General features: G+C 36.3%; 1 protein-coding gene across 2 annotated transcripts; it reads left to right on the top strand.

Moving 5' to 3' along the window:
* Positions 1–41,402: 41,402 nt before the first annotated feature.
* On the top strand, positions 41,403–46,825 carry LOC127079756 (uncharacterized). Of its 2 annotated transcripts, XM_051020129.1 has the most exons (8): positions 41,403–41,527; positions 43,170–44,717; positions 44,806–44,896; positions 45,018–45,175; positions 45,284–45,335; positions 45,437–45,519; positions 45,604–45,697; positions 45,799–46,825. In XM_051020129.1, the coding sequence occupies exons 2-8, from the start codon at positions 43,815–43,817 to the stop codon at positions 46,329–46,331; spliced, it is 1,914 nt and encodes a 637-aa protein (XP_050876086.1). In that variant the 5' UTR covers positions 41,403–41,527; positions 43,170–43,814; the 3' UTR covers positions 46,332–46,825. The 2 variants fall into 2 exon arrangements, with proteins under 2 accessions (XP_050876086.1, XP_050876085.1); XM_051020128.1 differs by lacking the exon at positions 41,403–41,527 and having other exon boundaries at positions 42,630–44,717.
* Positions 46,826–72,089: the final 25,264 nt, after the last annotated feature.

The raw sequence follows: 72,089 nt of genomic DNA, 5'->3' as shown, positions 1-72,089 counted from the left end.
TCCCTATCTAATGAAGAAAGACAACAAACACAGTCCATTCTAAACCAATTATCTTGAAATGATACCTTTGAGTGTATCTGATGAACCAAGTACACTTCTTATTCCAATCATACCTACATCAAATTCTAGGTCATCTGAGTTTATAAATAAATTAACTTCCAAGGCACCATAATACACAGATTCACTTCTTTATACCCTAACAAACATGACTAACTCCACCGAGTCACTTTCACCATCATTTCATACCCAATCTACATAAGGCCAGCCGTTGGTTAATAACCTTCATATGTCCACTAGGGCCAAGACAAGGAAGTCTAAACCAAAAGCCTTTTTAGTTCACTATGAGCATACCACTGCAAAACAAGATCTTGATCATTTTGAATGGTTCAAAGCCATGAAATATGAATACGATTCACTTATCAAGAATGATACTTGGGTCCTTACATCATTACCACCAAATAGAAAGACCATAGGATGGAAGTGGGTTTTTAAAGGTATTTCATCAACAACATGGTTTTAACATTCATGAGACCTTTTCACCTATGGTTAAGTCAACGACAATTCGAATCATCCTAACTATAGCAATGACCTACAAATGGGAAGGACAACAAATTGATATTGATAATACATTTCTAATTGGCGACCTTCAGAAATAAGTGTATATGCAACAACCATATGGCTTCTTTAACCCAGATTCCACCCTGGTATGAAAATTGAAGAAAGTCATTTATGGCTTAAAATAGACTCCAATATCTTGGTATGAAAAGCTTCACCGGGATTTGATCTAATTATGTTTCACTTCAACTAAATGTAACCATTCAATTTTCATTTACATTCATCAAATTTTACCTTGTATGCTCTAGTATATGTTGATGACATAATACTCATAGGGTCATCTACCATAGTTCCTAATGTCATATCCCAAAACTTACCCTCCCCTTTTCTATCTTTTGCTCAAGTTTTATTTGCATATATGGAATCATATCATGCATCATCATAACATTAGCATGACCATTGCATTTGGTCATTGGCTCACAAGCATGGCGACATTCTGTGGTTTGATCTTAAATTAAAGTTTTCAATTTGTTTTGCTTATCAACTAACCAAAACATCAATAAGAGATGGTATTTCTTTTTTCCCTTGTTCATGTAGGTGATCATGCCTCAATTAAAGACAAACAAAAGGTCATTTTTGTCAAGAAAGATGCAAGTGTGATTCATTGCTTCAAGGGTGGTTCATGTGTTCATTTCCATACCATTTCATCCAATCTTCAAGCCACCCTCAAGATCATTCAAGCCTTAATCAAGTTTTATTCAAGGTATGCTCATTCCATCATCATTTTTGCTTGGGATGCAAGAGAATTTCAAGTTTGCACAAGTTGGCACACATTTGGTTGACCTAATTTGCAAGTGTGGCTTACTTTTGGTCCAAACCCCATAACTTCTTCAATTTTCAACCAATTGATAAGATTCTTTGAGCCAAATATTCCTAATAAATTACTCTACAACTTTTATTCAAGGCTCAAGCATCAATTAAACCCTTAAGGACCTCAATTTTGGAAAGGTCTAAGTTGCCAAATTGGGCAAAAACCTTGTCATGACCCCCACTTGGCAGTCATTCCATTTTCAGCTCAAGTATCATTTTGATCTCATTCCTTTTTACTTTTGTTAATCTTATGTAAAAGTTAATTTGGCCTAAGTTTGGCTCAAAAATGCACGAGGGAATCAAAAGTTATGGTGTCATGAACTTGTAGTCTCATGAACTTGGAATCTCGAAATGCCTAAAACATGCCAAGACTGTTTGACCAAATGCCTAACCTATAAGGCATGTCATAATCTCAACTTTCAACACTTGCCATTTTCACCTCATTCCTCCTTTTGAGTTGTATATTTTTACATTGGATTCATGGTATTGAAGTGAACAAAAGGCACAAAGAAAATCATAAAATGGACGAGTGAATTCCATTTGGCCTAGCTTCAAACATGGGGCCATGGACTCTGTTTTGCATGAAGCTCAGATTTTGCAATTATAGGTAATTTTGCATTTTGGGACCACTTGCACATGTGAAACTTATTTCTGATGTTAAAGCGCATGCAAACTAACACAAAACAAGCAGTTTTCATCATTAATTCATGCTTTGCTCACCTATTTTCACACGAGCACCATTTGACAAAGTTTTAACCCTACCTCACACGATTTGAGACTTGTTTGGCATGTGTGAGCTTCCCATTTAATTTCCTATAAATAGGGGAGTGGTTTTCTTTCATTTACAAGCTTGAACAGCCAGAAAAACTCTGCCTCACTTGAACCCGATGTCACTCCAAAACCAGTTTGTGGTTTCTTCATTTCAAGCTTTTTTAACCTCAAATATTTGCACAGAAAGCTTCATCGGCATCATCTGAAGCTAATTGCATCATCATTTTTCCTTGAAACCTCTTGCATCGTGCTTCCCATTTTTGCCATAGTTAACCTTCGAAGCTTCAACTGGAAAGGTAGCTACGAGTTAAATCCTTGAGCAAACAAGTTGCCACTCTCTTCGCATTGTTTCACTAATCAAAAGCCCTAAATTACCATTCATTTATCATTTGTATTAGTAATTTAATTTTACTTTGAACACTTAAGATTATTTGTGTTCTTGAGCAAAATTCTCCCTGCTCAGAGCCAGTCAATGACTCTGATGCAGGGACGATGATGTGTTGCGAAGCTAACTCCATGCTTGGGTGCTGCTTAAAACATGAGTTCATGATTTGCTGAAATCGAGCTCAAGGTTGAAGACGAAGTTGAACTGCACGTCTTTTGGTGCCAAAATTCAAACTCAACCAATCACATTGTGCCAACGCATTTTTTATTTAATTTCTTGACTATTGGCGCCTTAATTAATTTTTTTGGTTTCATTTCTATTACAATTAATTCCTCACTCAATTTTAATTCAATTTGATCCAAAAAATTTACATAAGGTCTCTAAACATATTTTGCATCACATGCATTTTCTCAGATTTTTTTAAATCACTTTTGCAATTTTTGTTATTTTTATTCCATTTTTCTTTTTAATTTCCTTTTGCAATTTATTTTTTGATCGTTTTCAAACCTTTTTGCATCCAACTTTTGAAATCCATTCATGAGTAATATTTGAGACTTTGTGTATTTTTCTTGGACATTTATTCATTGTTTTTTTATGGTTTAGAATTTTCTCTTTAATTTCCCAATTTTAATCCTTTTTATTTCATTTTTTATTCAAAAATTTTCATCCTTTTTAATTAGCTTGATTGATTTCTTGGTTGATGATATCTTCAACATTTCAAATCATTGATAGATGTTCTCTTGGTTGATTCAATCTTCTCTAATTCAATATGTTGATAGATGATCATTTGATCATATTTTTGGCATTTTGATTTAGTGATAGTTTATCCCTTGGTGTAGCATATGTTTGAGTCCTTTGAATTGTTGATAGAGGATCCCAGTGTAATAACTTGAATTTTCCTTCTAACATATAACACATAACATCTAACTTCTAAATCTCTAACACTTTACATTCTTACAACTTCTATTCTTGCAGTTTACTTTTATGTCTCACTCATCATCTCACTTCATACACTATTCATCTTGTCTTGTTCACCTTATGCTTCTTATTTGGTGCTTGGTTTGCTTGATAATCTCAATGAATTAAAACATGATAAAATGGATATTCTTGATCCTCAAGACCCATGCTTAACTTGGAGTGATACTTTGGACTTTGGACTTAGACCAATGCTTGATCTGGAGTGGTCTTGGACTCATTGATCCCTTGATAGCTAACACCTTGTTCACCTATTGAACTTTTGAACTTGTGATCTTATCATCTTGTTTGTTGTTCATTGCCTTATACCTCTATTTATCACATTCATTTGTTTAGGTTAGCACACATTAACACACACATGGCTTACTCTTGGGCTACCTAACAATGAGACCCAAGCTTAGTAAACTTATGCACCCACATGGATTACTCTTGGGCTACCTAATAATGAGACCCTATGCTAGTATTTGTATGATCATGTGTTATGTTTTATCCATCTCATTCCCTTTGATTTAGCTTGATCAAGTTCCATTTGATCAACTAGATCTTTTGAATTTTCACACATTCCCTTTGTCTTTGTCAAGTGACCATAAGTCTCTTAGTCAATTGATGGGACTTGTCTCTGCTAATTTAGAGCTCAAGCTTCCAAATAAGTACAAGGCCTCAATCTCAAGTTAAAACATCAACCATCTGCCTTATCCCCACAGAGAATCTTTGAGAACCTGTTTCAACAACTTGTCGGACATTGACAAGGATTGCATGTCATGAGCCTTAAGTAATAAAGAAGGGGTGAGAGGGAGCATTCCTATCCTCATTCTGAATATTTTTGGTACGAAACGAATGACCCAGTTGCTCAGAGTATTCACCTCTATTCATAGGCTTTAGTTGAATTCAAGTTAATTTACTGTCAAGTCTGCATCTAGCCTCGTGGCTCACCATCTCAAGTTCCTCTTGGTTTAAACACCATCATTTGCGTTCCTTTTCTTTCTTTTTTAGGTTAATCACCTTTCATGGTTAACACCCCTTTCTTGTTTTGACAACCACTTTTTCCTCTCTTTACTTGGTTGTGACACACTTTTATCTTTCTGTTCTTGGTTTTGACACCACAATTTTGGATTAATCACCTTCATGGTTCACACCCCTTTTCTTGATTTTGACACCACTTCTATCTTTCTGTTCTTCGTTATGACACCACAAATTGTTATGACACCACTTCTATCTTTCTGTTCTTCGTTATGACACCTTCATGGTTATACACCATTTTCTTGGTTTTGACACCACTTTTATCTTTTTGTTCTTGGTTATGACACCATAATTTGGGTTGACACCTTCATGGTTATACACCATTTTCTTAGTTTTTATACCGCTTTTATATTTTTGTTCTTGGTTATGACACCATAGTTTGGGTTGACACCTTCATGGTTATACACCTTTTTCTTGGTTTTGACACCAATTTTATCTTTATGTTCTTGGTTATGACACCACAATTTGGGGTTGACACCTTCATGGTTATACACCATTTTCTTGGTTTTGACACTATTTTTATCTTTCTGTTCTTGGTTATGACACTACAATTTGGGTTGACACCTTCATGGTTAACACCCATTTCTTGGTTTTGACAACACTTTTATCTTTCTGTTCTTAGTTATGACACCATGATTTGGGTTAATCACATTCATGGTTAACACCCATTTCTTGGTTTTAACACCACTTTTATCTTTTTATTCTTGATTATGACACCACAATTTGGGTTGACACCTTCATGGTTATACATATTTTTCTTGGTTTTGACACCACTTTTATCTTTCTATTATTGGTTATGACACCACAATTTGGACCGACACCTTCATGGTTCACACCCATTTTCTTAGTTTTGACACCACTTTTATCTTTCTTTTCTTGGTTTTGACACCACTTTTATCCTTCTTTTCTTGGTTTTGACACCACTTTTATCTTTCTGTTCTTGGTTATGACACCACAATTTGGGTTGACACCTTCATGGTTAACACCCTTTCTTGGTTTTGACATTATTTCTCTACTTCTTTTTCCTTTGGTTTAAACACCGCTTCAGTCAGTTTCTAGCCTTTTCCGGTTTAAACACCACCCCCCAATCATATCTTTATTTCAGTCTTCGTTCTCTGAACTACGAAGCTCTGACTTCATTATTGCACTATGAGGATACGTAGGCAAGATGATGCGAATCTTTGGCGAACATTTTTCTTTCTTTTCCCCCCTTTCTTTATTTGGTTCCACGAACTACGAGGCTCTAACTTTCTCATTGCACTATGAGAATATGTAGGCATGATGGCTCCAATCCTCCTTGAGCGCTCTTTTTCTAACCCATTTTCTATTTTGCATGTACATGAAGATAGAAACATACATCCAAGCAAGAGCAATCAAAGTGGTTCACATGAAGTATCATGGATGTGAGGGGTGCTAATACCTTCCTCTTGTATATTTGACTTCCTTACCCATTTCTATTATTTTTCTTGGGTTTTATCGATATTTTCCCTTCCCTCTTTTGGGATAAATAAAGTTCGATGGGGACTCTGCTGTATGTTCGATCGTGCAATGCGTTCAGGTATATTTCGGCTAGCTTCACCTATCAAATTGACTCTTTGGATTGGATGCATTAGCAAAACAACAACATGGATAAGTGACAAAGTATTCAAGATTGGTCTAGCTTTCTTAAGCTGTATAAGGTACTCATGTTGGGCGCGATGCTCCAGCATGTTGGTATATCATCTAGGCCTTGGTTAACAGGTGCCATATTGCTGCATTTTGATTGAATATTTTGAGAAGATTATGCTCTATTTTATTGCTTATTAACTTAGCAATATGATTATGTGATTCATTTGATAGCTGGACGAAGATTGATTCAGATTTAAATTAAGATTTAAATTGAAAAATATCATATCTTGTTAGAGATATTCAAGAAATAAATCAAATATCCAATCAATTCTACATTAATTCTGGGAGAAATTAAAGATATTATCCAAGGAGAAAAGTCTATAATCATTACGATATATAAGGAGATTAAAACCTACATCGGACTCCAAGCAATATATTGAAGAGTTATAGTGCTAGGGTTTATTTTTGAGTCCTTGTCATTATTGTATGTACACCTCTATATTTTAGTAACTTGGCATAAAAGTTTTGTCTAGAGTTAAGTGGTAGTATTTAACATTGATTATTGAGTTGTAATCTCCAATCATGGTTTGTATGATTGAGAAGAAAGTGAGTAGGTTCTCATGTTTATGGGGATGCTCTAAATAGAAAGTCATTGGGTAGTGTTAGGAAGAGGCATTGAACAACATATGGTTTGTTGTTGCTTATAAGACTAATTGTACTAAGCTACTAATAGTGAATTTCCTTTCTTGGGTTGTGATGCAGCCCCCCAGATGTATGTGTGTTTTCACCAAACTGGGTAAGCAACTATCTTATTTACTACTTTTTTGCTTAATCATCTAGTATTTTCTATTGTGTTATTTCTGGTTTAACTTGTCAAACCTGTTAGTGAAGCATCATGTTCGACATCTGTCCCTTAAGGAATATAACTTAAATTGGCTTCAGAGTAGACACCCTAGCCTGTTGGTGAGCTCCATGGAAGATAAATTATGCTTAAATGGACACAATGAAATATGGAGGATCAGTCAACAAACCACACATCTCATATGGCATCGATTATGATTATTGGAAGGAAATCATATTGGTCTTTCTCAAATCCATGGGCAATAAAGCATGGAAAGTTGTGATAAAAGGATGGAAACATCCAATGATCACTTCTGAAGATGGATCTACGAGCTTAAAACCAGAAGCTGAATGGGCTGATGTTGAAGGTAAATAAGCTCTTGGAAACTCCAAGGCTTTGAATGCTATCTTCAATGGTGTGTACAAGAACATGTTCAAATTTATCAATACATGTTCAGAAGCTAAGGAAGCTTAGGAGATTCTAAAAAATGCACATGAAGGGCCATCCAAAGTTCGTATGTCAAGGTTGCAGCTTCTTACCACTAAGTTTGAGAATTTAAGGATGAATGAAGAAGAATCAATCTGTGAATTCCACTCCATATTGCATGGTATTTCCAACACCTCTTTTGACTTAGGAGAAAAGATGTCTGAAGAAAAGCTTGCCAAAAAAATACTCAGATTATTACCTAAGAGGTTTGACATGAAAGTGATTTCTAATGAAGAAGTTTGAGACTTGAGTATTATAAAGTTTGATGAAATCATTGGTTCCCTACAAACCCTTGAGATGTCCATTTATGAAAGGTCTGAAAAGAAGAACAAAGGGATAAAGTTTGTTTGTAATACTGAAGAAAGTCAATGGGACATAAAAGAGAACTTAGCAGATGATATAACTTTCTTGAGTAAAAGGTTCAATAACTCCTTAAAGTATCTTAGTATAAAATGGAGGGCATATGTCTAAGACAAGAGGTTTGACATCAGTCCCCAAAGAAAAGGAAGGATTAAAGACAAACCTAATGATGAAAAGGGTACTCGATGATTTAGTGTGAAGGATTTTGACACATTAAAGGAGGATGTCCCACTTTTCTAAAGAAATAGAAAAAGGGACTTTCTGCCACGTGGTCTGATTCTGAATATGAGGAAAAAACTGTCAACATTGGGATGACTTATTTTGGTCGATGTGAATCTGACGGTGAATCCAGAACTGAATAAAAATATGACAATGACAGATTATCTGGAAGTGACGATACAAAGCCCTCGGGCAGTTTAGAAGAGGAAGGAAACTATGAAGAATAACTCTCTGGAAGAAAAGATATCTGACAAGGTGTGTCAGACATCTGATTGGGCTGGACTGCAAAAACTAACTTTTATCTTTATTTTTATCTTTTATTTTAACTATGTTTCTTTGGTTGGTATTTTAACATTTATGTTATCAATACTCTTGTCACTAAATACTACATCTTTATGATTCTAATGCAAGATGGTTTATATTGATAAGGTTGTGTATGTGCTAGCATTTGCATGACTGAAATCTAGGTGCTATTTAAAGTACTAACCCTTTGCCAAATTATGGAAAAAAAGAGGAGTAGTGCGTTGATGAGTACTGAGATAACACGTGTTTTTGTTTAGTACTAACCATCTTTGGTAAGTGCGAATGTTTTGCTCCATGTTGGAGCATCGAGCTAGTCATCTGGTCCTTGTATCTTTGAAAACAGATCTATTACTGTAGCGGTGTATTCGTCACTTTATGATTTATTGACTAAATCAAAAGCAAAACATACAAAGAATCGAGTCGCCACCGCACTTTTATTTATCCAAAGGAATGGCTAAAAAGCGAACAAAAGCCTAAGAAGTTTTACACATAGAAAACTAATGAAAAGATCAGAGAATCTGGGTAAGGGGGTTAATTACGCAATGGGAAGGTGTTAGGCACCCAAAACGTCCTAGGTACTCCTAGGGAGCCCTTTTCACACTTGTTGTACGAAATGTTTATTTGTTTATGACATATTGTGCAAACAATGATGGAAGGGATGAGAAAAGAATATACAAGTTATTATTTTTGTGTTTGAACGGATGAACCCGTTGCCTACGTACCTTTCCATGGAAGGTAAGGATCAAAACGCCGTAGTTCGGCTAAAAGATTTCCAAAAATATGAGTGGGTTCATTTTAAAACAAAAGCCCTAAGGTCTTTCGTTATCCACGGGAGAAAACTCAACCTTATACAAACAACGAGTCCACCACGTGAGAAAAGCTTCAACTTGCTAGTGAGGGATTAACCCTATAATAATCAAGGAAGTCTTACAACTCAATCACTAAGGACAATAGGTGAGATTAACATCAACCAACTAGGATAAATCAAACATATGGCTAATGTATGAAAACTTATCAAGAATGGACAAAGCCACAAAACAATTGAATGAGTTGGATTAACCAATTAGGATTTATTCACAAAAGAGTGGTCAAAGTATGATTAGAATTCAATTCAAAAGAAGTGTTATGAAATGGAGTTTGGAAAATCAAAGGCCTAAAGCCTAGGTTTCTAATTTGAAAAGAAATGAAAATGTTTGCACAATAGTTTCAGGTTTTGATTAACATGCAAATGGAGGTTTAAAGAAACAAAAGGTGGGAGGGTGAGGAAGTAAAACTTCTTAGATGTTCACCTCTTGAAATCATATGTAGATGATTCAAGTGATTCCTTTGGAATAGGGCAACAATGCAAATAATTAAATGAAAAATGGATACCGGATGCCAATCAATGGACTTATACCAATCTCACAAACAAACATGGATACCGGATACCAATCAATGGATTTACACCAAACTCCTAAAACAAAACAATGATACCAGATGCCAATCAATGGGCTTATACTAGTCTCACAAACAAAGGTGGATACCGGATACCAATCAATGGGTTTACACCAATCTCCTAAAACAAAACAAATGATACCAGATGCCAATCAATGGACTTACACTAGTCTCACACCATATCATAGGAACAACTGCCAAGTAATGGGCTTATGCTTGTCTCCTCCATGGACAAAGCAAAAATGCTATAAAGCAAAGTCTATGAAATGATATACAAATGATGATGATAAATGCACAAAGGCACACTCAAGCAGATATGCACAGATGAGTCAAGTAAGCAGACATACAAGTCAGTTAGCACACACTATATACAAGCAATTAGGCTCAAACAAGGTTAGACTTTAAAGTCAATTGGAATGGGGTATGTTGTGCTCTTAACCTTAACATTGAGAGTTAAGGTGAAGCAGATGAAATGGAGATGAGGGGTGTGCCTCATAGCTCTTATCCCTGGCCTGGGAGAGCTTTGAATAATAGAATGTGTGGGAGTTCAGAAAGTTGGAACTCTTCTCCACAAATAGACTCTATAAGATCTTGGGTTAATATCCACAATGCATCAACATGTTATGTGAGCAAAGGGATGACACACTGAATAGTAGGAGATGAACTACACATCTCTTCTATCTACCAATTTCCTCATAAGAGGACTTTTCCTGCTTGGCACAAAGAGTAAACAATCACAAGCATTGCCTCTTAAGGAGGACTTCAGACAGGTGCCTGACCACATAACAGGCCAGGTCTTCCAGACTACATGAAGAAGAGAGGTTATACCTAAGTGGTTAAGCAACCAAGCAAAAGCAAGTTCAAAATGAACTTAAGCAACTTATGTACCTGTGGAAACATCAAACAAATCAGTACACAGTACAGACAAACAACCAGCAGTTAATATCAACAGTCAAGCCCAATAAGCAAAGGCATAAGCCACAAATCAAGCTCAAATGAGTTAACAACCCTACAAAACACACAATGTTAGTATCAAAAAGGCAGACATCAAATGCTCAAATGATGGAGCATCATGAACCATATAACTTGGATGTTCAACCTGAAATCAAAGCTCAAACATGAGAGGCAAACCACTAGGTAAAAGCCTAGGGTCAAAGATGGAGAAAAAATTTAAAACAGAAGCTGAAAATTTACATGAATCAACTTCAAACACATCTTGAAACAATCCAAAAGGTCTCACATCAATATCATATACCAAATCCATTTCATGATCAATTGAAGTTCAAGACTATTTTAAAGCACAAATGTGACCAACCAGAATGAAAAATCTCAATTAAATCAGAAATGATCCACAAAAATCTGAAAAAAATCATGCATATTCAAGACATCTCATATGATCAGCATGCAAAAAATCAGAACAATTGAGCATCATTTGATAGGGTAAGCACATAGCACAAGATGAACATCCAAAGGTGTGACACACATTGTCACACCTACTTAGAAAAATCACAAACCAGAAATGATAAATGATAAAAATGCAAACTCAACACCAAAATGTCAAGCAAGGAGTCTAGTTTCATCATGCAAAAAATCAGATTCATTGGATCAACAACCATCATTTCACAAATGCAAAAGCAAGGCAATGTCAAAATGCACACATGAACAAGAACCCTAGGGCAAAGATAAATCCAGCCAGGAACAATTTTGATTATCATAGTGATAAAAAACTAGAGAGAAAAAGAAAACCAATGCAAAAATCCTCACATTTTTTGGATCATTATTGGATTTGTTATGATTTTTTGAAGATGCAAATGAAATTGAAATAAAAATTGAAACAAGAAATGGATTAAATGGAATGAATTATATAATTTGAATAATGGATGGCGCCAAGATCAAAACTCAGCGTTTCATTTAACTAGGCCTGGCCAATCAGAAGCGCTCATGGCATCAGCATGCAACCAATGAAAACAAAACCCTAGCGAACATCCTGCAACGCATTTGTGTGGTCAAAACAAAATCAAAACCGTGGCCAAATGTCCTGAACTCCTTCTTCCCCAAACGCGCGCCATGAACAGTGGACAGCTCAAGAACATGATGAACAAATTTCTCAGATTTTAAAAACAAGCACATGTACATGTAGCCTAAACATCCTAGGTCATGAATCAAGCATTGAAACAGCATGGATCATCATAAATCGAAGGGATCGAGCAAATCAAGAATTCAACATCAAACTTTAAATCATCGAATTTAAGTGAATAATGCATGGATTTAAGTGAATCGAAGCTCAGCATGATCACAAGAAAGAGATCTACAAGTATAGCATAATAGAATTGAGAAATAAGAGACACGATTTCATGACCTCTTGAAGAGCAGCTTTGGATTTGGACGAATTCAGGCCTTGCAATGATCAAATCTTCCTCTAGCAAACCTGTACAAGTGAATGGATGAAGGCTTGATGTTCAATTGAGCACGATTCCACAGAATTTGGATTTCACCATTGTTGAGCTTCAAGCTTTGAGCTGCTTCAAGGTGCACGAATTCACTTGGATCTTGGTTCAAACATGCTCCATGATGATTCCAGATGATGAATTAAGCAATGAATATGCAAATTGTGTGAAGAAATTTGAGAGAAAAGTTTGATGAAAAATTCTAGATCTGAAAATTATGAGGTGTTGTTAGCAGAAAAACAGTTATGATTTGCTATATATACTCCCTCCTAATCAAGTTCTTAATCATACTTAAGCTCATGGCAATTGGATTAGTGAAAACAAGGTGCAAATGCAAAATGGCCATTTCACCCTATCCATGAACATCATGGATGAACAGTGCACGTGATTCACTTGATTTTCACTTAAAATTATGTTTTGGAGCTATTGGCAATGATAGAATGCTCAAACAATTAACCAATTTTAAACTTTGAAAATTCCCTCCAAAAATCAAGTGAAATATCAAATGTTCATGTGATCATAATTCATGAAATGCAATGCATGATTTGGATAGTAGAAGTCAAGAGAAGAATTTAGCAAAAAGAACCACTTGAATTGGAGCTTTGGTTGAGAAGTTATACACATTTGAATCTCCAAGTACACTTTGCCATGATTTGATCACATCTCCTTAACCACACATGAGAAATTGATGATCTTGGACTTTTTGGAAATGGGAGAGAAAGATCTACAAATTTCATGTTCAACAAAATTTCATTTGAAGCTTTCTTGATGATGTAATTTGAAGTTGAAGTTGGGTTAAAACCTTTCCATTTTTGGCAAATTTGAATTATAGGTCACTTTCTATTTTTGGAAAGTTTTGACCTGACTTTATTTTCTTCAATGTTGATGTTTGAAATATCAAATGAGACTTGTTTGAACATGAATGAAGTATTTCCCATCACTTCCCACCTCCAAATCCACAGTTGACTTGGCAGTTGACTGGCTAGGGTTTCAATTGACGGAAGAATGCCTTGATGAGATTCAAGCCTCTACCACTTGGGATTCTGATTCAAAATAACATCATAGCTCATATAAGCTCTTGTGAATGATTATGGTGCCCAAATTCTCAAGAATGGCCATCATCTATTGCTCAATGGCTGCCTTTGACTGTCTTGACCTGTGATTGCTTCATCTGCAAGACAAGGGTTAGATGACATACTTTTGTACTTTTGGTTAGTAAACAAATGAAAAGCAATGATATACAAATGCAAAACATGCTTGGTGATCAAGAAACACTCTCAAAAGATAACCAACCCACAAGGAAGGAGGCAAAATGCACAATGATCCTTGAGGCAATGAATGATATGATATGATGCCATGAGGGATCTTAGGGACAAAATTGGGGTCTTACAGATGCCCCTATTTAAGGTCATTCTAGCCGGAGAAGTGAAGTTTAGAATTTTTCATCTCAACGCGGTAGAATGGGCTTAAATAACAGTAATGAGACAAATTTTGGTCCCTAAGAGACCTCATGATGCAGATGTATGCATGCAAAAAGAAACAAAACTCTGTGGGGAATACGGGTCCACAAAGAAGGAAAGACGATCCATCGGAGTAATACACTCACCAGGAACAAAGACTCTAACAAGACTCTCATGAGGATAAGAAAAAGCAAAAGGATGCGTGAGCAGGACACGACTTTGAATTAGGGAACAAACTGACATAACGCGAACAAGACACGACTGGACCGGAGACCTCACTGGGGAGAAAGGACTCAGACTGGGGAAAGAAAGCATTCCAAAGGATGACACATCCGTTGGAAAGACTCAAACTGACTCACAAAATGCGTGTACTGGGGAGAACGCCAATACAGCAACACGAATAGAAACACAACTCCGCTGGGGAAATCTAACAAAGACTTTCCAGGTGAAGCCAAAGGATGAGATGTTACTGGTTAGTGAGTAACATGCTCGGGAAGAGAGAATATCTAAGACCTGTGTACGAGTGAGAGATATCAATCGACCAAATCATCTGAGGAAAACCTGAAAAAGGTATACTTCAACTCAGGGGAATCTGACTCCACAAGGGACCAAGGTCATAATAGGGAGCAGACAGGAGGGAACACCAAGGATACCGGGTTGTAGGTATGAAACAGGTGACCGACCAAGGCGTGAATTGGTGTGTGTTCCAAAACACTCATCATCCTGAAGAAAGCTAGAAAAGCAGACTTGTTTATAGGATGGACATTTGATTCTGTAAAGAATACAAATCTTACTCAGTTGGGGAAACAAACAAAGGATTCAACCAAAGAGTGCATGAGATATATTATCTATAGCCGTCAAAAACGTAGATAATATACTCGCATGGAAGATTATCCATAACCGAGTTGTAGGTTGTTTATAGGATAAAAATCTGAAACCGTGAATTGGTTTGTGTTCCAAAACACTCATCACCCTGAAGAAAGCTAGAAAAACAGACTTGTTTATAGGATGGATATTCGATTCCACAAGGAATACGAATCTTACTCTGCGGAGAAAACAATCAAAAGATTGACCCAAGAGTGTATGAGATATAATATCCATTACCGTCAGAATGTGGATAGTATACTCACATGGAAGATTATCCATAACCGGGTTGTAGGTTGCTTATAGGATAAAATCCGAAATCGTGAATTGGTTTGTGTTCCAAAACACTCATCACCCTGAAGAAAGCTAGAAAAGCAGTCTTGTTTATAGGATGGACATTCGATTCCACAAGGAATACGAATCTTACTCGACTGGGGAAACACGAAAGGCTTCGACCGAATAGTGAACGAGATATACTATCTATAGCCGTCAAAAACGTAGATAATATACTCGCATGGAAGATTATCCATAACCGGATTGTAGGTTGTTTATAGGATAAAAATCCGAAAAGAAAGGCATCGGGATACCAAACTAGGTATATAAAGATGACCGACCAAAGGGAGCAACAGACATTACCAACAAAAGGGTAAATGAAAGAAGACTCGCCGGGGATACATTGATGAAAGTCAATGATCTGGGGAACACAATCACTGACAAAAGGTGAAAGGGCCCGCTGGGGATGAAATTGCTAGCATACGGAAATTATCCATAAAAGACTTGTTGGGGATATAAGTGCTCATTGCACAAGCAAGAATTGCCACGAAAGCAACTCCAAATAACTCCGCTAGGGGCGAAAACAGGGTTTAAAATACCGGTTAGTAGGTAGAAAACCGCACAGATAGGACTTACGACTGCTGGTTTGTAGGCAGAAAGCCGAAAATTCCACTAAGGATAAGATGAATGAGCGCCGGTTTGTAAGCCACTATTCATTTATACCACAGGGAAGCACGAGAGACAGTTAAAAAAGGGCCAATTTAGGATCAAACCAAAAAGGCGGACTGAATCAAGACTCGTCCTATGAGGATATAACTCAATAGGAAAATCTATCCCAATATATGTGTTGGGAGGAAACGGAAGAAACCGTCATCCACGAGGATATATCTCAGTGGGGAACTGCAGAAGGAAAGACAGACACTTTCTGCTTATGGGGCGGACTCTATATTGAGAGATTTAACACCCGACATCTGCTTGGGAAGATCTATAAAGAGATCTATATTACCATTAGCAGGGAACAACAAACAAGAGATATATTGCAAAAATGCAACATGAATATCTGTATGTTTATGATTATGCATGAATATGCGTGATTTATGTTTGATGAATGCTGACAAAACAGACATATCTAACACAAACAGGACCAGGAATCAAACACCCGGTACTACACTTCCAGAGGGAACCAAAGAAATCCAACTGGAAAGCCAATCTGCTAGAGATCTTCATGCTGAAAAGCAAAGATCTGCGGGGAGGCAAAAGATCAGAGATATCACGAAATCACAAAATCTCTGAGTGATGGATCACCAATCAACCCAACTGGGGGACAGAAAGTCACAACAGGCATAAACAGCCACAAAGACAAATCTGTTGGGGGAAATGGAGAAATCCCAAAACATCTGCAGGGGAACAAGAGCTCACTGCACAAGCAAGAATTGCCACGAAAGCAACTCCAAATAACTCCGCTGGGGAACAACCCACAAAGGGAGAACATATCATCCATGTAGAATCTAATCTGCATAAGCAACTCTACTGGGAAGAATGTCAGCCATTCCATTGAGGCTAAACCCACTGAGGAAGGATAGATCACACAAGTAGATTCTGCAACAAGCCACTCTACTAGGGATCGAAAAGCATCAGGGAATCAACCACATCCGAGGATGATAGATCACCAACCGATCCCACTGGGGAAACAAAGATTTCAACAGGCAAAAATTGCCACTACATCAACTCTGTCGAGAACACCAACTCTGGCGGGGACTCTGGCTCTGTTGGGGATACCAACTCCATTAAGGATTCTGCAGGGAAAGCACAAAACTTCTGCAGGAAACTTCTCAGATATAATCCACCATACCACAAATCTACTGGCGGAGACACTGGGGAATCCACTGGGGAATCCACCGGGGATGAGGAGGAGAGCTGGGGATCAACCACCAAATGATGAACCTTCCAAGAATAAACCCACAACTGCCGAGGAGGAAAATAAACACTGCTCTGCTGAAGGGATAAGAGGTAAAAACCTCATCAAGCACTCCGATGGGGAGATATAGCATCAAATGCAGTATCTCATATCAACAACCCTGGCGACAGTGCTGAGGAGAGAAGCAACAACTCCGTTGGCGACTGCACTGGGGAGAGTGATGGGGTACCGGGGTCTCAAACCACCTACTACCGAATCTTCCAAAGGAAAGCACCCATGCTGGGGAGATAATATTGCTGGAGAAGAAAACGAAGTCTTCAACAAGCACTCTGCTTAGGGAACAACCCCAACAACAGCTCTGCTTGGGGAACAACCTCAACAACAAAGCAGGAGAAAGAGGATACAACCATGCCAGGAACATGAACAAATGTCTTACCTGTTGGAAATCATGCCACCCTTGGGAGAGCACTGAGAAATTCTTAGGTATCCTTTCATCATTGTGAATACTCACTTTGTTTAAAATAATAATTTGAAAAATCTATTTGTTTAAAACAATGACATTTTATCAATTAAAACATGCAAAACATTTGTTGAATTGAAACAAATAAGAGTGCAAATAATTGGATAAAAAGCTCAAATTGATTTGATGGAATGGTAGCCTGCAAATGGCAAGACTCCATAGATCTGTACAAATTTGAAATCAGTGATGTATATTGGAAGAGGGCTACATTGAACATAATGATCCTTTCTCTACCAATTTGAATCTCGATGTATTCGAAGCTTCAGTTGACGACGAATCGAGAATCTCTGACGAACAGACAGCTGCGGAACAGAAAGTCTTGTCAGGATGCAGTTACTTGCCATATCCCTAATTTTTGCCTAGATTGCCCCAGGGCGAGGTACTCAATCTAGCGGGATGCAAATATACTTTTTTTTTCATGTCTCTAATTTTTGCCTGGATCGCCCTTTCGGGTTCTCCACCGAGACGCTCATTTTTGCCTAAGCCGCCCTTTCGGGTTTTCAACTTAGCGAGCTATTCTGTTTTTCTTTTGCATACTTTTTTTTTAGGCAAAGTATTTCTTGACTGCTTCTGAATTCACAGGACGAGTGAAATCCTCCCCATCCATTGTTGTAAGACTCAAAGCTCCGCCTGAAAAGGCTCTCTTAACAACATATGGACCTTCATAGTTTGGAGTCCACTTGCCCCTGGAATCGGGCGCGAAAGACAAGACTTTCTTGAGCACGAGGTCACCTTCTCGGAACACACGAGGCTTGACCTTCTTATTGAATGCTTTCTTCATTCTCTGCTGATATAACTGACCATGGCACATGGCAGTCAATCGCTTCTCTTCAATCAAATTCAGTTGGTCATAACGACTCTGAATCCATTCAGCATCAGTCAACTTGGCTTCCATCAAGACTCTCATTGATGGGATCTCCACCTCTACTGGGAGAACAGCCTCCATGCTGTAAACAAGAGAGAAAGGGGTTGCCCCTGTTGAAGTGAGGACAGATGTCCGATAACCATGCAAAGCAAATGGCAGCATCTCATGCCAATCTTTGTACGTAACTGTCATCTTCTGGATAATCTTCTTGATATTCTTATTAGCAGCTTCAACAACCCCATTCATCTTTGGTCTGTAAGGAGAAGAGTTATGGTATGCAATCTTGAACTCAGCGCACAAGTCTTCCATCATCTTATTATTCAAATTAGATCCATTATCAGTAATGATCTTATCTGGCACACCATAACGGCAAATCAGCTGGTTCTTGATGAACTTCACGACCACTTGCCTGGTCACATTCGCATACGAAGCGGCTTCAACCCATTTGGTGAAGTAATCAATTGCTACGAGAATAAACCTGTGTCCGTTGGACGCTTTCGGCTCAATCATGCCAATCATGTCGATTCCCCACATGGAGAAAGGCCATGGTGATGAAATCACATTCAGAAGTGTCGGAGGAATATGAATCTTATCCGCATAGATCTGACACTTGTGACATTTCTTCACATATTTGCAGCAGTCAGACTCCATTGTCATCCAATAGTAGCCTGCTCTTAGCATATTTCTTGCCATGGCATGTCCATTGGAATGAGTACCAAATGAACCCTCATGGACCTCAGTCATCAACAGGTTCGCTTCGTGTCTATCCACACATCTGAGCAAAACCATGTCAAAATTTCTCTTGTACAGCACTTCACCACTGAGGTAGAAACTGCCTGACAACCTTCTCAAAGTTTTCCTATCTTTCACAGATGCCCCAGGCGGGTAGACCTGGTTCTGGAGGAAATTCTTGATATCAAAATACCAAGGCTTGTCATCATTCATTTCTTCTACCGCAAATACGTGAGCTGGTCTATCCAAGCGCATCACGGCAATATTGGGAACTTCATTCCACTGTCTGACCACAATCATGGAAGCAAGCGTAGCAAGCGCATCTGCCATCCGATTATCCTCTCGAGGAATATGATGAAAATCAACTTCTGTAAAGAATGTTGAAATCCTCCTCGCATAATCTCTATATGGAATGAGACCTGGCTGATTCGTCTCCCATTCACCCTTGATCTGATTGACAATCAGGGCCGAATCACCATACACATCAAGATGCTTTATTCTCAAATCAATGCATTCCTCTAGTCCCATAATACAGGCTTCGTGCTCAGCCATATTATTCGTGCATTTGAAAGTTAGCCTCGCTGTAAACGGAATATGTGTGCCATGAGGAGTAATGATTACTGCCCCAATTCCATTTCCATACTGATTCATAGCGCCATCAAACACCATCGTCCATCTGGAACCAGGTTCCGGACCTTCATCAAGTGTAGGCTCATCACAATCTTTCATTTTCAAATACAGAATCTCCTCATCTGGGAAGTCGTACTGAACAGACTGATGATCTTCAATCGGTTGGTGCGCTAAATGGTCAGCCAAGATACTACCTTTGATAGCTTTCTGAGCTCGATACTCGATATCATACTCAGACAACAACATCTGCCAACGGGCAATCCTCCCGGTTAAAGCAGGCTTCTCGAATATGTACTTGATTGGATCCATTCGGGATATCAACCAAGTTGTATGATTTATCATGTACTGGCATAAACGCTTAGCAGCCCAAGCCAAAGCACAACACGTCTTCTCAAGCATAGCGTACCGAGACTCACAATCAGTAAACTTCTTACTGAGGTAGTAGATAGCAGATTCTTTCCTCCCTGATTCGTCTTGTTGACCGAGTACACAACCCATCGAGTCTTCAAGAACCGTCAGATACATGATCAGAGGTCTTCCTTCTACAGGCGGAGACAAGATCGGAGGTTCAGACAGATATTCTTTGATACTGTCAAAAGCTTTCTGGCAATCCTCGGTCCAATCATGGGACTGATCTTTCCGGAGGAGCTTGAATATCGGCGCACATGTGGCAGTCATATGGGATATGAATCTGGAAATGTAGTTCAAGCGGCCAAGAAAACCGCAGACTTGCTTCTCAGTTTTGGGTGCAGGCATCTCTTGTATTGCTTTGACCTTTGCAGGATCAACCTCAATACCTCTCTCGCTGACAACAAAACCCAACAACTTGCCGGAACGGACTCCAAATGTACATTTGTTCGGATTCAGACGAAGCCTAAACTTCCTCAGACGCTGAAAAAGCTTCAACAAATGCTCAACATGTTCAACTTCAGTTCGGGACTTAGCAATCATATCATCAACATAGACCTCTATCTCCTTGTGCATCATATCATGAAACAAGGTAGTCATAGCTCGTTGATACGTGGCTCCGGCGTTCTTCAGACCGAAGGGCATCACTCGATAACAGAATGTTCCCCAAGGTGTGATGAATGTTGTCTTCTCCATATCCTCGGGTGCCATCTTGATTTGATTATATCCGGAAAATCCGTCCATAAAGGAAAAGACTTTGAATTTAGCTGTATTGTCTACCAACATATCAATGTGTGGTAGAGGAAAATCATCTTTAGGACTAGCTTTATTCAAATCACGGTAATCAACACACATACGAACTTTTCCGTCTTTCTTAGGCACAGGCACAATATTGGCCACCCATTGAGGATATGTAGAAGTCACCAGAAACCCCGCATCAATTTGCTTCTGAACTTCCTCTTTGATCTTCACTGCCATATCTGGATGAGTTCTTCTGAGCTTCTGCTTCACAGGCACGCACTCAGGCTTCAAAGGCAGGAAATGTTGCACAATATATGTATCTAGACCCGGCATGTCTTCATACGACCAAGCAAAGATATCGGAATATTCTCGTAGCAAACTGATCAACCCCTTCTTGACAGACTCTTCAAGAAGTGCCCCAATCTTCACCATACGGACACAATCCTCAGACCCCAAGTTGACTGTTTCCAGATCTTCAAGGTGCGGCTGAATGATCTTCTTCTCGTGCTCAAGGAGACGGGTAATCTCATCAGGAATCCCTTCAACATCATCTTCCTCTGCCTCGAATACAGGGAATTCAAAATTGGGAGATGGCGTTGGATCATTATGTTCAATGGGTTTTAGAATCAACCTGCATAATGATTTTGGTTAATGAAAACTTTAGAATTTAAACAAGCAAACCATTATGCAGATGAAAAGATTGCTTTTATTCTTGTCTTTATGGTTTTTTGTGATCACAGATTTCATGCAAACGCAAAAAGTGAAAACAAATGGAAAAACAAATGTTTAACAATGCATTAATTGAATGAAATATCATTGTATAAATGCTGTCAACAATGTCATCACTTCTCCTTTTGGCATGGGAGAAGGGTTTTGAACAAAGTGAACCATTACTCTGATCTATGAATGACTGTAGGAACATCTACAGCGACCCAATTGTGGCAGACACCACCAGGTATGATGAAGTTGCTCAAGTCCTCTGCATCCTCTTCCAAGATAGCAGCAGCTTCTTCAGCTTGATCAACATGGATGAAACCTCCACTCTTGAACAAACATTGCTCGTTGAATGCCCCAGAAGAATAGCCAATGCCAGCCCGGGATTTATTGTCTTCAAGCTCAATCATCTTCCCCAAACCAGCAACTGCACCACATTCAATGGCCAGTTTCGCATCACGGTAGGAAGCAAATGAAGGAGACTTCTTCTCAATTGGCTCAGCAATAGACAAAGCTTGGAAAGGCGTTCCAACTTCATCCTCAGCATCAATGTATGAGAAAGAAGACAAGTGGCTAACCAGGAGAGCCTTTTCTCCCCCTACCACAACCAGTTTCTTATTCTTGACGAATTTCAGCTTCTGGTGTAGGGTGGATGTCACGGCGCCAGCTTCATGGATCCATGGTCTACCAAGGAGACAGCTATAAGATGGGTGGATAACCATAACCTGGAAGGTAACATGGAAATCACTTGGTCCAATCTTGATTGGGAGATCAACTTCCCCAATCACAGTCTTACGCGACCCATCAAAAGCTTTCACAACAACACCGCTCTGCCTCATGGGAGGCCCTTGATATGACAATCTCGAAAGAGTGGTCTTCGACAATACATTTAGGGATGACCCAGTGTCCACCAGTACGTTGGACATGGCGTCAGTCTTGCAGTTCATGGAAATATGTAAAGCCATGTTGTAGTCTCTTCCCTCCTCAGGGAGATCAGCGTCACAGAAACTCAAAATGTTGCAAGCAGTGATGTTTGCAACTATACTGTCAAACTGTTCAATTGTGACATCATGATCAACATAAGCCAGGTCCAATACTTTCTGCAGAGCCTCCCTATGGGGTTCTGAATTCAGCAGCAAAGATAGCACGGAGATCTTGGATGGCGTTTGTAGAAGTTGGTCTACAACGTTGTACTCACTCTTCTTGATGAGCCTCAGCATCTCATCACATTCTTCATTCACAACGCCACTCGGGCCAACAGAAGAAACAAGAGTCTTTTGTACAGAGGAGGGTTTGACAACAGCAAGTGCCGGATTCTGAACATTCACAGCGGTCCCAACCGGACGCTCAGCAGAATCAGAAGCGACATGAGGCTTGGGTGCTGAAAACACACGACCACTACGGGTCAACCCGCTCACATCAGCAATATTGACAACAGAAGTTGAAGGCAACGACACTTCTTTCCCATCTTCGACAGCAACAACACTGTAACGAAAGGGAATAGCTTTCTCAGAAGAATAAGGCACAGGGCCTGCAGGCTTGATTACCAGAGAAGGAGAGACCTTCTGCTTGCTACCATCATAACGGATGACAACAGGCTCGGGCAATTTGAACACAGGAGAAATAACATTCACCTCTGGTTCATCTTCATCAACATTTCGATTATGCAGAATCTCTATGGTACCTTCATCCAACAGCTCTTGAAGCTCTCTTCGCACTTGGCGACAACCCAGTCTATTAACGGAGCAGATGCGGCATTTGTCATGGTCATGCTCCATATGGCTATACTGACATAACAAACGATGCAACTCGACCAATGACTGTCGAATATGGCTCACATATTTGACTTTATACTTCCCAGGGCACCCCTGGACCATGTTCACTGATTTCCCATGCTCGGGCAATGGGTTCTTTGTAACATTGGGGCCTGAGTCCTCGAAGCTCAGTATGCCGCATCGCATAAGGTCCTGAACCTTAGTCTTTAGCTGAAAGCAATTTTCTACATCATGGCCTGGAGCGCCAGAATGATAGACACAGTGCAGATCAGGCTTATACCACCACTGAGGGTTGACCGGTATAGCCGGAGGATCTCTTGGGGTAATCAGCTTCCGCTCTATTAAAGAGGGATACAACTCTGCATAAGACATGGGAATAGGATCGAAACTGATCTTCTTTCTATCATAGTTCATATTGGCCTGATTACTGGTGCTACCACGAGGCTGGTAAGCCTGTTGCTGTGGACGATGTTGTTGTTGATGATACTGTTGAGAAGATTGTTGTTGATTGTGTTGCTGATGATGATATTGCTGATGTTGTTGATGCTGATAATTATCCCGGAAAACAGGTGCTACACTAGCCACCTGGTGCTGATGACGCACTGGTTTCCTCTTATTAGAGAGTCTTTTAGGTTTAGCATGAGACTGCACAGCATGTGCCTCCCCATCTTTCTTCTTAAACGCCCCATATCGTTTAGAAGAGCTTTCATCTTTAGACAGCCGTCCCTCACGGACTCCTTCCTCCAGACGCATCCCCATGTTCACCATCTCGATGAAATCAGAGGGAGCACTAGCTACCATCCGCTCATAATAAAATGAACTAAGAGTCTTCAAAAAGATCTTAGTCATCTCCTTCTCTTCCAGCGGAGGAGTAATCTGAGCTGCTAACTCTCGCCACCTCTGGGCGTACTCCTTAAATGTCTCTTTATCCTTCTGGGATATGGCCCTGAGTTGATCACGGTCAGGAGCCATATCAACATTATACTTGTACTGCTTGACGAAGGCTTCGCCAAGATCGTTGAAGGATCGGATGTTTGCGCTATCAAGGCTCATATACCAACGAAGAGCCGCACCAGACAAACTATCCTGAAAATAATGGATCAGAAGCTGATCATTATCTGTCTGCGTAGACATTTTCCTGGCGTACATGACCAGGTGAGCGAGAGGGCAAGTGTTCCCCTTATACTTTTCAAAGTCAGGAACTTTGAACTTGATCGGAATCTTCACATCGGGAACCAGGCAAAGTTCAGCAGCAGACTTGCCGAACAGATCTTTCCCTCGGAGGGTCTTCAATTCCTTTCGCAGCTCGAGGAATTGGTCATTCATTGCATCCATCTTCTCATTGACATCTGGGCCCTCAGACGGCTCAGAATGATAGATGGTGTCGTCTACCCTGGGAACGGTATACACGACAGGAGGAGGAGCAGCAAGGACCGGGCTAGATGCCGACATAGACGCAAAGGTAGGAGCTGGAATATCTGGCATGAAACCCGGAGGCATACCCCACGGAAACCCGGCTGGCATGGCATCCGGCATGAAATGAGCACTAGCAGCTGACACGGTCGGAGCAATCACTTCAGATATAACCGTCCTCTGGGGAGGAGTTGCAAGAGGTGGAGAAGGTTGATTCTGAGCAGCCAAAAATTGCTCCATCAGAGCACTCAAACGAGCGACCTCTTCCTTCAGCTCTCTGTTCTCTTGTTCCAATTGATCCATCACTCTAGCAGAATTGGCTCTGGTATAGTACCGGTGAGTCAGCTTGTCTTCAAAATAAATGAAGAGCACAGAGTTAGGCCACAGACAAGAAGACCAGAACAACCTGCTTATGCAAAATGATGCATGCAATGCTTGTGCATATGCTTTATTTTTTATTTCAAGGAACTTTTAGGGTTCTATTTGCAATTTTGAATATTTAAAGCATTTAATAGCATATGAAAAATATCTCATCAAATATATTCAAGACAAAGAAGTACAACATTTTTGATTATTACAAGGGAAAAGGAAAATAAACATCCTATGGATCCCTAGAAGCTCGAGATGCTGGAAGACGAGATACATAAAGCTTCTTGATCTCTCTCTCATAGGCTGCTTCCATATCCGCTTTCTCCTTAGCGAGTCCATCATACTTCCTCTTCCAGAGCTTGGAAGACTGAGGAAGCAAAGAAGTCCAGGTATCATTCGGATCATCTATCACCTGATGCTCGAGGAACTCGATCAGAGCGTCCTTCTCCTTGATTTGCTGAAGCAACTCTTCTCTTTCACGGATCCAGGCACGTGAAAGGTCTTCTTCTCTTAACTCCTCTACGCCTTGGTTGGGGAGGGTTGAAGGCCCAGCCACATTCAACGGTATAGGTCTCGGATAGTCATATGGCATAAGATACTTAGAAGCTCTCTGTGTGACCCAAGAAGTATATGGCTCCAAAACAATGCAGTTCTTCGGACCCAACTCGTTTCTACCCTTCTTCTGAATCTTGCGCCAAGCGCGGACCATCCTGGCTTTCAGGCCTTGGGGATCTTTACCCTTCTGAAAGAATACACCTTCTAACAGAATGTTATGAGGTTTATCCTTTAGGGGGAACCCAAGCTGACGACGTGCTAAGATAGGGTTGTAGCTGATCCCACCACATGTACCAAGAAGAGGTACATTAGAGAATTCACCACAATAATCAATGATCTGAACTGTATCATACACGCGATCATACCAAAAGATATCGTCATTAGTGAGAGACATAAGTCTTTGAGACCACCGTAGACATCCCTTGTTCTCCTTGAAAGCAACCGTCTGCGGTAAGTGAGAAATAAACCACTTATACAACAGAGGCAAACAGCACACAATAACTCCTCCACCCTTTCCATTCCTCAGATGCAAAGAGAAATAGGCATCACCCAACAGAGTAGGAACAGGATTAAGAACTGAAAAGATCCTAATGGCGTTCACATCCACAAATTTGTCGATGTTGGGGAACAATACCAAACCATAGATGAGCAGCACAAATAAAGCCTCAAAGGCATCCTCACTCATGGCCTTCCCATAAATGGTAGCTTGAGCGACGAGGAAATCAGAAGGAAGACCCTGAATTCCACCTTTGGTAGTCAGATTAGCTTTAATCAGGGATTCATCTATGTGCAACAAGTCTGCAATCTCTCGAGAAGTCGGAATACTCTCTAAGCCACTGAACGACACTTGATCCAGAACGGGAATACCCACAAGATGAGCATACTCCTCAAGCGTAGGCAACAACTGGAAGTCCGGAAAAGAGAAGCAGTGATACAGAGGATCATAAAACTGCGCCAAAGTACTCATCAGTCCTTCATCAACTTGAGTAGTCAACAGAGGCAGAAGCTTCCCATAACGAGCTTTGAAACCCAAGGGATCTAATACATAAGATGTCAGATTCCTTAACTCTTTCACATCGGGCTGTCTAAAGCTGTACTTCTTTGTATGCCTTTTTGGTCTTTCCATGTCTGAAAATTTTACAAATAAACCCTTTAAGTTTCTTGAAAATATTCTGATTTTTCTGATGACATGAATGCAGATGAATGCATGAGTGCATGAATGCAACAATCACACTCAAGGATCAAACAAAGCACGCCAGACAAAGGTCATGGGAAAGCTCATAGTATCCTTAATATCAATCATCCATTTTGGTGGATTATGGTTTTCACCTTATCGACACCCAAGTTCCATTGATATTAACGATACATGAACCGGTTCAATCATCCTTAATATCAATCATCCATTTTGACGGATTATGGTTTACACCTTATCAGCGCCCAAGTTCCATTGATATTAAGGATGTGTGAACGACTCAACCATGAATCACGGGTTTGTTGAGGGTCACGAGCATGGAGTCTCGGTTAAGAACCACCCACAGGGAGTGTACTAGGGTTTAAACCTGCCGAACATGTTCTACCAGAGGTTCCCATAGTCATCATCTCATCTTTCGAATATTATCGGAGGAACGAATACTCGTATTCCAAGAATATTCTCAAGAGAGACTCTTATGAGTGTAGTATCGCGTAACAATCGCATCAGATCTTACATCTGAACGACCTCCGCACTATGTCCTAAAATAGGCCAAGATGGGCTTGGTAAACTACGGTCCTTGGCTTCTAAGGCACATGATTGAGAGAACAATGCCTAACCACAAATAACTTGTGTGACATTATTAATCCAACATGACCTCCACCAAGTGAATGGACTCGCAAGTCAACTTGTTAAGGAATACTCCACACAAGTCGACGAGACTACGCCATTCTCCTATCCTAAGGTGCACTCGAGTTCGGGTATAGAACTCATCTCACAGAGACCACCAAACAAACAGCAATTGTATATCAAGCAATTCAAACATTACAATCAATACAGTTATCCCAAATTGTACAAAAATATGTCATATAACAAATAAACAATATCACACAACAAGGGTGAAAAGTAGGCAATACCACCAAGGAAGGTCTAATGTTATCCCCAGCAGAGTCGCCACTTTTCTGTAGCGGTGTATTCGTCACTTTATGATTTATTGACTAAATCAAAAGCAAAGCATACAAAGAATCGAGTCGCCACCGCACTTTTATTTATCCAAAGGAATGGCTAAAAAGCGAACAAAAGCCTAAGAAGTTTTACACATAGAAAACTAATGAAAAGATCAGAGAATCTGGGTAAGGGGGTTAATTACGCAATGGGAAGGTGTTAGGCACCCAAAACGTCCTAGGTACTCCTAGGGAGCCCTTTTCATACTTGTTGTACGAAATGTTTATTTGTTTATGACATATTGTGCAAACAATGATGGAAGGGATGAGAAAAGAATATACAAGTTATTATTTTTCTGTATGAACGGATGAACCCGTTGCCTACGTACCTTTCCATGGAAGGTAAGGATCAAAACGCCGTAGTTCGGCTAAAAGATTTCCAAAAATATGAGTGGGTTCATTTTAAAACAAAAGCCCTAAGGTCTTTCGTTATCCACGGGAGAAAACTCAACCTTATACAAACAACGAGTCCACCACGTGAGAAAAGCTTCAACTTGCTAGTGAGGGGTTAACCCTATAATAAGCAAGGAAGTCTTACAACTCAATCACTAAGGACAATAGGTGAGATTAACATCAACCAACTAGGATAAATCAAACCTATGGCTAATGTATGAAAACTTATCAAGAATGGACAAAGCCACAAAACAATTGAATGAGTTGGATTAACCAATTAGGATTTATTCACAAAAGAGTGGTCAAAGTATGATTAGAATTCAATTCAAAAGAAGTGTTATGAAATGGAGTTTGGAAAATCAAAGGCCTAAAGCCTAGGTTTCTAATTTGAAAAGAAATGAAAATGTTTGCACAATAGTTTCAGGTTTTGATTAACATGCAAATGGAGGTTTAAAGAAACAAAAGGTGGGAGGGTGAGGAAGTAAAACTTCTTAGATGTTCACCTCTTGAAATCATATGTAGATGATTCAAGTGATTCCTTTGGAATAGGGCAACAATGCAAATAAGTAAATGAAAAATGGATACCGGATGCCAATCAATGGACTTATACCAATCTCACAAATAAACATGGATACCGGATACCAATCAATGGATTTACAACAAACTCCTAAAACAAAACAATGATACCAGATGCCAATCAATGGACTTATACTAGTCTCACAAACAAAGGTGGATACCGGATACCAATCAATGGATTTACACCAATCTCCTAAAACAAAATAAATGATACCAGATGCCAATCAATGGACTTACACTAGTCTCACACCATATCATAGGAACAACTGCCAAGTAATGGGCTTATGCTTGTCTCCTCCATGGACAAAGCAAAAATGCTATAAAGCAAAGTCTATGAAATAATATACAAATGATGATGATAAATGCACAAAGGCACACTCAAGCAGATATGCACATATGAGTCAAGTAAGTAGACACACAAGTCAGTTAGCACACACTATATACAAGCAATTAGGCTCAAACAAGGTTAGACTTTAAAGTCAACTGGAATGGGGTATGCTGTGCTCTTAACCTTAACATTGAGAGTTAAGGTGAATCAGATGAAATGGAGATGAGGGGTGTGCCTCAAAGCCTAGGGTCAAAGATGGAGAAAAAATTTAAAACAGAAGCTGAAAATTTACATGAATCAACTTCAAACACATCTTGAAACAATCCAAAATGTCTCACATCAATATCATATACCAAATCCATTTCATGATCAATTGAAGTTCAAGACTATTTTAAAGCACAAATGTGACCAACCAGAATGAAAAATCTCAATTAAATCAGAAATGATCCACAAAAATCTGAAAAAAATCATGTATATTCAAGACATCTCATATGATCAGCATGCAAAAAATCAGAACAATTGAGCATCATTTGATAGGGTAAGCACATAGCACAAGATGAACATCCAAAGGTGTGACACACATTGTCACACCTACTTAGAAAAATCACAAACCAGAAATGATAAATGATAAAAATGCAAACTCAACACCAAAATGTCAAGCAAGGAGTCTAGTTTCATCATGCAAAAAATCAGATTCATTGGATCGACAACCATCATTTCACAAATGCAAAAGCAAGGTAATGTCAAAATGCACACATGAAAAAGAACCCTAGGGCAAAGATAAATCCAGCCAGGAACAATTTTGATTATCATAGTGATAAAAAACTAGAGAGAAAAAGAAAACCAATGCAAAAATCCTCATATTTTTTGGATCATTATTGGATTTGTTATGATTTTTTGAAGATGCAAATGAAATTGAAATAAAAATTGAAACAAGAAATGGATTAAATGGAATGAATTATATAATTTGAATAATGGATGGCGCCAAGATCAAAACTCAGCGTTTCATTTAACTAGGCCTGGCCAATCAGAAGCGCTCATGGCATCAGCATGCAACCAATGAAAACAAAACCCTAGCGAACATCCTGCAACGCATTTGTGTGGTCAAAACAAAATCAAAACCGTGGCCAAATGTCCTGAACTCCTTCTTCCCCAAACGCGCGCCATGAACAGTGGACAGCTCAAGAACATGATGAACAAATTTCTCAGATTTTAAAAACAAGCACATGTACATGTAGCCTAAACATCCTAGGTCATGAATCAAGCAATGAAACAGCATGGATCATCATAAATCGAAGGGATCGAGCAAATCAAGAATTCAACATCAAACTTTAAATCATCGAATCTAAGTGAATAATGCATGGATTTAAGTGAATCGAAGCTCAGCATGATCACAAGAAAGAGATCTACAAGTATAGCATAATAGAATTGAGAAATAAGAGACACGATTTCATGACCTCTTGAAGAGCAGCTTTGGATTTGGACGAATTCAGGCCTTACAATGATCAAATCTTCCTCTAGCAAACTTGTACAAGTGAATGGATGAAGGCTTGATGTTCAATTGAGCACGATTCCACAGAATTTGGATTTCACCATTGTTGAGCTTCAAGCTTTGAGCTGCTTCAAGGTGCACGAATTCACTTGGATCTTGGTTCAAACATGCTCCATGATGATTCCAGATGATGAATTAAGCAATGAATATGCAAATTGTGTGAAGAAATTTGAGAGAAAAGTTTGATGAAAAATTCTAGATCTGAAAATTATGAGGTGTTGTTAGCAGAAAAACAGTTATGATTTGCTATATATACTCCCTCCTAATCAAGTTCTTAATCATACTTAAGCTCATGGCAATTGGATTAGTGAAAACAATGTGCAAATGCAAAATGGCCATTTCACCCTATGCATGAACATCATGGATGAACAGTGCACGTGATTCACTTGATTTTCACTTAAAATTATGTTTTGGAGCTATTGGCAATGATAGAATGCTCAAACAATTAACCAATTTTAAACTTTGAAAATTCCCTCCAAAAATCAAGTGAAATATCAAATGTTCATGTGATCATAATTCATGAAATGCAATGCATGATTTGGATAGTAGAAGTCAAGAGAAGAATTTAGCAAAAAGAACCACTTGAATTGGAGCTTTGGTTGAGAAGTTATACACATTTGAATCTCCAAGTACACTTTGCCATGATTTGATCACATCTCCTTAACCACACATGAGAAATTGATGATCTTGGACTTTTTGGAAATGGGAGAGAAAGATCTACAAATTTCATGTTCAACAAAATTTCATTTGAAGCTTTCTTGATGATGTAATTTGAAGTTGAAGTTGGGTTAAAACCTTTCCATTTTTGGCAAATTTGAATTATAGGTCACTTTCTATTTTTGGAAAGTTTTGACCTGACTTTATTTTCTTCAATGTTGATGTTTGAAATATCAAATGAGACTTGTTTGAACATGAATGAAGTATTTCCCATCACTTCCCACCTCCAAATCCACAGTTGACTTGGCAGTTGACTGGCTAGGGTTTCAATTGACTGAAGAATGCCTTGATGAGATTCAAGCTTCTACCACTTGGGATTCTGATTCAAAATAACATCATAGCTCATATAAGCTCTTGTGAATGATTATGGTGCCCAAATTCTCAAGAATGGCCATCATCTATTGCTCAATGGCTGCCTTTGACTGTCTTGACCTGTGATTGCTTCATCTGCAAGACAAGGGTTAGATGACATACTTTTGTACTTTTGGTTAGTAAACAAATGAAAAGCAATGATATACAAATGCAAAACATGCTTGGTGATCAAGAAACACTCTCAAAAGATAACCAACCCACAAGGAAGGAGGCAAGGTGCACAATGATCCTTGAGGCAATGAATGATATGATATGATGCCATGAGGGATCTTAGGGACAAAATTGGGGTCTTACAATTACATATTTTGATATCAACTACTAATTATTTATATCTACATGACTAAGCATGTGAATGATTGCATGCTGATATTTGTTAGTTAGTAGGATTGTATGTTACTAACTATGAGCTAACTAGATTCATGCATGACTAAGTTTATGAATGAATGCATGCTTGTCTGTTTAATTTGGAGTAACTGAATGGATTATGTGTAAACATCTGGTTGTTGATGTTACTGATTTTCTGTTGCTGAGCTTAAATATTGGAAGGTGGTTGTTAATGTTAATTATATGCTCTAAAGAATGTCACTTGTTCTGATGGAAGAAATGCTATTTATCTTGAAGAGTTATTTCGCCAAAATTTTCCAAAGGGGGATATTGTAGTTTCTATTGGATTGTCTCTTTATATTGGTTGCATTTAGCAAAACAACAATATGGAGAAGTTTTTAAGTATTCAAGATTGGTATAGCTTTCTTAAGTTGTATAAGATACACATGTTAGGCGCAATGCTCTAGCATGTTGGTACGTCATTTGGGCCTTGCTCAATAGGCGCCATATTTCCGCATTTTGATTGAATATTTAGCGAAGATTCAGTTCTATTTTATTTCTAATTAACTTAGCAATATGATTAGGTGATTTGTTTGACAACTGGACAAAGTTTGATTCAGATTTAAATGAAGATTTAAATCGAAACAAATCATATCTTGTTGGAGATATTCAAGGAACAAATCAAATATCCAACGGATTCTACATTAATTATGGATGAAATTAAAGATATTATTCAAGGAGAAAATCCCAGAATTGTTATGCTATATAAGGAGCTCAAAACCTACATTGAAAGCCAAGAAACACATTGAAGATTTAGAGTGCTAGGGTTTATTTTTAAGTCCTTGTTATTTTTGTATGTACATCTCTATGTTTTAGTAACTTAGCATAGAATGTTTTTCTAGAGTTAAGTGGTAGTACTCAACATTGATTATTGAGTTTTAATCTCCAATCATGGTTTGTGTGATTGATAATATAATGAGTATGTTCTCATGTTCAGGGGGAGTCTCTAAATAAAAAGTCATTGGGTAGTGTTAGGAATATGCATTGAACAAAAGGTTTATTGTTGCTTGTAAAACTTAGCTGTGGTTTCACCGAACTGGGTAAACAACTATCATGTTATTTACTTCTTTTCTTCTCCATCATCTAGTATTAGCTAATATGCACTTGTTGGTGAAACATCACGTTCAACATTTGTTCCCTGAGGAACATAATTTCATCTACTACCTTGCTTTATGGTCTGATTAACAAACTACATGACAAGTTTTCCCTTAAAAGCCTGGAATTCCTCAATACTTTATAGGCATCTAAGTACACTGCCAAGAAAATGGATCAAGGGTATTGGCTCAAATGAAATAAATCAAGGATTTATTGTCCAACGTCAATATGGCTGAAGCAAATGGTGCAAGCACACTTATGTTTAGTTCTTGCAAACTGAGAAAGTATGGTGATGAAAAACTCTCACATCCTTTTATGTACAAGTCCATAGTAGAAGCCTTACAATATGTTACTCTCACATTCCCCGATATCATATTTTGGGTCAACAAAGCATGCCATTACATGTCTAATCTGTTGGAGTTTCATTGGAGTATGGTAAAACGTATGCTTAGGTACTTGAGTGGCACTATGACTCATGGTATCATCTTAGCACCTGCTAATACTGTTCAAAAAATTATCGCTTAAAGCTTATAGTGATTCGGATTGGCCCGGAGATCTAGATGATAGACGATTAATCTCGGGATCGTGTGTATACTTTGGATCAAATCTAGTTACATGAAGTTCAAAGAAGTAGTCTCTTGTCACACTATCAAACACACAGGTTAAGTTCGGGGCCTTGGCATACACAACATATGAAGTTCTATTGATTAAGTCTCTCTTGAACAAGTTGGATGTCAGTTAGTTGTCGCCTACGCTTCTTTGTGATAACCTCATCGCAATGACATTTTCTCACAATCCAATCTTGCATGCTTTCAGAAAATATTTTGAGTTGGACATTCATTTTGTTTGTGAGATATTTGTTCTTTAAATACTTTGTTATCATCAAAACCTAAGAGAAGAATCATGCATTTTTTATTTTCCCGAATGTTGGCTTTAAGAAATGTGATCCATATCATGAAAAGCCTTGATTTGAATCATGAGAAAGTTTAAAAATACGGAATCTCATTCTGGAAAGTGATTCAGATCACACTCACACTTGATTCAAATCATAAGTGTGTTTTGATTTAGATAAAAAGTTGTTTGATTTGAATCATGAACAAATATTAGCTTTTTTTTAAATGAGCTCTGGAAATCTGATTTAAAACATGATTAAGTGTGATTCGAATCACATGACTTGAATCATGATTCAAACCACCAAAACAAAAATTCTGATATTTTATTTACTTGATTCAAATAACTTTTTTAGTAGATTTGAATCAACATTATTTCTTTGACTCGAATCAATTGGCCAATTTTGCATTATTTTTGTGCCTTATATCTAGATCATGTATAAACCTATTTCTCTCTCTATTTTTCATAACCTTTGGTAAACTTTTGGTGTTCAACATTCACACAAAAATCTCTCTCAGATAAACCTTGAAGAGAAACATTTTTTACTGTTAATCTCTTGAGTGAGAAAAGTTGTTTTGTGTGAGATTTTCTAAAACTTCATCTTCTACCTCAAACTTTAAATAGGTTATTTACAAGTATGAGTGTTTCTCAACTCTAGGAGATAAAAACTAGGTTTATGGATTTTCAAGACTTATGTCTATGTTCCTGGTGACCAGTCTCAAAAGGTGACTTACTTGAAGAATAATATGGTGGGTTTCTAGGAGAGCTTAAACTTTGAGGATGATGTCGGGTCCTTTACAGTAATTCCGAATAAGAAAATAAACCATACATAGAGACACAATTGCTAGTGATGACCACCACCAAAAATGAGAGTTGTGGCATATTTGGTGAGAATATGGAATAGTTCTTTTTCTTTGTCTTGTTGTTCCTAAGAGAGTATATTATTGCTTATTATCCATTTGCTTGAAGATAAGGTGGATTGCCATATAACAAAGCTTCATATAAGAAGGACACCTAGAATTATTCCTTCGACCTCTAAGGCTGCAGCTCTACCATTTCCGGGCAAGGTCCATATTTTGGGAGCCCTGTTGATCCGACCTCTCATATTCGTCTTGCTACGTAAAAATTTGAAGCATAAATCCCTCTTAATCATATGCAGAAATGTAGTACTAGATTTGCATGGCTTTGACCATCTTGGCCTTGAGAGTTGTAGGAAAATGGGTATTCTTAATGTCAAACCCTCTTCATGAGGAACAAAAGATGCTTGTAGAATCCATTCATGCCTTGGTTATCAAACGATACTTGTTTTTTGATGAGCTCTTTAAGACAAACAACCTCTTGCAAGAGATTGTCAATGAAGTGTGATATTTTGGGTATCCTCACTTATTGGATGAGAATGTGCAAACATTGGCATAAGGATTAATGTAGATGAATGTCGAGATATCATCGATACATAATGCGCTATATAATATTAAGGAAGCATTTGCCAAAGCGAATTAGACTTTAGATTCTTCTAAGAGGACAATGAGGGAGTTGAATGCATCCTTAAATGACGCCCATAAAGGATGGAAGAAGGTTAAAATTGACCTCAGGGAGATGTATTCCAAAAATATTGACATGTCTAAGGAGTATGCAAAGTTGGTGGAACATGATTACTCTGTATTGCATGCCTATTTTGAAAATGCTCCGAAACATGTTGCATTTTTCAATTCAGGGTATGAATATCAAGAGAAAAAATTCTTTTTGATCAAGAAATAGTAGATGGGTGACTAGTGAACCTTGGTGACAAGCTGGACTCGTAGTGTATATATTTTTTATGGTCAATGTTTTGCATGAACGTTGTTTATAAACAAATGTTTGTGCGTTGTTATTATATCGACATTGTGGTGAAATATTATTTCTTTTATATGCTTACCCTTGCGTTTAATTTCAAAGGTTATTGTTATGAAACTTGAGCTAGTTTCTCTAGGATCTACCCGCACTCCGAGGTCAGGTTTAGAAATTTATTGGATGTCTCTAAGGAATGCTCCCCATCCAAGGGTTTGCTCATATTCCATTCCCCCAAGTTTAGACTTGGTTCGAAGTCGATGTAATGGTGGTTCACCTCATATTCTTTGAAAAGGATAGCTTCAGAAGGGGAGGTGAGCCCGAATCACCAGTTTGGTTTCCTGGGCTGTTATCTTTATTTTCTAAACCTTCACTATGGGATTTTGATTACTTTGGTCGTACACTCACGGTGTTTATGGCAGCACCCCGTGATCCTTCCTATCTTTACATGACAATAAAGAAAATAAATTGGTGAAATATTTATTTATTTTTTGTAATAAAATATTACACGATAACCTAAATATCAAATGTATGATTAAAATAGTTAGCCAAAATGAACTAGTCGGTGTTTATTCTTCTACGTGGTCCTAGAATAACCTGTTACCATGTGTTCTATGCTACATCATTATTATTTTTGAATTATATTTTGGGCATGGTCACCTTCATTTAATAAGTAAAACATGACGTACCTATTTGGGGCGCCAACCCTTTGATATGATTATTGATCTCCATCATATATAAGAGTTTGCTAAGGTGTCCATCACCTCTAAGAGTTTGTTAAGGTGTGCTACTTAACTCCCCGAGTGAGTTCTTTCTCCTTTTTAACTAGTTTCACATAATGGTTGCGTTATAGGGACTTCTGTATTCTATAGACTTTGAATAGGTTAGCATATACTGTTATAGGTATATGGACTGAGGAGGACAAGATGCCTAGCGTCGCGGAAAAGGGTCTGCCCAAATTTCAAGTGTAGACATCCTTGAATGAGACTACTAGGAATTATAGGTCTACCACCCTAGTATCCCTCCATTTGCCGAGGATAACTAGCAACTATATATATATCCTCAAGGATATGTTACAATGTTGTTGAAGGCTTATAGGTTGGAGCCCATGTAAGGAGATGATGTTTCTTTCGTAAGCCAAAGCTTCTCGAACAATTTTGCATATTGATGACACTCTATCATCATATAATTTTTAGAAGTATTTGTAATTGTTTTAATTATTTTTTGGTTAATTATATTTAAGTTTTATGAAGAAATAGGAAGAAAATGAATAAGTGAAGAAACAAAGCAAAAAGGTAAAAAAAAAAGTGGATAAATTGTGAAGAAAAGAGCATTTTCAACATAATTTATATCATGGTGTTTGTCGAGTAATTTGATCATATCTAGAGTTTCATAACTCCGATTGAGGTGAATTTTTTTGCAAATTAAAGTTAACAAAAAGTTCTAGCCACTGTAAATATTTCAGCCACAATGCCTTTACATCACACTGTGATGAGTCGCTTTTTCTACCACATGTTTTTTTTTGTTATTTATAGGAAAAAGAGAGGAGAAAAAAGGGTTGATGAAGCCAGCTTTGGAGCTATGAAGCAAAGGTTTTCATCACCAAAAGCCAAATTCTAACTAGATATTCATGTATTGCTTCTTATTTACTTTAGTTATGATACCTATTAGTATGAGTACCTAAGTTTTTTTTATTAGGGCTTGTTAGATGAACATGTATGAATCTGTTGGATCATATGTTTGCGTTTTGTACTCTTTGCACTTTTGTTTAATTCACCATTATTATTCGGTTAATTTTATGTCAATTGATTTATATGCATTGACTAATTCATATATCAAACTCATACTTCGTATCGATTACTGACCATAACCTTACAAATCAAATATAAAGTAATTATTCAACTTAGTAGATTAGAAATAAGAGATTATAAGTTGTGACTTAGGGTTTATCATTCCAATTATCGTATGTTTTAGCTAGCAAGCAGACCTAAGGAATTAAGGAGTTGTAGTCTAGAATAGTGAGTTATACACCAAAAAATTGGATATAACGTATGCGTTAAATCATTGTAACTATTGAGTAATCAATATAGGGCAATTAGAAACCAACATCAACACTTACATACATGCGATTCAAATAAGACCTAATCGCCTATAATTTGATCAAGTTTTCCAACAATTTCTTTATGCATTTTATCTTACCAAATTAAAACTTGAAAACCCCTCAATTTACTTTCAATAGCGAGCAATTTGCTTTGTTAAAATAACACAATCCCTACACATATGTACTTGTAAATTTTATTGCTTCGATACATTTAGTATATTTTCTAAATTTCCATCACATACATGATGTCACATGAGCTTCCCCAGTCAATGAGGATTTTAGACACATCAAAATCGATTGTGGTTATTGTTATGACTAGAGGAATATTTTGATTTAGGATACCACCCACTTTCTCGTTGTTCTTGAACCTAAGAATAGGTGTCTTTAATTTCTTTCAGGGGTTATCCCTCCCTCTTCAATAATCGCCATCAGCTTCAAAATCCTTTGTTTTATTGTACCTTTATAAGGGTTCTTTGATCAGGAAGACCTTATGTGATTGAAGATATGAATTGATGTTTCTCTCTATGGTCTTCTTCTCCCTTGTCACTATTGTTATTCCTCCCCTTGGTATCAATTATATATATGAATCTATGTGCTTGTAGGTATAAAGTTTATAATCTCACAAAAGATTATCTCGGATGTTTTGATGACGACAACGATAATTAAAGTTGGTGGAAATGGATTTAAACCTTGATGATGGTGACTTAAATAGAGAAACATCTCAGGACTCAACAAAAGGAGACTTCAAGATCAAAGTGCTTATATGATTAGAAGCAATATAGAAAAGAATATTGAAACCTCAGATAAAGTGTGAAAACTCGCCAAGTCATATTTGTTTGTCTGTCTAAATGACCAGAGTATTGTAAAAGTAAGGAAGTAACTTATAAGTGCTAAGGTAACTCACGCGCGCGCGCGCACACACACACACACCTAAAAATATATTTTCAAATGTTTTTATCTTGAAAATTATTTTCTAAGCCAAGACAAGTGATTAAAAAGTTGTCCAAACATTTTTCAAACTATTTTTTAACTAACCAATCGATTGGTAACTTGTGCTAATTTATTGACAAAAATTTCCTGAGTCGGCTAATCGATTGGCACATTAATCCAATTGATTGGAGAAGAGTCAATCAATTAACCAATCAACTATGACAACGCATTAATGACTTGCAACGACTCTATATCTAATATTTCTTTTTTGGTCTTGCTAATCAATTAAAAATGAGTTGGCCAATCGATTGGAGTTTTGTGCCAATCTATTGACTCATTAATTTAGCCCATAGATTATTTCCTATTTTGGGGTTTTCAACTCCTATATAAAGGAGACTCGCCAACGTTCGACCAAACTTGGATAACTCTTTGGTGCAATCTCTATAACCCTTACTCTCCTTATTTTTCTGCTATTTACTATTTATTTTATTTTCGCTGCCATTTACTCTTAAGAAAATATTAATACGATTATCACGATCTTAATCGAGAAAAGTATAAAAGTAATCGCGAAATTTAAACACCATAATTCACCCCCTTTTGTGCTTGAAGTCACTTGTCCAACAACATCTTTTATCGTCTTTTTGTGGGATGTATTTTCCTAGAGAGGGGATTGCTTCTTTCTTGGGGACTCGTCTCGCTTCCTATATTCTTTCCTTTTGTCACAATTATCCTTTCGATTTTCGGCTATCTTATTTTATGTGTTAGGTTAGCCTTCTCTTCTTAATCAGTTCTTCAATTTGCATTTTAGTGCATCCTGAATATGGTGATACTCGAGTATTATGTCTACGTGTTCAACATGTTTGTCAAAATCCCAGATCGCATCATAACTGTCAAACTTTAGGAGGTTTTCAAGGGATTTTGGGATCCTACTATGACAATGCATTTGGAAAGTATGTTCCTTCTTCTCCCAAAATTTTATGTTTCTTCATCGGGTTTGTCTTTCATATGGGAGTAACATGGGGGATGATTGTTAGGGATGCCTTTCTTTTGGAGGAGTACAACTACTACCTTTACCCTCGAAACCATGAAGAGGAGATGAAGGTCCTCGACGTTGGAGGGGATCTGGTGATGTAAGAGTCGTTCGGCGTGGATAATTTGTATCAACGTGGATCAATTGGTGTGTAGTTCCATGCTTGTTGCGCGACATCGCCTCGCGCATTAAGTGGTCTCAATGTGGAACATACTGCATATTTTTCTCAATCTCGAGGAGTCTTTCGGAAAAGAAGTGTGAGTTTTTTTGTTGCACCAAGTTGTATATGATGTTAAGTAGTTCACTCGTTCCTTGTATGCCTAGGCCGACTTGGAGTTTTTGGAGGTTTTGAAGCGTCTCTTGTCAAGAGATCAGTGGTTGCGGTGGAGGTTGTTTGAAAGTTTGGCCTTGAAGAAACTGGTGACGAGGTTGAAAGATTGCTAAAACTTGGAAACTACTTTAGCCGATGGTCGAAGAAACTAGAATTAGAGGAGTAAGAATAGAAAGAGAAGTTACTATGAGTGAATATGCTTCTTTTGTTGGAGAAGGTAGAGTCTCTCCAAGAAGATTAAGAGTGTTAACTGTCATAACGACGATGATGTTCCGTAGATTAGCTAGTCGAGTGGATTTTGACATTACTATAGTTTTAACATAATTTACTAAGAGCTATAGTACAATGAAGATCGATCGAGTAGCGGTGAAGAGACAATGGTCTTCGCGGGAATTCAAGGGAATCAAATGTCGATTCATACAAACGGTGCCATTGTTTTGAAGTGGAACAAAAAATACGTAATGCCAAGGGAAAAAGGTTTCGTGGTGCGGCATCGAAAGTTTTTGGTGCAACAAAGCGGAGAGAACCTACAAGGTGAACTATGGAACACCCAAGTTAATAAAATCGTAGAAGTAGTTTGAGAGTGATCGTAAGATAATATTTGAAATGACTGATCGTTAGACTTATATATGATAAATGGTTAAAACAACTTCGATCTTACCTGACATGAGATGTGGGGAGTTATCCGATAAGATCTAACGAATATTTGACTTTTGACGGGATCTCGTATATTTTTCGTACTCCTTCACGAATATTTTGGATTAGACATTACAATAGACATTCCTCCTTAAGCCTCCAACCAAAAGATAGCATGAAGGAGAATTACTGAAGTGCCTAGGACTTTGAAAGTCAAAGTAAAATTTGAGCCTTAAAAATAAATCTAATATTATTGATAACCAGCTTAATCACATATGTAGCCCAGCTCCATTCTTACATAGACAACATCTTCCATCAGAATACAAATTCCTTTCTATTTTAATCTAAACTTATGCACTTCAATTTTGTTAAAATTATTTATTAATTTTTTCCCGGTTATGAATGATTTGATTCTATGATCAAAATATACTCTTTTCACATTTTATTTATATGGATAACGCTACATTAAAATTATTCCTATTCCTATAAATATATTCTTCTCTCCCCCATCTCTCTCTCTCAAGACACGCAGACCAACAGACAACAGTACGCAACTACTATTATAGATTTAGGACTTAGAAAATATCAATTCCGACACCGTCTTGTTACGTGTTTTCCGATTGCAATTTGCAAAGGGATTGAAGCCTTGTTGGGGTCCAGGTTAACAATACTACTACTTTCTGTTACTATGTTTTTTTATTTTCTCATAGTTTCTACAGTACTACTGTAGTATTTTATATGAATGCCAATTTTTATGCAAACTTTTATTTGTGAATTTCACTTACTCTGTTGGGTTTCCTGTGCCTGTTTTCAATCTGTTTCCCATTACTGTATTCTTTCTTTCTTCCTTTGTTTTTCTTGTGATAGAAATATATATATATATAAAGAAAATCTCGTTAATAATGCATTTCTATGATAGGAGAAACAAAATTAATACTAACAAATAGTTCACATTGACATATTGATACTAATTAATCTGCAAATAAAATGTGATATGAAAATGCACTAAAATTTGACTTTCACTTTAGTCCATTAGTGTTTGATTGATTTTTCAAATTGTGAAGTCAGAATAAAAGTACGTAAGAAAATTGTCACACATTTTTCAACGGAACAGTAAAATCTGGTGGCTATGTTAGATTTCATTTTAGGCTAAACATGCCTAAGATACTTTTCAAATTTCGGAAACAAATTTTGTTCAAAAAGTAACGAATCTTGAAAATTGGACAAACGATAAATACATCCACATTTGTAGTCATTACTTTAATTTAAATTTTTTTATTATAACCATAATTATCTAAATTTAGAAGGAAGAAAATTTATTCTAATTATCCCTAATTAGTAGTAGTACTGTATTAATTTTCTTTAATACCAATAACAAATCAACATTAATACTAGTAATACTAATATGCATGCATTAAGCACATAATGACACCAATTTTTTTTTAGAATTGAAAGGAGCTTCTCACCCTACACTACGGGTAGGAACTAGAAAAGCACCAGCCACGGATATTTCTCTCCATCAAATCAATCTATTTAATTAACCTGACCCAATAGAAATTATTTTTATTGTATAAATAAATAACATTAATTAGCAAAGAGCAATAAACGTAAAGACTAAAAAAAAAGAAAAAAGAAAAGGGTGATGAAACGTGTGATAGCGGAGGCATGTTTTGGAAGGTTCGATCCATGCTAAAACGCTGATAATGATGTACTATAGTAATAGTACATGATCCATCTTATCACTTGTATTAATTTAATTTATTTTGTTTGTGAAAATTGATTGCATGAGGTTGGTCAGATTAGAAGGAGAGCTGTAAATAGTTGGTCACATTAGAAGGAGCCATTAGAGAAGAGAAAATGAAGTAAAGTGCCAACTAAGTCTAGAGTAGTCTATAGGAGTGAGTAGAGTAGCATGAATGAGAGTAATAACATTAAGACAGAAACACAAAGCCCAAGGAATTAAGTGCAACGCAGTGTGGTGGTAGTAGTAATGTTTTGCTGTAATAACTAGACCTACTATGGTTCTATCTCAACGCCTATTACTATTAGACCCTTTCTTCTTTCGTCTCATCGCTTTCTCTTTCATTACTCTTTTCTCATTTTCTTCTTCTACCCATGCCACCAATTACTCCTTTTCTTTTTCATTTATTTATTAATAACGCACGTTATTCATTAATTAATGCGTCTTAATCACTAAGCTAACAAGAATCATTCATGAATCAATAATATCGTGATTATTTTTTAATTAAGTTAATTAATCACACTGAAATTCTCTTTTTGGTTATTGTTGTTGTTATGACAGATAGCGATAGGTGAGTGAGGATTACAAGAAGAAGAAAAAAACCATGGTGGTGGTTGTTGCTGTTACAGAGACAGAGTTGTAGTAGTGGAAGTAGTAGCTTCTTCTTGTTTCTCGTTTCTCGGGTCGCGCCGTTCGTGTTTGTCGCTCGTGCGTGACTCTGTGTTTTTTCTTCTTTTTGAGTTTCAATCCCGAAACCCTTCAAATCTCGAGGCTGTTTTTTGTTCGCATAACAAGAGACAAGTATTTTTCTTCTTCCGCCATTTTCTCTTGTGTCTTGAACCAGGGTACTGCCACCTACGCCTCTCTTTTTCTTCCTTGCTTTGGTTCACTGCACTGAGGTTTGTTGAAATCCTTATTAACTGGAGGGTCGGTGTTCAATTCAACTTGCTTAACATTCACTACACTCATGCACTTTTGTTTTTCTCATTTTTAGTTTGGTTCTTCTCCTTCTTTTTTATTTTATTGGGGTTTGGGATTACTTTTTTAATATTGATATTATTTTTTTAATTTAAGTATTGGGATCATTGGTTGTTTTCTGAGGTTCCTCGTACTTGGTCTATGCTGGTTTGATTGATATTTAAGGTGTGTTGTAGAGGAAAGGGGAAAGGTTTCTATTTTCATGTGTGAGGAGGAGTATTACAAGATATGCTGATCTCTGATGAAGGAGATAATGGTGTGTTCTTGGATGCATTGGATTGTTTTTCACCTTCTCAAGACTCTCTTTTGACAAGCAAATGTTTTGGGTTTGAGTTTTGGCTTAGTGAGCCTCTTAGTGTGAGGGAAAGAAAGGGAAATTTCCTACAAGAGATGGGTTTTGTTGATACTTCTTCTGAGTTTTGCTCTGAAAACAAAATTGTGCATTGCGACGAGAGGATAATGGATTGCAGTGAAGCAGTATCGAATGATTGCGTTTTGTCTTCAATGGAGGAAGCCTCTTCTGAGGTTGAGTCCAGAGATGATGATGATGATGAAAAAACCGATGCAAATTTACAAGGAGAGGAATTACATGGGCTAAGAAATAGAGAAGCTGAGATTGTAGAGGGATTTCAAGTTATTGATATTGGTAAAAAGAAAAAGAGAAACTGGTGGAGGCAATTTGTTAACAGTGGGAAGCTAGCTGGAGGGATAGTTAGATCAAAATTTAGTAATGCGAGTACGGATGAAACTTGCCGAATCAATGTAAGGCACAATAAGAAAAGCTGGAATCATGAGTCTAGTGCTGTGTATGGTGGACAAAAGATTAGAGCACACAAAGGTCTAATTTGGACTATGAAGTTTAGTCCTAGGGGCCAGTATCTCGCAACTGGAGGCGAAGATGGTGTTGTTCGTATATGGCATGTTTCATCGCTGAATGCGTCTAGTATTTGTTATGCTAAAGAAGTTAGCGCTGTTAGCAAATTGAAACATGGCGTGTCTTTTTCTTCGAAGAAATGTTGTCAATCCCCCGTTGTTGTTCCAAGTAAGATTCTCAAAATTGAGGAGTCCCCGCTTCAAGAACTATATGGTCATTCCAGTGATGTGGTGGATTTGGCTTGGTCTGATTCAGATGTGAGTTTAACTTGCTATAAGTTCTATTTGTTGCTATTGCTATTGCTACTTCTATCAAATGTAATTTGAAATAATTTATATGTTGCAGACGCTCCTTTCCTCGTCTATGGATAAAACAGTTCGCATGTGGAAAATTGGTTATAATCAATGTTTAAAAGTTTTCCATCACAAAGATTATGGTAAGTATTAAGTCTTCAATTGTTTTCACCATTGTTTACTTATTAATGTATTTGCAAGTATTAGCACATCTTTATCCCAATGGTATAATCATAACAGTGTATCTATTTTAATTGGAAACAGTGACATGCATTCAATTCAACCCGGTTGATGAAAATTACTTCATAAGTGGCTCCATAGATGGTAAAGTCCGAATATGGGGAATACATGAAGAGCGAGTTGTTGACTGGGCCGACACACGAGATGTCATAAGTGCTATAAGTTATCAGCCAGATGGGAAGGTATGTTAATGAATACTCGACTCTCCAGAATTGCGTCTTTTTTAGTTGTTGCATTTCTGGTAGCTTAACTCGGTCAGATTTTGAACTTATTGCTTTTTAATTATGCAGGGGTTTGTAGTCGGTTCCCTTTGTGGTATTTGCCGCTTTTATGTATCTTCAGGTATTTACTTATGCGATAATCATTTCTAGTTATTAACACAATGCAAGAAGAAAAGTGACTTGAATTGAAAGTGATTCCTGATTTGGATTTTATGGTTTTAGGGAAACAATTTGTGCATAAGTCGAAGATTCGTGTCAATGGAAAGAAGAAGAGATCATCTAGCAACAAGATTACTGACATTCAGGTTTTATTCTTGAAACTCTTCACTGCCAAAGAGTTATGCTATTTATTTAGTTAATTAACCTTATAATACCCGAATTTGTTGCAGTTTTCTCATAAAAACCATCGGAGAGTAATGATCACATCACGAGATTCCAAAGTTAGAATATTCGAAGATGCTGAACTTGTTCAGACATATAAAGGTAGCGTGTCAAGTCTTGATACTTGAATTGTTTAATTGGCGTTGTGAAAATCGGTAGCTCTTACATTCCAAGTTGGCTGATCATACTACTAAAATTTGCAGGTCTTCTAATGTCAGGAAGTCAGACGTCAAGCGGAAATCACATAATTTCAGTTGGCGAAGACTCTCGTGTGTATATTTGGAACTTCAACGACTCGGGAAATTATTTTTCGAAACAGAGAAAAACAGTTAGTTCCCATGAGCACTTTCGCTCCAAGGGTGTTACTGTCGCAATACCTTGGTCAGGCATGACATCAGAAAGAAGCTGCTCTTTCAGCGACTTTGTCAACTATTCTTCTGAAAAGCAACGCGAATTAGTGGCTGCTCCCAGTTTTAGAGAGTCGGAACGTTTTTCTTTTGGGAGTTGGTTCTCCATTGATGGTTCGTGGCGACGTTCTATGACATGGCCCGAAGAGAAACTTCCCAGTTGGGATTCACCTCTTTCGGAAATTGAATTTGATCATGAGGAGCTATCTTTTAAAGATCTATGGCATGAGAATCGTGTCCCAGACACATGGGGACTCTCGGTTGTTGCAGCCGGTCTTGATGGAACCATCAAGACATTTCACAACTTTGGATTTCCTGTTAGGCTTTAGAACTCAGAAGGTAACTAACCCGAACATGTTTGGTAACACGGGAACCTTACTCAGACGACACGCGGTGAATGTGAAACAGGTAGTTTGAGCTTCACTCCTGATGTGCGGTATCGTTTCATCGTGATATTGTCGTCGGAATCCAAACACACTCTCGAATTCAAAGCTATTTGAATTTTGTTTTCATTTTGATTGGTAAAGGTGGACATATTTATAAAGTTTTCAATTTCAACTTCAAGGCCAAGGCCTTTGATTCCCAACATAACTTTGGGAAAAATTGAAGCATTGAGCTGAGGTAGAACCTAGAAGTAGGATTTTGGTCATAGGTAAAAGTTCATGTTAGATGCCAAACCTTCTCACATGTTTTTTGAGGATCTGTACATTTATTTTAGAGTTAGGCCACGAGAATCCTACTTTTTTTGCTGCACATTTTTTTGTGTGAATATCATTTAACTTATACAATACAGATTTATAAAAAATTTATTCAAGTTATGATTTGATACAAGCCTATATAGTTTATGAATACTTTTTTATTAATAAATGGTTTATGATTACTTTAGTTTTTTGTTTTTGTTGTTTATTATCCATTTTTGTGTTAAGTAAGATAAAAAGTGATGTGAGGGTGCATGGTTTGAATTCAAGTATGTCAACAAGAATGATGGCTTTGAGTGTGGATGAAATCAAGGGACAAAGTAGCTTTCTTGACCAAAAATAAGGCTAGCTTTTATATTGTTTTAAAAGTATTAAATACAATATAAAAAGTATTAAATATGTAAAGGAGGTAAAATTTGTGAACACAAATGCAAGTATTGATCCTCAGCAACGTTCCCATTACAATACAAACTTAGCTTTTTTTACTTTTTCCATTAATTTTTATTTATTTATTTATTAAATTTAAATAATATTTATTTTATTTCATTTTTTTTTGATAAAACTGTTTTTTAATCTAAATATGTAGAAAACAATTATTTGGTTTGATAAATAATTGTGAATGACAGTTGAAGACATCGAGGTTGGTGAAAGTCATTTTGCCTGGTGACTTCTTTATCCATTAGAGTTGGGAGATTAAGTTTGTACTTAACATTAGAGACTTCCTTATATAGTTTGTGTCTTCTAGGGACTAATCATATATTGAAAGACAATGTGATATATGACATGGACTCTGATTTCGACAGATTTTTGGATGCTCTTAGTGTTGTGCTTTCAAATTTTATGACCTTATCAATTTTACTAACAAGAACATGGTCCCTTCTAAAGCACGACATGTTTTGCCAAGTGGTATATTTTGTAAAAGTGTTCGAGACATGAACGTAAAGTTTGTTATGACTACGACATAAAAATTTTAGTTGTTTGGAAGCAACGCATGCTTAAAAAATTTCTAAATTTTCTATTTGCTATTACTATTGATGGGCTATGCAAACACATGTCACCAGTAGAGTATCACACTATTCTTAGATATTGTTGTATGATTCTTTTATTTCGTATTGATGAGATTTTTCCTATTTTTTGCAAGACATTCTTGGATACATGGGAACGCACGATTCATTGTAAGGATTTTTCAAGCTTAAAACATTGACATGACTTTGATAGGGATATTTTATTTGATATATTTTGTCGGGTCGCAGTATTTGTGAAGAAAGAGATGTCTGTTTCTAGACTGATCCACATGAGAGGAGATTGACACTTAGGTCCATATATATTCTGGTGTATAGTTGGATACGAGGGAAAATATGCATGCGTTGACTTTACTGTGGTGGGACTGAGAACTGAAGATTTTACAGTGAGACCGACAACTCTCAAAGTCGCTTAAAGTAAAGTAGTTAAACTTGAAAAAACGTGTTTCAAAATATCATTAAAAAATAAAAATGAAATGTATTAATAATACATATGTACAACTACACATATAATTTATAAACAAGTTTGGATAACATATTATAAGAATGCAACCATTTATCATAATTATCTAATGTTTAAAAGTTAGGCTTAATACAAGTTTTAGTCCCTTAACTTAATTTAATGTTCTGTTTTATTCCCTTAATTTCCCTAAATAATACATATGACAATAATGTTAGAACAAGATTTGGTTTTGCATCTATACCTTGAGTTTTGATGTTAACAATAATGTGTTTGTGTGAGAATAATTTTCGTACCCTAATGGTTTGTTATTATGTAGCTTTAACAACCAGTTTTGATTCTGAATATATGGTGTGCAACATCATCAGTTTCTAAATTATGTGTTCTGAATCCACTTTTGCGCCAATTATTAGAAGTTTTGAAAGACGTAAATATTTCTGATGCAATGTTCTTTCTGCTTCTGAGTTGTTTCACTCATCAGAAGCTTTTGAGGAGACATTATGTTGTTGTTGCAATGTTCTCTTAGTTCATGCTTTTGGACGTGACTCTGATCACCTAACTTCTGAAGAATGGCAAACTTCTGAAGTTGTGTAATGAAGCTGAAGATTCTAAAGATCTCAAGCCAGACGGTTGAAGTTATCAAGGTTCTGACTGAGGATTATCAAGATATTGAAGATCTCAAGCCAGACTACTGACATTTTCAAGGTTCTGACCAAAGGTTCTAAAGTTTCTAAATCCAACTCTCTATTTCTTCACCTCATGCTTCATCAACTTTCATCAGAAGTCAATGAATTTGAAGATAAGATCAAAATGGGAACGTGATCAAATAGTACATGGTACAAAACGAACAACCTTTCCACTACCTGATTTCGTGGGCAAAGACAATATTATACATCACACATGTCACTGATTTTGTGGGGGAAAGGACAGTATGTAGTATCATTCTTTTTCCATCCAACAGTGGACACCCGCTCAAATGAGCTTTCACCATTTTGGCCTCCAACGGTCATATGCTTGTGCTATATAAGTATGACTGGGAGACTTGAAGAAAAACACTGGTTACGCAAATATTTTGATAAGTTATTTTCTTTGTGAAAAGCTATCATTCTTTTGTATACAATTTTTCTTTAAGTGTTTGTTATTCATTTGTGTAAAATCTGCTTGTGTAGAAGGGTCGTATCCTAAAATTTACCCTACCATTTTCACTTTCCACCTAACCTACGACTTGAGATTCATCCGCACATATTCATGCTTCATTCATATGCATTCATGCTGACATTGGTCAATCTGTAGATTCAAAGTTGGCGATTGAGGATTGTTCATTTATGTATTTAAAACCCTAGTTCTTGACTTCAGATATTGATTTTGCTTTGAGTATGTATGAAACCCTAATTCATTGAGAAAAAGGTTTCTGGCTTACATGTCTTATTGCTCGGGATGTCAAGACAATCATCAATTTGGTGACTTCAAGATTACTGCATTGACCTTTTGGGGTCCTTGATTTATCATTTGGTTCAAGATTTAATCTCGGCTCATTCATTAGTCCTAGGTCGTTGACTCGAGTCATTAGTGCATTGGGTACTAGCCCATTTTATACAAGGAATCACTAGTTTCTAACTTGCAGTTGACTTTGGTCAACTTTTGACTTCTTGGTCAACCAGTTGACCAAAGTCGACCATCCATTCCATAAGTATATAACATTGATCATTTATATTATACCTCAAATATATTAACTTTTGGTTCTTAATTAATGCATTTTTTATTTATTTTCATTTCAAATTATGTGCCATGACATTTACGGATTAACATTCAAACATTTCAAGAAAACTTTTTCAAATTAATCTCAAGTTAACTCAAAACCATTTGACATTAATTTTCCGAAATCTTTCTAATTAACATGTAAGGCCATTAACTTTTACAATTTAATCCCATTAAACTAATATTCAAATCCATTTCAATTTTTAAATAATTAGATTCATTTCAAATCCATTAACCTTTAAAAGCATTTTACAAAACCATTTCAAATAATCTTCAAATACATTTCAAATTTGTGCTTCTTAAACATTTAAATCCATCATTTCCAAGCCTTTCATTAATTCGATTTAATTATTAATAATCATTCTTTTCCTAATTCATTTACAACCCATCTTTGATTCATTTCCATTTAAATTACAAGTTAATCAAAGTCCTTTTAACTCAAAATTAATACACAATTAATTCAAACTTCATTAATTTGAATTCCATTCAATGCAATTTATGTGGCCAGTACAAAGTTTTCCACCTTATTCACGATTCACAACATACCAATCCTTATGGCTAAGGCTTAAACAAAGTCAGCTACAATAGTTAAACAAGTGTGGTGCATCTTCATGATTTCACTACAAAGAACTCCCTGCATAATTTCCAACAGTGCTCAAGTCCTATAACTAATCCAAGTGCCATCTTTTCCTCCCTTTGAATCCAACAGAGAGCAAGAGTGCATCCATTAACTACCTTGATGATTCGTAACTGGTGCTCATGGAAATCCTACTGTTAAGTTATCCATACTCCTCCTTTCAGTAAGATTTTTGTTATCTATATTGGTGTAAGTCTTAAAGACCAATACTTTTGGTATTTGTATTAAATTATTTATTAATAATAAAAGATTTTTTTTTATTATGTTTGTTTAATAAAGTCCTTAGAATAGTTAGTCCATTTAATGTATTAAATGTAACTTAATCATGAGATTCCATTAAACATAAGGACATTATTCTTAAAGTATCCGTAGTCAATCTTTGTTGTGAAGTGGGATAACATTAAAGTATTAAGACTATTATGTATATAGATTGATGGTCACATCTCATGGATCATGGATAAGGAGTTATCAAGTCTTAAACATAGGTATGAATATTAAGAGTAATATTTATACTGGATTGACAAGCTATGAGAATACTATATAGAATGTTATGCAAAGTGTCATATATTATTCTCATGGTGATAGTGGTGTATATCACCCATCGACCTGAAACCACTATGGACCCTAAATATAGAGTCGAGTGTCTTATTGTTGATCAAATATTATACGTAACTAGATGATCATAAAGACAGTTGATGGATACTCAACGAAGTATGCTGAGGCACATGAATGACCTAGATGGAATTTGTCCATCCTGCGTAACAGGATGAATGTCTAAGGATCCAATATTGAACTGGATAAGGATGACATGGTTTATGTCGTGTTCAATTTAGACATAAAGGCAAAAGGGTAGTTGTACACATAAGTATTATCACAAAAGGATTTGTCAGATCACATGACATTTTCGTGTCTTGGGTAGTAGTGATGTGTTGCTAAATACCGCTCACTATTTATTATGTTAAATATGTGATTTAATATAATTGTCAATGTCGCGAAAACCTACAAGGTCACACACAAAATGACGAATTGATGAGAGATAGAGTAAATAAGGAACACTGTAAGGTACGGTGCACTTAAGTGAATTATAGAACATCGTAAGGTACAACGCACTTAAGTAGAATACAAAATATGGTAAGGTATCACGCGCTTAAATGATTTTGGTATATCATAAGATATGAGCCACATACACTTAAGTGGGATTTTTAACTTATAGCCCACACAAGTGGTTCTATAAATAGAACCCTTGTGCATAAGCATTTGATCAGTTGATATTTCATTTCTCTCTCTCTCTCTCTCTCTCTCTCTCTCTCTCTCTCTCTCAACCTTCGTTCGTAGCAGCTAGCACTCAGACTGAAGGAATTCGTTCGTGTGGACTGAGTAGAGGGGTTGTCACCATTCAACGTTCGTGATCGCTTCTTAGATCTGCATCAAAGGTTTCAATCGCCACAAGAGGTAACAATTCCGCTGCGTTTTGGATCACTAAAGGAGAAAAAATTTAAATTCCGCTGTATTTTGGATCGTTATTCTTCTTCAGTGGTATCAGAGCCACTTACGGAACCATGCATCTGATAGCTGTTTATTTTCTGTATTTTCTATATTTATACGATTAAAAGACAGAATGAATCAAAGAATAAACTAGTAATTAAATTTGGCATCATGTGTGTACGATTTAGATGATTGATGTTGACTATGCTTCGGAATCCGACGTTAGTATGGTGAAGCAGCGATGCATCGGTCGTCCATAGGTTACACAATTGAGATCGATCAAGTTATATATATGATATAAGTAATTCTGATGCAAAATATGGTGTATATGATATACTGTTTCTCTTTTGTTCATTGAAACACTTAATGGTTTTTTTTCCTTTGAGCGATCAATGATCATTTGCTTCGGAATCCAGCGAAAGTATGGTGAAGCAATGACGTGTTGATCAATCATACTGAATTAACAATCGAGGTATGTTTTATGGTATGAAATTGGTGCAAGGTTCATATCGGTACAAGGGTTGTGCTATCAAATAGTTATGCGATTAGGATTGTGACTGCGCAAGAGCTATGCTTTAAAGTATCAAGTGTTGATGCAAAAATCGATGTCGATTTCGAATGAATTGTTCATTAAAATTTTGCGTCGGGGCGCTGCCTCTAACCACCCCGGCTAACTCTGCATAGTGTGATCAGTCACCGAAATTTAATTTGGTTTATTTAATTAACAGAATTTAAATTAATAATAATGTGTTTATTATTATTGTCTTGTGGTGATCGGTTATGGCCTTAGCTTTCCTTTATTTTGTTTTGGGATTTTAAAATACGACCTGCATGTCGTGTCTCTCTTTTAATCTCTTAATGTAACTTCTTTTCTCATCTCACACCCTCGTATGTAAAACGAGTTTCTTTTATGTAATGTAATGTTATGAAGAAAGAGAAGAATACAACATCAAAGGAGGACAACCTTGAAGATCTTACTTGGAGAAGTTTAGATCGTTATTAGGTTAGCTTAGGTCTCTCATTGGCTTGGGAGAACAATTGCGCTAGGGGCCATAACTGTTTCATTTTATATGTATGTTGATGCATGTGAATGTATGTTGATGCATGTGAGAGACGATTTATATGATAAATAAGTCAGTGAGATCAGAATAATTGCATATTCCCTCAAATTAAATATTAAGTTTATGCTTTCCAAGTTTTAGCACTCATCAAGACTAGTATCGAATAATGTAGGTTTCTCCTACGCAAGGTGCATGTTCTATATTAATAAGGTGTGATGGGATAATTGTAATATCCAATTGCTAAAACAATGGGTCAAACTTAACTAAACAAATTATAATAAGATTATATACGTTTAGAAGCAAGAGTTGGAAATGATCCATGTGATGGATTGGAATAAGGAATTATTCACCCAACTAAAATATTTCAGAGTTGTATTAGGTACAATTGGAAGGAGTTCCTACCTAAATAAACTAGTTTTGTGTAATCCACCTACGTGGACTTAAAACAAAGTGAAATGTGGATCTCGATCCACTAGAAAATCTTACAACGGGATTTTCTGAATCAAATGATGAAGGTCATTTGTTTTGAGTAAAATAGTGGGAGCATATTTAATTAAAGGTCTAATTAAATATGTTATTTTAGTGATACTTATATTTTCATTATTTTTCATGTAGCTTACCATGACAACAAACACCTCTAACAATATTTTACGATCAATCCTTGATAAGGAAAAACTGTCTGGGACAAATTTTCTGAATTGACACCGAAATCTGAGGATTATCCTCAAACATGATAGAAACTTGTATGTCTTGGAGAAACCTGTTCCTGAAGAGGAACCTCCTAGTTCTACACCTAAGGCAGAAAGAGATGCTTATAAGAAGCATGTTGATGATGTCAATGAAACTGCTTGCCTCATGCTAGCTACCATGAACTCAGAGTTGCAAAAGCAACATGAGAACATGGCAGCGTTTGATATGATCGAACACCTGAAGATCCTGTATCAAGAGCAGGCAAGGCATGAAAGATTTGAAGTTTCAAAAGCCCCTTTTCAAGGAAATTTAGTTGAGGGAGACCCTGTAGGTCCCCATGTGTTCAAGATGATTGGGTATGTGGAGGACCTTGAGAGGTTGGGTTTTCCCCTCGGAAAGGAACTTGCGACTGATTTGATCTTGCAATCGTTACCAGATAGTTTCAGTCAATTTGTCCTTAATTTCAATATGAATGATATGGACAAATCTCTTCCTGAACTACTAGCCATGTTAAGAACTGCTAAGCAGAATCTAAAGTCAAAAGGGAAGTCCATTATGAATATCGGAAATGGAAAGAGACCGAACAAAAGACCCATCAAGCAGGATGGTAAAGGGAAAGGCAACGAAGTTGCTAAACCTAAACCCACAACTCCCACTTTGAAGCCTAGTGGAGGAATAGCAAAGGAAGACACATGCTTCCATTGCGGTAAGACCGGACACTAGAAGAGAAACTGCCTAAAGTACCTGGAAGATAAGAAGAATAAAGTAGAGACTTCAACTTCAGGTATTTTTGTTATTGAAATTAATTTATCTACTTTTGCATCATGGGTATTAGATACTGGATGTGGTTCTCACATTTGTACCAATGTGCAGGGGATAAAAAGGAGTAGAGATTTGGCGAAAGGTGAAGTTGACCTACGAGTTGACAATGGAGAAAAGGTTGTTGCTTTAGTCGTAGGAACTTATGTATTGACTTTACCCAGTGGTTTAATAATTCAGTTAGAGAACTATTATTATGTACCTGCAATTAGCAGGAATATTATTTATGTTTCTTGTTTAGACAAGTTCGGTTTTTCATTTATAATAAAGAACAATTATTGCTCCATTTATTTGAATGATATATTCTATGCTACTGCACAAATGAACAATGGACTATATGTCCTTGATCTTGAAATGCCTATTTATAACATTAATACTAAAAGGGTGAAACCTAATGAGTTAAATCCAACTTACCTTTGGCTTTGTCGATTAGGCCACATAAATGAGAAATGCATTTCCAAACTCCATAAAGATGGACTCTTGGACTCTTTTGATTATGAATCATATGAGACATGCAGATCTTGTTTAATTGGAAAGATGACAAAGTCTTCATTCATAGGAAAAAGGTGAAAGAGCTAATGATCTTTTAGCCCTCATACATACTGATGTATGTAGACCATTGAACATACCAGCCAGAGGAGGTTTTCAGTACTTTATCACATTTACTGATGATTTCAGTAAATATGGTTATGTGTATTTAATGAAACACAAATTAGAGTCCTTTGAAAATTTCAAGGAATTCAAGAATGAAATACAAAACCAAATAGGTAAGAATATTAACACTCTTCGATCAGATCGAGGTGGTGAATATTTAAGGCTAGAGTTTGATGATCATCTGAAAGAGTGTGGGATTCTATCCCAACTTACTCCTCCTGGAACACCCCAATGGAACGGTGTATCTGAGAGAAGAAATTGAACCTTGTTAGACATGGTCCGATCCATGATGAGTCGTGTCGATCTTCCAAACTTCTTTTGGGGACATGCACTATTGACAGCAACTTACACACTTAACTGTGTTCCATCCAAAAAGGTTGAGAAGACACCATATGAGATATGGAGTGGTAAGAAATCACATATGTCTTACATGAAGATTTGGGGTTGTGAAGTTCATGTGAAACGACAAATTTCAACTAAGCTTGAGCCCAAATCTGACAAATGCTTATTTGTGGGGTATGCTAAAGAAACAATAGGGTATTACTTGTACAATCCTTTTGAGGGCAAAGTGTTTGTAGCTCGAACTGGAGTTTTCTTAGAAAATGATTTTATTTCCAAATGAATCAGTGGGAGGAAAGTAGAGCTTGAAGAAATTTAAGAATTACAAAGCATTGATACACCTATGGAGGAATTAGAGCAGGAAACACAAGTAGTTGTGGAAGAGTTGCTCATGCAGAACAAGACCAACATAGGTCAAGCAAGATACGTCACCTACCTGAGAGATATGGATATCTCATAACTGATCAAGGTGATGTATTACTCATGGATCAAGATGAGTCTGTGACCTACCAAGAGGCCGTAACTGGTCCCCGAGTCTGAGAAGTGGCTAGAATCCATGAAATCTGAAATGGATTCCAAGCACACGAACCAGGTTTGGACCTTGGTAGAGCCTCCTATAGGAGTTAACCCTATAGGATGCAAGTGGGTCTTCAAAAAGAAGACTGACATGGATGGTAAGGTACATACCTATAAGGCAAGACTGGTTGCAAAAGGATATAAACAAATTCATGGGGTTGATTATGATGGAACCTTTTCAATAGTTGTAATGCTTAAATCTGTTCGGATTTAACTTGCTATCGCTGCATAACTTGATTATGAAATATGGAAGATGGATGTCAAAACTACTTTCCTTAATGGGAATCTTCTTGAGGATGTGTACATGACACATCCTGAAGGATTTGACATACCAGAAGAAGCCCAAAAGATATGTAAGTTACAAAGATCAATCTATGGATTGAAGCAAGCTTCCAGAAGCTGGAATCTTCGTTTTGATGAAACAGTAAAACAATATTGATTCATCAAGAATGAAGATGAGCCTTGTATCTATAAGAAGGTTAGTGGGAGCATGATCATCTTCCTGGTATTATATGTATATGACATATTATTCATTGGAAACGATGTCCCTACCCTGCAACAAGTAAAGTCTTGGTTGGGGAAATTCTTTTCTATGAAGGACTTAGGTGAAGCAACATATATATTAGGAATCAGGATCTATAGAGATAGATCACAAAAAAGGCTTGGCCTAAGTCATAGTACATACATAGACAAACTGCTGAGACGCTTTAATATGCATGATTCCAAGAAAGGATTCATACCTATGAAACATGGCCTATGTCTATCAAAAACACAATCCCCTTCAACTAAGGAAGAAAGGGATCGCATGAATAAGATTCCATATGCATCTGCAATAGGATCTATCATGTATGCCATGTTATGTACTCAACCATATGTCTCATATGCTTTAAGTGCAACGAGTAGGTACCAATCTGATCCCGGTGATGCTCATTCGGAAGTTGTCAAGAATATCCTTAAGTATTTAAGAAGGACTAAGGACTCATTATTGATATATGGAGGTCAGAAAGAGCTTGCTATAATTGGATACACCGATGCTAGCTTCCAAGCAGATAAGGATGACTTTAGATCGCAATCTGGTTATGTGTTTTGCTTAAACGGTGGCGTTGTGAGCTGGAAAAGTTCAAAGAAAGATACAATTGCTGATTCTACAACCGAGGTCGAGTATATTGTTGCCTTAAGTGCAGCAAAGGAAGTTGTTTGGATCAAAAAGTTCATTAGTGAACTTGGCATAGTTCCTAGTATTGTGGATCCCATTGGTCTCTATTGTGATAACAATGGTGTTATCGCACAAGCTAAGGAGCCTAGATCTCACCAACGATCCAAACACATAATTATGCGTTATCATTTCATTCGAGAGATAATAGATAGAGGAGATGTGAAAATATGTAGAGTACCTACACTTGACAATATTGTTGACCCACTGACAAAGCCTCTTGCGCAGCAGAAGCATGATGGTCATACTAGATCTATGGGCATTAGGGGTATGCCTGATTGGATCTAGTGCTAGTGGGAGATTGTTGGTGTAAGCCCTAGAGGCAAATACTTTTAGTACTTGTATCGAATTATTTATTAATAATAAAAGACTTTTACTTTATTACGTTTGTTTAATAAATTCCCTAGAATAGCTAGTCAGTTTAATGTACCAAGTGTGACTTAATAATGAGATCCCATTATACATAAGGACATTATTCTTAAAGTATCCATAGTCGAGCTTTGTTGTGAAGTGGGATAACATTAAATCATTAAGACTATTATGTATATAGATTGATGATCACATCTCATAGATCATGGATAAGGAGTTATCAAGTCTTAAACATAGGTATGAATATTAAGAGTAATATTTATACTGGATTGACCCGCTATGAGAATACTATATAGAATGTTATGTAAAATGTCATAAGTTATTCTTATGGTGATAATGGTGTATACCACCCTTCGACCTGAAACCACTATGGACCTTAGATGTAGAGTCGAGTGCCTTATTGTTAATCAAACATTGCCCGTAACCGGATGACCATAAAGACAGTTGATGGATACTCAACGAAGCATGCTAAGGGACATTAGTGACCTAGATGGGATTCACTCATCCTGCATAACAGAATTAATGTCTAAGGGCCCAATATTGAACTGGACAAGGATGATACGATTTATGCCTTGTGTTCAATATACACATAAGAGCAAAAGGGTAATTGTACACATATGTATTATCACAAAAGGATTTGTCAGATCACATGACATTTTCGTGTCTTGGATAGCAGTGATGTGTTGCTAGATATCGCTCACCGTTTATTATGTTAAATACATGATTTAATATAATTCTCAATGGCGCGAAAACCTACAGGGTCACACACAAAAGGATGGATTGATGAGAGATAGAGTAAATAAGGAACACCGTAAGATATAGTGCACTTAAGTGAATTATAGATCATCGTAAGGTACGGTGCACTTAAGTAGAATACGAAATATGGTAAGGTACCACGCGCTTAAGTAATTTTGGTATATCATAAGATATGGGCCATATACACTTAAGTGAGATTTTTAACTTACATCCCACACAAGTGGTTCTATAAATAGAACCCTTGTGCAGAAGCATTTGACTAGATGAAATTTCGTCTCTCTCTCTCTCTCTCTCTCTCTCTCTCTCTCTCACACACACACACACACACACACACACACACACTCAAATCCTTCATTCGTAACAGCTAGCACTGAGGCTGGAGGAATCCGTTCGTGTGGACTGAGTAGAGGCGTTGTCACCATTCAACGTTTGTGATTGCTCCTTAGATATGAATCAAATGTTTCAATCGCCACAAGAGGTAACGATTCTATCACTGATCATGCCCATTCGTAAGGATCACTAAAACAGAAAAAATTTAAATTTCGTTGCGCAAAATTTTAAATTTGTAAATCTCCTTCAATCTACGACTCTGTCGCAAAAAAAAGGTGCACCCAATTGTCAATCATTTCAAACTTTTACTAATTGAACCCGCAACATTTAATAGCATGGTGTTACACTTAAACTCCTCGGTGAAATAGCAGAAATACAATACGGGGAACCGAGAACCCCATTACCAACTTTTTTACAAACAGCAGTTCAGAAGTTAGAGTTGAACTCGATCAAGCCAAATAACATAATAAAACTAAACCTGCACAAATGCAAAGCTCCACGGTAACTGACAAACACATATTGCAGAGAATCATACCGAGCTTACTAACAGTTAACCAATTCCTATTGGTTGTGAAAGAAAATTAATAGAAATAACAGAACTTCATTAGTTCACTTACATGAAAGTAACCAAACTAACTGTGTTTCAATAATATAACATAATTACATTGATTTTACTAACATAAATCGTCTCAAATCTAACAGAGTTTTTGACAGCTAACAAATTTATGCATTTAGATCTAACTATGAATTTCATTTGAAGTTAGATTAAAACAAACAAACTAACCTTCTAACTTAACATTCACTAAGTTCCAACTGAACGAACATTCCATTTTCAATTGACTAGTAAACAAATTTCATTTTGGCATTTCAATTTCAATTTCACTTAAATTTCAATTTCTAACTAACAGATTTTCAATTCTAACAAATTAATGAATTTCACTGTCATTTGATCAAAATTTCATTTAGATTTCTAACAAATTTCTAACAAACTCGGAAAGATATAAATACCTTTTCACATTCTGTTTGAGACAAAATCTTCATTATTCTTCTTCACCTTCTTCGATCTTCAAACTGATTCATCACTTTCCCTCAATCTTCTTCTCAAACCAATCACCATATTCATGTTGTTTTCTTCACCGCCATCTTCACCTCTTCTTCAAGCCTCATCTTCATCTTAGATTGCACCTCCATGCCCACTCAGTTCGACATCGAAGAAGTCCAGCAACACTGCAATCACACATTTACACAGCAAGAGATCGTATCTCTATAAGAGCGCTTTTGTCAACTCGATCGCAACAGTTACGGTTTCATCCCTTCCGTCCTCGTGCATTGTTGAGTAACTATATAATTATATGTATTATGTTGAGCTGTAATTATATATATTATGTTGAGTTGTGTAGTTCAGAGAGGAACTATTGTGGTGGCCTTATATTGGTGATATTGTGTAGTTCATAGAGGAACTACTACGGTGGCCTTATATTTGCAATATTGTAGGTTCAAAGAAGAACCAGTGTTATAGGACTTCAGTCCAATGTTAAAGGACTTAGATTCAGTGTTGTGATTTATAATTGATAATGGCAGTAGGAGGTTTGGATGGAGATAACTTGCATTTGTTTGTAGCGTCATGAAACATGTATATCAGAGATTAGCTTAGGACTTTAGTCCAGTGTTGTAAGACTTCGGTCCAGTGTCAAGGATCCCTTAGTAATATAACTCTGATACCCAGTGTTATAGGACTTCAGTCCAATATTGTAGGATGGTACCACATGTATTGGAGTAGAGGAAATGAATACATTGCCTACATATCTATATTTGAGATTGATTATTATTGTGAATGGTTTATATGATTGATGATTGATATAAATTCTAATATCCTTTGTTGTTTATGCATCATTAATATATTTGAATATATTCTCACCCCCGATTTGTTGCCTAAGTTGTTCTTTACCTCTGTGGTATAGATACTCAGTAGAGGAGCCTTAGGTGGAGTTGAGTTTGAGGATGGCATAATAGCCTTCTTCATGGTTTATTGCTTTCGAGTTTATTTTAGTTTTTGTGTGTTGCTCTAATAGTGTTACACCTTGATGAGTTGTCTTTATATTTGTGTTTTGAGAGTTTGAAATTATTTATTTGATAATTTGAAATGAAGTTAAATTTGTATTATGAGACAAGTTATGTTGAATTGATGTTTTTGAATTCCGCTACTATAATATGATTTATGAGAAAGATGTTTTATGTTAAGAAAACGTGACACCCTGTTATTTGAGTTAAGTATCCATATTATTTTACAATTAAAGAGTTTGGGGTTTAGGATGGTACATCCACCAGTTACAACACTCGCTCGTATTGGGATTGGGTCAATCTATCTCTTAACCACTTATAAAACATGGATACAGGTCAACAAGATTGAGTTGAAGACAGGTGGAAATTTAACAGTTGTATGGAGTAGAATTCATTGTTATAAAACAAAGCGTCCGATCAAGGTGGATGTGATGGTTGCGAGATCAACCGAAAAATATTCAAAAGATGTTGAAACATCCTCAACCAACTCTTGATGATGAAATGTAATGTCAATATTAGATTAACGAAAATATATGCAATGTTACATATTTTATGTATGTCAAATGAAAGATTTATGTTAATTTATGTAGTTGTTCCCATTTTCTTAATTGCTTTTGGCTTGTGGTAGAAAGGAAGATTCAAAATTTTAATATTCGGACAATCCTTTGAATATTATTTCTCATTTCGTATATGTTTTAGTTTGTTATAACAGGGAACATTCTGAATTGTAATATAAAGAATAACCCTTTAAGCTATGAAATTGAGTTTGAGAAAGAGTTTGGTTTGTGTGAATTTAGAGTTTAAATTCATACTTTTTTACCTTTGATTTAGCAAAAATATGAGAATTTGTCGTTCTGCATGCATTCGGAGAATAAAATCGGGATGGTAGGAACATTATCACTACAAGAAAAATGCATTTTATCCTCAAATATTTAGCGTCCACCCAAAATCGGCGTTATTAGCGCCATTGTTACATTGCCAAAAGTGGAGGCTAACATGGTTATCCATTTAATATTTAATTGTTAATTTGTCGTTTATATTGGCATCGATAAGAATCAACGCTAAATTCATTCCTAGCCCAATTTAATTTAATTTTTTAAAATATTTTTTATTAAGTATTAGCGCCTCATATGACCAATGCTAGCACTAATGAATTATGTGCATATTTTTTATTTTTTATTTTTTATTTTTCTATTTAATTATAAAAATATTAGCGTCAGTTTAGAATGACGCTAGTTTATTCTCAACCATAAATTGTATTTATATTTTATTTATTTATTTATTAAATGTTAGCGTCACCTAGGGTCGATGCTATTTATTTATTTAACTAATTAATAATTAAAAAAAGGTAGTGTTGATTCACACCGACGACATGCAAAGATTGTTATTATTTATTTATTTAAAATCACTAATATGTAAAAGCCATTTCACCGTAGTTAGAAAAGAGATATCATCACGGTTGACCAACCGTGGTAAGGTATGAGGTGGTAGTAAGTATGTTGCCTTTCACCACAGACGTGTAACCGAAATGATAAATTTGATCGCGTGTTACCTATCACAACAGTTGGTTTATACAACTGTGTGGAAGTATTTAAAGACTATGGGTATGATTCTCAGCCATATCATGATATATAATAATTGACGCACTATCTATCACCATAGGAAACTTAATCAACCATGGGGAAATACTTTTTTTTAATATTTTTTTTATTCCATATATACCCCATTTTTGTGTACCTGTATTTTATACGCGGTATTTTACCACAACAGAATCAGCAAATACGCGTATCATGGTAACCAACTATAACATATTTATATCAAACCCAAAAATATAGCAAACATATAATTACAAAATATGGTTATACCAAAATTTAACCAACCTAAATATTATTTACATCAAACTTTGAAATATAGCAAACTTATATTACAAGCTCGTATGTGATTTCCCTAACCATAAAGTGCATTGAAGCAAAACATCCAACGTGTACGAATGTCTTTAAAGTCTTCTTGTGAGAATGGTGTAGGATCGTTAAACATCTACAAGAAAATGTTGGAAATTAAAGATCACATAATTTGAAATAATAGAAAACTTAAGACATTAATGTTATATATATATATATATATATATATATATATATATATATATATATATATATATATATATATATATATATATATATATATATATATATATAAATTGATCCCAAGAATCAATAATGACAACAAAGATAATGTTTAACATGTCTTTTATGACAAAAAAAAATACATGTGTATTCTCCCTTCAATTTCCTCGTCTACAAATTTAAACATTTCATTAATATATAAAGACACATACATGTGGCAATATATAAATGAATGTCACAAGTAACTCACTTACCGAAGACATACAATAGGTCAGACCTTTATTTCTATATTCGTTCAACATATGATATCGCTTCACAACTTTGTATATTGAAAGGTATTTAAACAAATTACACGGTAGTATAAATATAAAGCTAATGAGAATATTACTAAAAGTGTCATAAATTAAACATAAACTTACGTAGAAATAATATGTTTCATCTTTGGTTCAACTGACATGCTTAAGGAACATAATGTAATGCCCGCATTCATCCAAAGGGAGATGAAGATCAATTGTCGATGATCCCCGAATGAAAGCATAATTAGTATTTGGTAAAACATGGAAACTATCTATAATAAAGAAACTACAATTTTCAAAATTACTCACGAATCGATAAATGGTCCAAACTAACAATCTTTATTCTCATTACTCAATTTTGAGCAAATGGCCTATTGGTAAGGCATTGTCTATTTTACATCAAAGACCTGAGTTCGAATTTGATGCGTGTCATATTTTGAATAAATTTTATTTTAGCAATGGTTGTACAAATTAAAATCAAAATGAAGCAACACATGATTCATACTCGCATCTTTTTGGTCATAAACACAAACCTTTACCTATGGACCATTGCACCAATTATAAAATTTATGAACATTATAAAATTATATTGTTCATTATATAGGTCCAAAATTCATTTTCAAAAGGATTTCTCTTCACCAAATGACATCAATTTTTCTATAAATAGATACACTTGGGAAATAGAAAATACACGAAAACATAAATATACACATCCATTTTCCCACCATTTCAATCATTCTAAAATCATCTTTTATTTCATTTATGCATAAGTGAAGTGTAGGAATCATTTTTTTTTGTAGCCTATTATCAAAAGATACGCTTAATGTCTTTGTGCAATTCATATTAAAGAATTCAAAGTATCCAGAAGGAAATTCGTAGTTAATCTCAATTGCATCCAATATACTATAATTGGTGGAGGCGAATTGGTCCAAAAGGTTAATGTAAAATTCACACACTTTAAAATTTTCAAATACGGTCTTCATCAACACCTTCTTTATTCTAATGTTGCCACATATCCGTCAACAACCACAAATATCCAACACTAAGATCATAACATGTATCAAAAAGTGAAATAGTTGAAGCATGTGGATAACTAGCCATGCCTTTTCGAAAGGAATCACGGAGGCTGGCATAGCCGATATGGGGCGACCATGACAGTGCCAAAGTTGATAACTGCCACTAGATGTGAAAATAGAGGGTGCAATTGGAAGTTTAGTTCCACCGACGCTGATTCCCTCTATGTCGAGACCTTAAAAGGAATTGCTACGAGAGACTGTGGACAAATGAGTGTACTTTACATATTTGTTAACTATGGCACCGAATGTGAGGTGGCCAACGATGCTAGAACTGGATGAGAGACAACAAGAGAACGTTTTATGGTACTTTTGAGAGGTTTGTTGGACAAAAGAGATTGGGTGAGGACCAAGGCCTAAGAGACCGACAATACCATTAAATAGGCCTTCGTTGTCTAGACTATAATCGAATAAGAATCTGTTGATGGTGTCTCTTGGCGTAACAGTGAGTCATTCGCGGCTGAAGTATCCGAAAGAAAAGGATTGATCGAGATATTGATTCCATATATGCATGCTTTTGTTGGCCTAGAACAACCGTATATGGTTCCCGTAATAATAATAGATTTTAGAGTTAAATTCATTTTCATATAATGATGTAAAAAATTAATGTCTTGACTTGTCTTGCTATTTATTACTCCCTCCGTATCATAAAAAGTGTCTCATTTCTACTTTTTCTTTGTCTCAAAATAATTGTCATTTTATAATACCAATGCAACATTTATTATTATTTTTCAACTATCATACCTCTATTTATCAACTTTCACTTTATTTAACAACTCTTTAACTACAATTAATAGGGATATTCTAGTTAATGATATTAATTTTATCATAAAAATCAACACATCTAATCATTTTATTAAGAATCGTGCATTATTCAAATAAGATATTTTTTATGAGACGGAGGGAGTATATATAAGAAACATGCATTATTAGTTTTAAGGTAATATACACATGTTAAAAGAATATTATCAATTACTAATACAATAGTAAAATAATTGATTTTAAAAAGTAAACCATATTACCTAAGTATCTCAACTTTGAACATTTAATTAACTGTTTTTATCAAATTTAAATATATATAGTTATAGTATGTAAAATATGTTTTAACAAGGATATTTTTTTAGATAGTACTCTCTATGTCTTATAAAAAGTGTCTCATTTGTAATTTTTCTATGTCTCCAAATAGTTGTCTTTTTACATTACCAATACAATATTTATTATTATTTTTATACTATCATACCCCTATTTATTAACTTTCATTTTATTTAATCACTCTTTTAACTACAATTAATAGGGATATTCTAGTAAATGATATTAGTTTCATCATCAAAATCAATTCATCCAATCATTTCCTTAAGAACCGTGAATTGTTAAAATATGACATTTTTTATGAGACACGGGGCGTAAGAATTAAGAATGCTTTACATGATCGTCAGTATATTTATTATTTTTTTAAGCTGTAAATGATCTACATTAAATTTAAAAAAGGTTGTCAATCAATTCTTAAAAAAAATATGCATCTCAAATCTTAATTCAGAACTCCCTCCTCCTACCGACATACTGAAGGTGACAAGAAACACAAGAAAGAGGATTTGAATTGAATTTCTAAAAACAAAAACTTTTTCAAAACCAACTCAATAACACAAACAAGATAAATAACATAGTTATTTTTATACTGATTTGCTATTAACGAATTTATCTCCAGTCTACCCTACCAAAGTAATTTTGCTTTTTCAAGAAGGACTTAATCCACTATAATCAAAATTAGATTACAGACACCACAAAGACAACCCGTTATTGTCTTCTTGAGTCTATCTGACTAAAACCTAGTCACTCAAGGAAACCATTCAAACAAATTTATGATTTACAAGTTGTGTGTTACAAATAATGTTTCTAAAAAGCAGATTAATACAAGTTAATACAATGAATATATCTCACACAGTAACGAGCAAAAACTCTTGTGTGTTTATAAAGAATATACACAAAAAATAATATTTACTAAGAGCTTATGTATGTTCAATAACGTAAGCGTTTTCGCAACGTAAATTGGTAGCCTCTTCAAATCTTCAAGTCTCCTTTATATAGGCAGAGAAAAGATTCGTTGAAGGGTAGAATTGAAATACTGAATTTCAATTGTCTCTTTCACAATGATTTGCATATAAGCGACAAAATGGTATAATAGTACAATCATTAGCCCACAAAATCACGGTAGTAGAGGAAAGGTGATTTTGTACTATGTAATATCTTCCTAACGTAAAACCTTTTGATCTTATCTTCTAATATTTAGAGGCTTCTGATAAAATGATGTTAAAGCATGCTTAAAAGGATCAAGAGACAAGTTGAAATAATCTTCATAACCTTAGTCTTTAGAGTCTTGACACAGTTTCTTAGAACCTAGTCTTTAGATCTTGTTATTTATAGTCTTCAGAACTTGAGCGCAGAATCTTGAAGACATACAATCCTTTAGAGGCTCTAACAATTAGAGTCACAGTCAAAAGCTTTAGCACGAACGTTCATCAGAACAGTTGTCTAAGAGCTTTCTAAAACTTGACAGTATATTGTAAAGCACTTGTATCTCCTCAGAGTCAGAGTGTGTTGATTCCAGAATTTGATGACGTCACACGTAATTGCTTCAGAGTCAAAACCTGTTAGCAAAAGCCACACACAAGACAACAAAACCATTAGCGTACAAAATTGTTCTTTAAGAAACAATGCATTATTATCATCAAAACTAAAGGTCAAATGCAAAACCAAATCTTGCTCTAACACATACCTCACTAAAGACTATTATCATTGATAGAGATACTAAAGAACTTAAGGAATTTACTTTTAAAGGGGTGAACATAATCCACATGTTATTATAGAAAGAAGTGTAGAGACTAGATCTTATTTTCTTAATATTATCTATAACTAGAAATCAGAATACTGACCCTTATCCAAGATGATAGAGCAAGAGTGCCATTTCTAGCATATGGTATCTCACACCAGACATCAAAAGCACCCCAAGGTCAACCTTCACCTTCATTTAGCCAAAAAGACCAATATAACCAACCAGAGATCTTGAACCCCTAACCAACCTTTTTGCCTAGATTTATAGACATCTAACCACTTACCCCAAAAAATCTTATAAACACCTTCCATACCACCACCAAGGAATCACCTTTGAATCTTAACTAACTTCTTCCAAACTCTAACACACAATTTTAGGAATGAAAAGAAGAAAATATGTGTTAAGCACCAAATTAAGTAAAATCAAACTTTTCCATGACTGACATACCTATGTTTCCATGAATGTAACCACTTAGATTAAAGATACAAAGCAAAGACGAGGGTTTGAGGGACAATTGTTATAAACTGTTTACAAGACCCGTAGAGAAAGGACTAAGAGCTGCATCAAATCAAATGAAAGAGCGCATGGAGTAGGTGATCCCTCATTTCATCAAGGACAAATGATTATGTCCTCTAGACACATTAAACTCTTTGATTAAATCCAACATACATCCGCAAAACACGTCTTCCCTAATGCTGGCGGTTTTAACCGCTCATTCTATTTAGGGAAAAATGCGCAATTTCAGGTATTCAAGTTCATTCTTAGTCTCATATTACTTTTCATCTTCTTACTGACTTAGACTACAGAGTGCTAACCTTCAAGGCCAACCTTCTCTATATAAGATCATAGTGCATATAAAGATGGTGAATTAGGTGTTTAGAAAATTTATAGAGTCTGTAACAAATTTTTTATATTGAAAATCTTACTGGTTTACTTTTACTGGTTTTATAATAACAAACTGATGACTTATTTTTCTAGTTAAATGAATGAATTGATTTTCAGAAAAATAAATGCAGTAAAGTAAATTGCACAATGATATATCTTAGTTCCTCTTTCCAAACAAGAGTACTCAAACCTCCTCATACTTTGTGAGAGATTTCACTATGTCAGAAATATTGTTCCAGTCTACCACTAAGTCTCTCTTTACAAAATTATAGCACAAGTAAGAAAGCACCACACTTTTTATACTATTAAAAACAAAGAGAAAGAATCTTACTTTCCCTTTTGCGCACTTGTTATCACAATCTAATAAACGAGTTTACAAAAGACAGATACAGATGAAATATATTTTTGAATACATATGATTGTTTGAACACATTTCAAACACTTGTAAAATTATTCTTCCCTTTCTTGAAACAATATGATCAAATGCTATATATATATATATATATATATATATATATATATATATATATATATATATATATATATATATATATATATATATATATATATATATATATATATATATATATATATATATATATATATATATATATATATATATATATATATATATATATATATATATATATATATATATTGTTGGTGCAAAGGTAGAATAAATGATGAACGGAAATATTCTATTAAGAGAATGACGGCTACAAAACATGATAAAAGTTACAATGATTGCCACCCTATTTATAAGCTAAAACTAGGGTTACTAGAATAGGATAAAATACTAAAATACCCTCTAACAAACTTAGGGGCTAAGAAAATAGTACAACTAATAAATATGAATTACTTCTAATACCATCCCTTAATTCATATTCCATCAAAACTTGTAACACCAATTCCATCCCTTAATCTGAGAAATTGATCAGTCTTGATAGCTTTCGTCAGAACATCTGCCAACTGTTTCTGAGTGCTGCAGTGTACAACTTCTAACACTCCCCTCTGAACTTGATATCTCAGAAAATGATACTTGGTCTCAATGTGCTTGCTTCTCCCATGCAACACTGGGTTTCTGGCAAGATTGATTGCAGACTTGTTGTCAATCATCAGCTTCAGAGGTTTGTTTACTTTAATCTTCAGATCCTGCAATAGATTCAGAATCCACACAGCTTGGCATGCAGTAACAGCACCTGCAATGTATTCAGCTTCACAAGTTGACAACGCCACAACAGGTTGCTTCTTGGAACACCAAGAAATAGGACCTCCCATAAATTTGAATAAGTACCCAGACGTACTTCTTCTGTCAACTCTGTCTCCACACCAATCAGAATCTGAATAACTCAGAAGTTCTAACTCATCCTTTCTTCCAGAAGGAAATGATACTCCATACTTCAGAGTTCCCTTGATATACCTCAGAATCCTGACAGCAGCTTGGTAATGGACCACTTAGGTTTACTCATGAACCTACTAACCATCCCAACTGAATAGCAAATATCAGGTCTGGTATTGCACAAATACCTCAGAGAACCGACCAACTGTTTGAAGGTTGTAGCGTCCACATCCTTTCCATTAGGGTCAGAATCCAGTTTCTGATTTGTATCAGAAGGTGTGACAACAATCTTATCATTCTTCAGATTAAATCTCTTCAGAAGTTTTAATTCATACTTGAGCTGATGCAAAATAATACCTTTCTCAGAGTATCTGAACTCCATCCCTAGAAAGTATGTCATTTTGCCTAGATCAGTCATTTCGAATTCATTCATCAGAACTTTCTTGAACTTGGCTATCTCTTGTTCAGAACTTCCAGTCAGCAGTATATCATCAACATATAAACATACCAGAGTCATATTTTCTTCAGAAGTATGCTGAACATAGACACCGTACTCCATCTCACATTTCTGAAAACCTTGCTTCTTGAAAAATGAATCAATCTTCTGATTCCAAGCTCTGGGCGCTTGTTTCAATCCATATAGAGCTTTGTATAATTTGTACACCATCCCTTCCTGATTCTTTTTCACAAATCCAGGAGGTTGTGACACGTAAACTTCTTCTTCTAATGGACCGTTCAGAAATGCAGATTTTACATCTAAATGCATCAGAGGCCAATTCCTGTTAGCAGCTATTGCAATCACCATTCTGATTGTTTCATGTCTTGCTACAGGTGCAAACACTTCAGAGTAATCCAACCCAGGTTTCTGTAGAAATCCTCTGGCTACCAACCTTGCTTTATGTTTGCCAATTGAACCATCTGGATTTAACTTCTACTTGAAAACCCATCTGACGCTGATGGCTTTCTTGTCTTTTGGAAGTTCTGTCAGCTTCCAAGTCTTGTTTCTCTCTATAGCATCAAGTTCTTCTTTCATGACCTTCAGCCAGAGATTCTGCTTAAGAGCCTCTTCTGTACTTATGGGTTCAGAGTCTACTAACATGGCACACTGAATAACTTCTCCTTCAGAGTCTACTTCAGTGTCTTGCAGCATGTCAAATTCTGCATATCTTCTGGAGATGTTTCTGATTCTTTATGGTCTCTGAACTTGTTCAGAGTCTTGAGCTTCAGAGTTTCTAGCTTCAGATGGTTGACTTCCTCCAGAGCTTTGACCATCTTCAGGGGCTGGCATATTTCCAGAGTCTGAATTGCCACCAGAATCTGGATTACCATCAGAGTCTGGGTCATCAGAGTCTGGATCATCAGAGTCACCTTCATCTTCTGAGTCTTCTCCAGAGTCAGAATCACTATCAGAATCAGAATCAACGTCAGAGTTTACTCCAACTTCAGAAATTCTTAACTCTGACCTTTCTTCAGAAGTTCTAACATCAGAATCAGATTGAGACTTATCCCAATTCCAAAATTCTGATTCCTTCACAATTACATCTCTGCTGAATTCAATTTTGTTGGTTTCTGGATAATAGAGCTTGTATGCACCTGTACTGTGGTACCCTATCAGAATCATCACTTTGCTTCTATCATCCAGCTTCTGTCTTCTGGCTTCTGGAACATGTTTATAGCAAACAGAACCAAACACCTTCAGATGACTAACACTTTGCTTATCTCCAGTCCACTTCTGTATTGGAACTATTTCCTTCAACTTCTTCGTAGGACATCGGTTGAGTACATACGTTGCAGTGGCAACAGCTTCTCCCCAGAGCTTCTGAGGAAGTTTCTTCTCCTTTAGCATGCTTCTCACCATATCAAGCAAAGTGCGGTTTCTTCTTTCAGCAAGACCATTGTGTTGAGGGGTATAAGGAGCAGTAACCTCATGCTTAATTCCATTCTCCTCACAGAACTTCTGGAACTCTTTGGAGTTATACTCACCTCCACCGTCAGTTCTAAGAATCTTCAACTTCTGACCACTCTGATTCTCAGCCTTCATTCTGAACTTCTTGAATTCATCAAACACCTCGTGTTTAAACTTAATAAGGGATACCCATGTCATTCTTGTGAATTCATCAACAAATAACACAAAGTATTTATTCCCTCCAATCGATGCTACTGGAAATGGACCACATACATCAGAATGTACAACTCCCAAGGCATGTTTTGCTCTTGGAGCAGTTTCTGACGCAAATGGCAATCGTGGTTGTTTTCCTTCCATGCAAACTTTGCATGACTTTTCAGGCTTCTTAATTGCAGGAATTCCATGTACCAACTTCTTTGAATTCAGATGTTTTAAGCTTCTAAAATTCAAATGACCAAATCTTCTATGCCACAACTCACTCTCCTTCTCAGCACTTGTTGCACTAAGACATTCTGAGTCTGCAGTTCTGACATTCACCTTGAATGTTCTATTCCTTCCCTGTTCTGACTCCATAATCAACTTCTGATTGCAGTCATACAACTTCAGAAGATTGTCCTTCATGGTAACTGAAAAACCTTTCTCAATTAATTGTCCCACACTCATCAGATTGCTTCTGATGCCAGGTACATACCACACGTTCTGAATCA

The sequence above is a fragment of the Lathyrus oleraceus genome, chromosome 5, assembly GCF_024323335.1.
Source record: "Lathyrus oleraceus cultivar Zhongwan6 chromosome 5, CAAS_Psat_ZW6_1.0, whole genome shotgun sequence".
Taxonomy (NCBI): Eukaryota; Viridiplantae; Streptophyta; class Magnoliopsida; order Fabales; family Fabaceae; genus Lathyrus; species Lathyrus oleraceus.
The sequence above is the reverse complement of the archived record's forward strand: the minus strand, read 5'-3'. Positions and strand labels throughout refer to the sequence as shown.

What these genes read in the sequence shown, in the direction of transcription:
- LOC127079756 (XM_051020129.1), top strand. Translation starts at nt 43,815, where the DNA reads ATGCTGATCTCTGATGAAGGAGATAATGGTGTGTTCTTGGATGCATTG. An exon ending in TTTCCATCACAAAGATTATG is followed by an intron (nt 44,897 to 45,017) that starts GTAAGTATTAAG and finishes AATTGGAAACAG; the next exon opens with TGACATGCATTCAATTCAAC. An exon ending in GTTATCAGCCAGATGGGAAG is followed by an intron (nt 45,176 to 45,283) that starts GTATGTTAATGA and finishes TTAATTATGCAG; the next exon opens with GGGTTTGTAGTCGGTTCCCT.